At 32.7% G+C, this 72,089-nt stretch overlaps 4 protein-coding genes and 2 long non-coding RNA genes across 10 annotated transcripts; 3 read left to right on the top strand and 3 right to left on the bottom strand.

The window, feature by feature from the left end:
* The first annotated feature begins 542 nt into the window (after positions 1-542).
* LOC101211777 (cellulose synthase-like protein E6) lies at positions 543-6,454 on the top strand. Of its 2 annotated transcripts, XM_004148874.3 has the most exons (8): positions 543-997; positions 2,493-2,808; positions 2,938-3,078; positions 3,164-3,295; positions 3,603-3,815; positions 3,896-4,126; positions 4,217-4,564; positions 5,670-6,454. In XM_004148874.3, exons 1-8 carry the CDS (start codon positions 708-710, stop codon positions 6,222-6,224), a joined length of 2,226 nt encoding a protein of 741 aa, XP_004148922.3. In that variant the 5' UTR covers positions 543-707; the 3' UTR covers positions 6,225-6,454. The 2 variants fall into 2 exon arrangements, with proteins under 2 accessions (XP_004148922.3, XP_031745055.1); XM_031889195.1 differs by lacking the exon at positions 3,603-3,815.
* Positions 6,455-21,289: 14,835 nt separating this feature from the next.
* On the top strand, positions 21,290-25,408 carry LOC101213696 (cellulose synthase-like protein E1). Its single transcript, XM_004148882.3, has 8 exons — positions 21,290-21,849; positions 22,280-22,589; positions 22,780-22,920; positions 23,080-23,211; positions 23,659-23,871; positions 23,960-24,184; positions 24,271-24,618; positions 24,708-25,408. The coding sequence occupies exons 1-8, from the start codon at positions 21,584-21,586 to the stop codon at positions 25,263-25,265; spliced, it is 2,193 nt and encodes a 730-aa protein (XP_004148930.1). The 5' UTR covers positions 21,290-21,583; the 3' UTR covers positions 25,266-25,408.
* Positions 25,409-25,534: 126 nt separating this feature from the next.
* LOC101212015 (protein NOI4) lies at positions 25,535-27,652 on the bottom strand. Its single transcript, XM_004148875.3, has 3 exons — positions 27,497-27,652; positions 26,732-26,914; positions 25,535-25,926 (listed from the first exon to the last, which is right to left on the bottom strand). The coding sequence occupies exons 1-3, from the start codon at positions 27,500-27,502 to the stop codon at positions 25,882-25,884; spliced, it is 234 nt and encodes a 77-aa protein (XP_004148923.1). The 5' UTR covers positions 27,503-27,652; the 3' UTR covers positions 25,535-25,881.
* A 6,629-nt stretch (positions 27,653-34,281) lies between these two features.
* Positions 34,282-37,938, top strand: LOC116404994. 4 transcript variants are annotated; one of them, XR_004218037.1, is made up of 5 exons: positions 34,283-34,810; positions 35,474-35,750; positions 36,779-36,957; positions 37,081-37,136; positions 37,689-37,938. It is a non-coding gene; the product is annotated as an uncharacterized LOC116404994 (long non-coding RNA). The 4 variants fall into 4 exon arrangements; XR_004218038.1 differs by lacking the exons at positions 36,779-36,957; positions 37,081-37,136; positions 37,689-37,938 and having other exon boundaries at positions 34,282-34,563; positions 34,720-34,810; positions 35,474-36,288; XR_004218039.1 differs by lacking the exons at positions 36,779-36,957; positions 37,081-37,136; positions 37,689-37,938 and having other exon boundaries at positions 34,282-34,563; positions 34,647-34,810; positions 35,474-36,288.
* Positions 37,939-49,091: 11,153 nt separating this feature from the next.
* Positions 49,092-57,846, bottom strand: LOC101220553. Its single transcript, XM_031889264.1, has 3 exons — positions 57,449-57,846; positions 50,185-50,252; positions 49,092-50,095 (listed from the first exon to the last, which is right to left on the bottom strand). Exons 1-3 carry the CDS (start codon positions 57,549-57,551, stop codon positions 49,202-49,204), a joined length of 1,065 nt encoding a protein of 354 aa, XP_031745124.1. The 5' UTR covers positions 57,552-57,846; the 3' UTR covers positions 49,092-49,201.
* A 9,309-nt stretch (positions 57,847-67,155) lies between these two features.
* On the bottom strand, positions 67,156-68,977 carry LOC116405039. The gene is made up of 4 exons (XR_004218100.1): positions 68,528-68,977; positions 68,361-68,431; positions 68,234-68,282; positions 67,156-67,512 (listed from the first exon to the last, which is right to left on the bottom strand). It is a non-coding gene; the product is annotated as an uncharacterized LOC116405039 (long non-coding RNA).
* Between the last annotated feature and the right edge of the window lie 3,112 nt (positions 68,978-72,089).

The raw sequence follows: 72,089 nt of genomic DNA, 5'->3' as shown, positions 1-72,089 counted from the left end.
AAAAGAAAACTAAAAAATATACTTAACCGTTAAAGTTATATATACAAACGAAAGTTATTAGGAAATTGTTTTAAAATTTTGTTGAAATTTGTAAAACTGCATGGATGATATATGTATTAATGATTGAAAAGAAAAGTTGAAGAAATTATTTTGGCGTTAGTATATAGAAAAAAGAAAATGGTTTATCTACGTCTAATTCTACTTCTACTTCTACCTCTATCTTCCATCTACCATCTCACCTCAGTTTCAATCTATGGTATGACCCTTCTCTAGCTTTACACTCTTCTTTCATACTCTCTTAATTTGTAGCAACCAGCTTTCTTGTATTTGAAAATTCATTGTTTTTCTACTCAGCCAAGACTTTGACTGAAATGAATAAAGATTAAAATATAATGACAAAAACGAATATTTGAAATTCATTTTAGAAGTATAGAACTAAAATGAAAATAACAAAAAGGTAAAGAACCACGACTGATCCCAAAATGAATAAAAGGCCAAAAATATAGATAAAGAAGAAAAATAGTGTTTAAATAAAGAGACGATAGTAATGAATTAAGTTACGTTTGGATTCCGCTCGGTTATTAAAATGCTAGAAATGAAAAGAAAAGATAGGCTATAAATAGATTTCCTCCAGAATAAAGAGAGGACGAAATCAAATAATAAAGCCCATTATTTTTTCTTGGGAAGGGAGATTAGAAGAAAGAGAGATGAGAGAGGGGGAGAATGGAGAAACGACGCCGTGTACGTTGGTGGAAACCAAAGAAGGGCGGCACAGTGGAGGAGCTTACAGAGCTTTTGCGGCGACGGTGATGGCTTCAATTGTTGTGATTTGGGCATACAGAGCAACCGGGATGCCTTCGGCGGGCCACCCTGGGCGGTGGACATGGATGGGAATGTTCATCTCTGAGATTATATTTGGTGTTTATTGGATTCTCTCTCAGTCTGTTCGTTGGCGTACCACTTTCAACTTTCCCTACAAACATCTACTCTTACAAAGGTAATACATACCCATATATTCACACTCCCTCCATTCACAAATATATTCCCTTCAACTCTTCAAATATATAATACAAACTCCCTCCAACCACTTCATAACTATCCTAAGTTGTGGCCCTTTAATTTCATTCAATAATTTTCATAAATTTTTCCTAGGAACACTGTATAACATATACACCACAAAATTCTAAAAATTTGAATCATTAATTTCTCCTTTGCATTTTTTAGATACACACAAAATAAGATAAGATTGTATTTAGAATAAAAACTTTTTGCAATAATAAATTGTTTTGTAGACATAAAACCAAAATTTTAATGAGAGGAAAATATATACGCAGGAAATGTGGCTTAATTATTGATCAGCTATATTTTAATTTATAATAAAAAGTTTTAGTGAATTGTGATTTTTGTTCTACTTTTGTTTCATCAATTTTTTTTTTTTTTTTTTTTTTTTTTTTTTTTTTTTTTTTTTGTCAAGCGAGTAAGGTTTGAAGTGTACACTTACCTTTCATGTTCATTTTCTTTTCCCTAAATTGTGAGAGCAAAGTATGTTAATTAATGTAACTTTTTTTCTATTTTCTTTTGGCATAATATAAATTTTCTTTCATATATTTATTTACACCAAAATTGAGACAAAACTTTTTTATAAAAAAAAACAAAACATATTAATTAATAAAGACAATTGGAAGTTGACGTATTTTAGTCTTATACTTCAAACTAGAAAGTTTCATTTGAGTGAAAATTCTTCTATTTTAAAGAAAAGTAATTATCAACCCTATTCACCACTTCAAAAATTAACTATTATAATTATGATTATTAGTTATAAAAACAAACTCAGACTCTCAAACCACAGTAGATTTTGAAGCCATTACACTTTTTCTAATTTTTTATTATTTATTATTTATGTTATAGATTGTTATTTGTATTTAAATTCAAATGTCATTTTTAAATATAGCAAAACTAATTACAATATGTACAAATATAACAATATATCATCTTTTATTAAAAATAAATTGTGATAGGCATTGTTATATTACTATCGACTTCTATTAGGAATAGGCACATGATAACCAATAATATTTTATTATATTGATAGATATTTTCAATACGATTATCAACTATATGGATATAAGTATGTGAAAAATAAATAAAGTGAAAGCAAAAGTTTTCACATAATAAATCATAATAATTGTGTGTAACAATTTTAGAAAATTATGATGCCACAAAAGTACTCAAATATTGGCAAATCTAATGGAAAAGGTTAAATTTAGGAATATCTTGAAAATAATTTGGTTTACTTTACTTTATTGACAGCAATACAATAAGAATAAAGTACCTTAATTTAGATTTCTAATCAAAAATTAAATAATCTTTCAACAAAATGTCTAAGTTTCTAAAGAAAAAAAGTATTGAGAAAGAAACAAGGGCAATATGGTGAGTGCTTGAGCTCCTCATTTCCATGGCGTCAATGGCTCGCTCTGGTTCTCAAACCGCAGGTACAATGACCACCAATTACCAAATGTCGACGTTTTCGTTTGCACAGCCGACCCCACTATCGAACCCCCGGTTTTGGTCATCAACACCGTCTTATCCGCTATGGCCTACGATTACCCAACTGAGAAATTGGCCATTTATCTCTCCGACGACGGGGGCTCCGAGTTCACATTCTATGCTCTTATTGAAGCTTCGAATTTCGCCAAGCATTGGTTGCCTTTTTGTAGAAAGTTCATGGTCGAGCCTAGGTCTCCGGAGGCCTACTTTTCTCTCAATTCTGCTTTGCATCATCGTTCCCAAGAGTGGATCGACATGAAGGTACTGGACGATGGGCTTCTTTCAATTTTCAGTAATGAGTGTAGTTTTGTTGTATGGTTTTTTTTTTTTTTTTTTCACGTATTGGATCAATGGTAGTGTCTAAATTGTATCTCTTAATGGGTTGAACAGAAACTATTTGATGAAATGAAGGAGAGAATTAACTCGGTGGTTGAGATGGGGAGGGTTCCTAAGGAGATACGGGACCAAAATAAAGGTTTCTCTGAGTGGGACAATGGCATAACAAAGCAAAATCATCAATCCATTGTGAAGGTTTACTTGCTGCATTTCCTCCACTCATATAAGCCATTGCAATTTTTTTTAATACTCAGTTTTTGGACTATTTACTTCATGGCAGATAATATTTGATGGAAATAATCTTGATGATGTGGATATTCATGGAGGTGTACTACCAAAATTGGTGTACATGGCACGTGAAAAGAGACCCAATCATCCCCACCATTTTAAAGCTGGAGCTATGAATGCATTGGTAAGTTTTGCACAGGTTGGGTTATCGTTCATTTTGGTCCTGTAACATGTGCTTGGTTCTACGACGTCTCTACTTTGCCTGAATCAGAACAATTAAAAAGGGACCATGGGCTGATATTTAAAGAAAATGTACGATGTAGGAAATCTATTAGTATTTGATAATTAAAATGACGGGATAACTAATACTTAAGAACTTAATTAAATAGAAATCAAACACAAATCATTTGACTAAAATGATAGCCTAAACATTATGCATTTCCATGTTTTATTTGTAAGGAAACAATTAAAATCATACAAATGTGTTGCAGATAAGAGTATCCTCAGAGATAACCAATGCTCCCTTCATCCTCAACTTAGACTGTGACATGTACTCAAATAATCCAGACACAATAAAGGAGTCACTATGTTTTTTCCTGGATGGAAAAAGAAGCCATGACATTGCATTTGTGCAATTCCCTCAATACTTTGATAACATTACAAAAAATATGCTATATGGCATTCCAGATCTAGTTATTAATGAGGTTAGAATTTTGAAGAAATTTCGTTTTTCTAACAAACACAGTAAATGAACCAAGTTGATGAAATAACATAAATGGTGCAGATTGAACTAGCTGGCATGGATGGATATGGCACTGCCTTGTATTGTGGCACTGGATGTTTCCATCGCAGAGAAGCTCTCAGCGGGAAGAAGTATGTTGAAGATCTTAATGGATCAATACATTTGGACGTGCCAACTGAAAAGAAAGTTCCAAAACCTGTTAATGAGTTGGAAGAAGCATGTAAGCTTCTCGTTGACTGCAACTTTGAAAATGGCTCTCAATGGGGAAGGGAGGTCTGTCTCTTTCTCTATTTCTCTCTGAAATAGGATAACCATACATAACAGATGGGATTAATATACGTGTCTATCTAAAATAAATTGCAGATGGGGTTAGTATATGGGTGTGCAGTCGAAGATATTGTTACTGGGTTGACAATACAGTGCAGAGGTTGGAGATCACTTTACTATAATCCAAAGAAAAGAGCTTTTTTAGGTCTTGCTCCGATTAGCTTGGATGTAGCTCTAGTTCAATATAAGAGGTGGTGTGAAGGCATGTTTCAAATTTTTTTGTCCAACTATTGCCCCTTCATACATGGACATGGGAAGATCAAATTTGGAGCTCAAATGGGATATTGTGTATATCTTTTATGGGCTCCACTTTCTATACCAATGCTGTATTATGCCACCGTTCCTGCACTTTGTCTCCTTAAAGGCATTCCCTTATTCCCAGAGGTAACATTTCATACTCTATTTTCTTTTCATTGGTTGTCTTTATATCCAGTGGTATTGTTTTTCCTGATCTTATCTCTTTTTCATTAGTTGTCGTTGTTCTCAGAGCAATTCCCTTATTAATTGACTTGGGTTTAAGTTATAAATTTAGTCTTTGAATTTTGATGGTTGTGAACTTAAAAATGTTTGGGAAAATATCAATTTAAACCCCATAAATAAAAATTTGGAGATGTACCCATTTAAATTCTTGACTAATAATTATATCAATTTAAAGTTTGAATTTTCATAAGTGTATCGATTTACGCTCTTCATTTATTTTGATAAACATTTTAAAACTTTTACGAGTGAATCTACTCCAACTCTCAATTAAGTTTTTCTTTTAAAATTATCCATGCATTTTTATTTATAATCGTCCATTTTATTAATCCTTCAATTGAAGAAATTGACATGTGTATGATTTGATTACATGCACAATTTTCAAATGTAATTTAATAAATTATCTAAATTGTTTCACTTATAACTTTAAGTGAAACATTTATATGTTTTGAGTGATACTTTTCGAACTAAGTTCGAAAGAGGGTGTATAATTGATACATTTATTAATGTTTAGGTTTAAATTGATATAACTATTAGTTCATGATTTAAATAGATACAACTATTATGGGTCTAGTTTCCAAACTATGTTTTATATATTTGTGGATTTTGAATTGTGATCCTCTATATAGTCACCATTTTTTACAACCATTTTTTACATTGTCAATCAAATAATGATGTGACATGCTAATATGTGTTTAATTATTAGACACAATTGCGCTAAATAATACATCGCAAAAGGAATGGATAAGTGAGTTAAATTTAGTCTTTGAATTTAATCGTAGTGAAGTGAAAATGTCCTTTGTTAGAATACTGGATTTCGAATTGTGATTCTCTACGTAGTCGCCATTGTTGACATCGTTCATTAAGTAATAATGATGTGGCATGCAAACAAACATTAGCTGATTTGACACACTGTCAAATACATGACAGAAAGAAATGGACAATTGAGTTTATTTTCTTTATCTGGAAGCTTCAATTCTAAGATGTTGGTTTGGCTTCTTTTTAACTATAGGTGACAAGCTTATGGGCCATACCTTTTGCATATGTCTTTGTAATCAAGAACTGTTGGAGCGTAGCTGAGGCCATAACTTGTGGATGTACACTCAAAGCTTGGTGGAATTTACAAAGAATGTTACTTTTCAGAAGGACCACTGCGTTCTTCTTTGCTTTAATTGACACAGTCATCAAGCAGTTGGGGTTTTCTCAAACTAAATTTGCTGTGACTGCTAAAGTTGCAGCGGAGGATGTGTCGAAGCGATACGAACAAGAGATCATTGAGTTTGGGAGCTCAGATATAATGTATAGTATGATAGCAACATTTGCAATGCTAAACCTTTTTGGTTTATTGCTGGGAATTAAGAATGTTGCTGCTTTGAATTTGGAGTTGTTTTTCAAATGTTTGAACAAATTCATTCTCCAAATTATTCTTTGTGGGCTAATTGTTTTGATAAACTTGCCCACATATGAAGCCCTCTTCATTCGCAAGGACAAGGGGCGTTTGCCATCCTCTGTTTTGTTCAAGTCTGTTACTTCGGCTTTATTGGCTTGTATAATATATGTATTGTAGTATTCGACTCTTGGTGCCATCCTCTGTTTTGTTCAAGTCTGTTACTTCGGCTTTATTGGCTTGTATAATATATGTATTGTAGTATTCGACTCTCGGTGACATCTTCACGGTTGGAGGACTTAAACCTCTAACTTTTAACTTTTTGTTTATGAGTCATATTTTACGTTGGGTAAACTATGTATGATAGGACTTGTATATCTTGTATACATTTTGAATTTTTGGGGGTTTGATGTGAGTTTGTTCCATAAATATGTAAAATTATTTATAATATTTGGAATAACTTGCCGATAGTTCTTCAAAAAAAATTCTTACTCTTTTGAGTTCAAAAGTTTTGAATTTGTTATTTGGTTACTTTTAAACAATAAAGGATAGTGATATTTTTTTAAGGGTGAGCTATACCGAAGATGAGATTAAAATGTTTGATTCAATGATATGAGTTGGTAAAAATTGCGAACATAATGTTTGGTCTATCAACTTTAAATGTTGGTGGAGTTGAGTTGATTATTTTTTGCAACTTCACCTAACACTGTTCAACTCAACATGCCAACTACTATTGGCACCCTTGGGTGGCCAACTTGACAACTTAACTTGCCAACTTCCATTGGGTTTACTAGTGTGGCCAACTTGACAACTTAACTTGCCAACTTCCATTGGGTTTACTAGTTGACTTCTGTAGTAAATTGACATTGACAGAATATTTGAGAATAATTGAGTCATTTTGATAAACCTACTTGTAAAAAACATCCAAAAGACTAACTTCTTTATTACACCACCACATTTATATTGATGGACCTACGTGTGTGTGCGTGTGTGCATATATTTAGAAGATATTGGGAAAATCTTGTCAATCCCAAAAATATCATAAATTAGTTAATATTTTTCAAAATTGACTGTAATTTGCAAATACACTGTATATGTGACCGTATGGTATTTGGTCTCATTATTTGTATCATGCAAATACACTGTATTTTGTAAAATATAAACACGTATTATACTTTTTGATTTAGACATGTATAGGAAGGATGATTGGAAATAAAACGGCACAAACAAAATAAAAAGTCTAATTAAAATAAATATGAATATTAACGTAATTAAAAAACATAAGGTGAAAAAATAATTATTCGATACAAGAGGCCTAATAAATTAATTTTTTTTAATAAAAATCAACTAAAATAAGTGTATAATCATAATCACAACGATTGTAGGGATGAAATGTAATGACTTTAAAATGGTTGAAATTCTCATAACCATTTTTTATACTAATGTACTATTTATTATCTAATAATTTTTTAAAAATAATTTGGAATATAAATCATACTAAAAAGACTAAATTAGTGATTGTCATTATTTTAGGGATTATGTTTCATAATATTTGAATTCAAAATATTATGAAATCTAATGAATAAGGAACGGTTGAAAATCTTTTAGCAATTTTTTAAACAAATTTTTATTAAACATCTTCTATGAATTAAATAAATAAATGTTAATTAATTTGATTTAAATATTAAAAATCCAAAAATTTATTATGAATTATAAGCATATATTTAGGAGATATTAAAAAAGTTCTGTCAATCCTGAAAATATCATAGTTAATATTTTCCAAAACAGATCGTAGTTTGTAAATACACTATATGTGATATTTGGTCTCATTAAATAAAGGTTATGAAACGTACCTTGAAAGAAAAATATTATCAATGATCTTATGGTGTGAATTAAATAGTCTGAAATAAATAGATATTATTAAAAATAATTTGTTAAGCATTTGTTCAAAACTAATTATTAAAAATAATTCAAAACTAATATTAAAATACAAAAATCGGAAATGCGATGGACGACACGTGCCCGTGGCTCCTTAATAGATCTGTCCATGAGTACAATGTTGCAACCTTTGTTCTAAGCCTACAACATTAAAAGTTTAAAATAACAAAATCCACGTAAATAAAATTATTTTAATAAAATTAAAAAAAAAATACTTTTTATTCTTCAATCACACACATATTTACACATAATTAGTTTATTATTGATTTATACCCTATTCTTCAATTTATCCTTCCATCTCCTATTACCTCTTTTTTCAATAACAAATAATTTCTAATTTTTATAAATTTAAAAAATACTAAATAATTTTTTGTAACAAAATAATCTATACAAAGTTAAAAAAAACACGAAAATATCAAAAAGATAGTTAATTATATTAAAAGCAGAATAAATTAAACAATAAAGTCCATTCACCATCCTACTTAAATATATTATTTCACTAATTTTTTTTCATATTTAAATAATGATAATATAATAATAGTAATAATGATAATAGTAATCATAACAGTAAATGATAAAAAAAAAAAAAATCACTAATTTTACTAAAATAGTTTTGAAAACATACATTTTACCCAAAATAAAAATTTTAAAACCAACCTTTCTTTCCAAATAAGCCTTTACCTATGCTTTTCCAAAAGTTAATATTTTCAAATTTTTTATTTTTAAAAATGCTTAACATAATTTATGTTCTAAAAAAGATTATTTAGTTTTAGTATGATAAATGACTTGCTTCCTTATTCTTTACATCCTTTCAGGTGGGTCAATTTGTATGATTCTAATTACAAAACAAAAGTATGGTTATAACCCAAAATCATTTCTTAAAAAGTTCATTCCAAACATAAAGCAACGTTACATCCAATAACAAAAGATTGAACACTTGGAAACAACACAATTTTCAACTAATCCAACACAAATATACATATATGAAATTACGATAACTTCATAACTACGACAATATAATATTTTAATCACTTAATTACAAATAAAGTATTTTGAAATCAAACTCTAGAGAGAGGCTTGTTTTAATATATTAAGCTAAGTAGCATTGAAAAGAGGTTCAAACCTCCCACTATTTTTGAATTAAAAAAAGGAAAAGTAATTACTCCATATTATATTTTGAGGATGCAAAGTGTATGTTATATACTAAAAGTATTATTAATATAACAGGAAGTTCAAATTAAGATTGAACTCAAACTCTTAGGGAATATATTGGAAGAATAATTTAATATAGAAAGAAAAATTTAAAAAAAAAAGAAAGAAAGAAAGAAAGAAAGAAAAATTGGCATATGAATGTACAAGTTCATAAAAAGCTTAAACGAAGAAGATCACATTATTGCATCACATCCCATTATCTCAACTTTGACTAACTCATCAGGTTGCCATATTTGACCTTTTAATTTCCTAAGATAAACTCTTCATTTTCCTAACTCTTTTTAATAATATATAGCTTTTCTTGACCCAATGTCAGAGGAAAAGTTAAAATGCAATTTCTATGGAGCTTTTAAGATTTAAAAGATGACACTCTTTCATTTATGATTTTCAAATTTTAATAGCTATCATAACATATCTTTCATTAGTAACCTTTTTTTTTTGTAGCTTTACTTTGGCTTACAATCTAAATTATATTTTATATTCATTTACTTAATATATGAATATGATCAAATGGAGATTCAATTTTTTTTAAAATGTTTTTGGATTAATGTAAACTAAATGTTGCACATTCTAAATAATTTTGTTTATTTTAATTAAAAACCAATACTCAAAATGGTCTTTGAAAGGCCCTTAAAACAATTTGTAAGGAAACCTTTTCCCTCTTTATTCTATTCTATAGAGATAACCGTAAAAATGACAAAATAATAGAGTACAATTTGGAAAATAGCAAATTTTAAAAATAATTTGATTTTTAGCAAAATCGCATGAGTTAGACTTTTATTTTGCAAACTTTCAATCGATTTTACTCCTCCATAGTCTGCAACTCATTTTTTCAGTTATAGTATATTTGTGCAATAATATAACTGATATGGTGTATTTGCATATCATTCAATTTTATAATAAAATTAAATAGATATTTATGTTTTGGATTGATCTCAATTAACCAATATAGGCTAGATTCATGTCTTCAATTTATACATATTATCGAATTTGTACACTTCAAATCAAATGCTTAACAAATTATTTTTAATAATATCTATTTATTTTATACTATTTACTTCACACCATAAAATCATTGATAATATTATTCCTTCAACGTACGTTTCATAACTTTTGTTTAATGAGGTCAAATATCATATATAGTGTATTTGCAAACTACAATCATTTGGGAAAATATTAACTATGATATTTTCGAGATTGATAATATTTTTTCAATATCCCCTAAATATATGTCTATAATTCATAATATTTTTTTAGATTTTTAGTATTTCAATCAAATTAATTAACATTTATTTATTTAATTCTTAAAAGATATTTAATAAAGATTCTCCTAAAAGATTTTCAACCGTTCCTTATTCATTAGATTTCATAATATTTGACTAAAATAATGACAATAACTAATTCAATATTTTTCGTATGATTTATATTTCAAATTATTTTAAAAAAATTATTAGATAATAAATAGTACGTATGGTTAATATAAAAAATGGATATGAGAATTTCAACCATTCCCGAGTCATTATATTTCATCCCTACAATTGTGTTAATTATGATTATACACTTATTTTAGTTGATTTTATTAAAAAATTAATTTATTGTACCTCATGTATCGAATAATTATTTTTTCACTTTGTGTTTTTTAATTACGTTAATATTCATATTTATTTTAATTAGACGTTTTATTTTGTTTGTGGCGTTTTATTCCCAATCATTCTTGCTATGCATATCTGAATCAAGAAGTATAATATGTGTTTATACATTTGTATTTAGGATAATATATGTTTTACAGATACGGTGTATTTGCATGATACAAATAAGGAGACCAAATACCTTGCATTACACACAGTGTACTTGCAAACTGCAATCAATTTTGAAAAATGTGAACTAATTTATGATATTTTTGGAATTGGCAAGATTTTCCCAAATATCTCCTAAATATATGCCTAAAATTCATAACCAGTTTTCGGATTTTTAATATTTAAATCACTAATTTAAATTTGAATTTGTTATATTTTAAACAATTTATTATATTTTATTATATACAATATTTTCAAATTTGTTATATTTTAAACAATTTATTAAATTAGACGTAAGATATATTTTTAATAACAATTTGAATTTGAATTTTAATATATATATATTTAATAACAATTTGAATTTAAAATTTATAATTTAATTATGCTTCAATGGCATTTTTGCAATTATTTGAATATTCATCTTTTAGGTTTTATTAGAGAAAAGAAAAGAAGGAGATTGAGAGAGGGAGCAGCTGACTAGAGACAAACACAATGAAAGAGATAAATATTTTCTTGCAAACAAGAGAGAAGAAGAGCTCAAATGAATCTCGAATGTATGAATAACTTGAAGAACTCACCGATTTCAGTGGACTAACTAACTGATGTATAAAAGTTTTGAATTCTATGGTATAATTTCATGATTTTATCTTTATTATAATATCAACAATGCTCCCTTTTTGAATTCTTTGATAGATTGATGGTTTCAAATGGTTTTCAAACTTTCTCTAGGGTTTCGAATGAAAAAAGAAAGTAAGTGGCCGAAATCCAAGGAAAAAAATGATCACGTGTAGAGATTTTAAATTTTGAGCTTTCCATTAATGACAATTTTTCTAATCTTTATATTTTGGGGGGAAACTTTTATGTAGCATGTATGTTATTTCAATTACAATGTATTTGAGGTTTATGTGAACAATTGTATTTTACATATTGGTTAGAGGCATTTGAAAAATTGTTTTATTTATTTATTTTTAAAATTTTTATGTTTTGCTATTTTAACAATTTAAATTTATTTTTGCTATTTTGTCAAATTAAAAGTTATATTTTGTCATTCTTCTTGACAGCCTTATTCTATAATTATAGGTTGATTTACCTATATACAACAAAACCTAAAGGTATTCACAGTCTATTTGAGAAAAAATAAAAGTTTATGAAACCACGATGATTGTATTTTTATAATTAAATTTATATTTGTCTTTGTTGATTTTGAATTTTGCATGGAATGTTGGTGCATCTTCCTCATATTATTACTTCTTTCCTTCATCTTCTTCATATGTCTGTCATCTTCTCTTTCAAAATTTAGTTCTTTTTCGTTATATTTCATCTTCAAAGTCATCTTTTTCATAAAGACAATATCTTTTCTTTCTTATCAAGTGTTGTGTCCTTTCACTACACGATCATGTACCAATATCTAAGCGATTAGTTGTTTGTCTCAAACAGACAAAGATATAACACTATCACTAATAGATCGTTTAGAATTAATACAATATTATTTAGACTGAATACAAGGGTACAAGATCACTTAGACTAGGTATAAGGGTACAATATCGTGTACCAAGATCGTTTAGATTTAGTACAACATTATTTAGACTTCGTATAAGGGTACAAGATCGTTTAGACTGGGTACAAGATTATTTTTCACGTGTGTGTGATCGATTAATCGTAGGGTATTTTTGTTATTTTATCTTGGCCTTGGAGGCAAAATAATAGTAAAAATAATAATTATTACAATTATATTTTTTAAAAGGTTGGATATTCATGTTTTACCAAATTAACTTGTACTTACCAGGTGCTTTCTTTTTTTCCTTTTTAAAAACAAGAAAATAGTGGTCACTTTAGTCCTTAGTTCAATAGCATCAATAATTTTATAATACTAAAAAATAGTTTTCTTTTTGGGACTTTTTAAAAAATATAACAAACTGATAAAATATTTACACTTTATAAAACAATTTCAAAAAACGAAGAAGGTTCATAGGTCCACAATGAAAAATACCATAAATACTTTAGTCAACACATAATTAATTGGCCACGCTAAACGATCATCTTGAATGGGAAAAATGCTTCAATTTAAACGATCGTGCTCATGACTATGGTAAGCAATCATTTAGATTATTTTTACACGATTGTTTAGTTCATTCTTTTTAAATGATGGAAAAAATGCCTTCAAATCTAAATGATCGTGTTGACCATGCTAAAACGATCGTGTTGATTATGATAAATGACCGTTTAATTAGATCATATCAACACAATCATGTAGTTCTTTTCAAACATGGAAAAAAAAGGTTTCAAATTTAAACGATCGTGTTGACAATTGCAACGATCATTTAAATTATATAAAAATGATATTTAAACAATCTTGATGTTCTCGAATATGAGGAAGATGAAGTAGCTTCAAAGATTCTTGTCGAAAACGGTGAAGATGAAATAAAAGATTTAAACAGAACAGTAAATTGTTTAAAGATAAAAGAAAGAAAACCGGTAATAAGATGAAAAAGTCTGGAAAGAGAAAATGAATAAATTCCAAAGAAGTAGAAGAAAGAAAAGTGACGAAATCATACGCAATATTCATGGAAAACTCTAGAAATTTTCAAAATATTGTACTGAATTCATGGGCTTTTGCTTTTTGTTACACAAACCGTAAATATTTCTGTGTTTTGTTACATTGATGAAAATTAATTTTTCTTTTATCTGAGAATTTTGTTACTTCTTCACAATTAAACATCATTTAATCCTACCAAATATGGTCATTGTTATCCCATGTCATAACTATTACTCGTGTCTAAATTAGATATCATGATCATGTCATTCTTTAAGTAATTTCTTACTTTGATCTTTAATAACAATCACCAAAATTTTCAAGAGGGATATACATTATATTAACATTATCAATTTTATATCATGAAAAAATTATATCCAAATATTACTCGCTACTAATTTTATACTATCATACTATTGGTAGACAACCTTAATATATAATTTGTATAACTCAATTGTATTAGCAACCTTAAGATCTGTAGTTTAAATCTCTTACATCATATGGTATAAAAAGGAAAAACTCATAGTTAAACAAGAAATTTTGACCAATTAAATCATGTCATATATCACAACAAAAATCATGATAGCTATGATTTGTTGGGTTTAGGGTAATTAAGTTATCATATTCAACCCAATTCAAGCCCAAGCCAACTAGCAAATGGGTCAAAACCCAAGCCAACAAGCAAATGGACCCAAACCCAAGTCAACAAGCCTAAGCTTAAGCCCAAGAAGCAAATGGGTCTAAGCCGACCTAAAACCCATGAAAATTCTCTATAAATAGACACATTGTCATTCAATTGGAAGATCTTTGGTTGAAGGAAGAATTGAAGCTCTGAAGAATTGAAGATCCGAACTTCTAAAAGCTCTTAAGACATGAAAATTCTTATCATTCTCGAGATTACTATCCTTTGAAAGATTGAAGATTTGGAAGATTAAACATTCCTTGAATTCCAGAAGATTAAAGCTCAAATTGATTTGCAATCAATTTATTAACTTATACTTTAAACACATAATAAAATAACCAAACTTATACTTTATTAACTTAACAAGGCGTTCTGCACTTAGTACAATTTACATCACTTAATCAAAATAGAAATAAGAAACTTAAACATGAAATTAAGCGTCTAGCATCCTTCTCGCCCAACAAGCCCTTTCCTTCCTCTCTACTTGACCTTTAACTTCTGTTTTATGGAAGATAGAATTTAAAAACATAAGTATACAAGATTTAGTGAGGTTTTAAGAAAACCATTTTGCAAAATATCTTTTTGTAGACATCATTTGGCCAAACATAACCAGTCACATAAATTCATATTTTCAAATAAACATATCATTTCGTATAACACACATTAGTTACCAGTCATTCCTTTTACAAAGGATCCTGAATCATCCTCTACGTGACGTAACTTCGTGTTTAGACTATTCTAACAACAACATTCGAGGATATACAGATTCGTCCTTGTTGCCTAGGCTGCTAAGTACAATACGCTCCTTTCAACGTATTAACTAGTATTTCATCACCATGTAGTCCCGTACGCCCCATGATGACATCTACTCTTTATGTGCACATAAAAGTTAGCTCATTATAAAGGAAGCAACTAATGATTTGAACACAATTTCATAACAAGTCATGCTTTGAAATACATAATACATATTTTAAAACATATAAGCTTTTAGTGTAGATCTCTTTTTAGGAATCATTTGAATAGAAATCATTAACTCAAATCAATTAAGAACTTAAAAGAAAAACTTTTAACATAAACAGTTTAAAGAAAATACTCACTCTACTTAGCTACTTAAACTTCTAAGGCTTCTCTTCGTCTTCTTCTCACGTAGAAAATCGACAACACTTCAACTCTTAGAGCTTTTCTCTTCAAAAATTTAGAGTAACAACACTTAACAAATGACTAAGGTCCTCTATTTATACTAGTCCTTAGACTAGCTTAGTCATGCTTAACCTCTTCTCAACTTGCCAGCTCTTGTTTTTTAGTGAAACACGTGTAGTCTTAAGGTTTATCTTAGTCATGCTTAACTTAAACCTTACACGTGGTCCATTAAGTAAATTTAGGACATTTTTGGGAAGTTTCCTTACTTCTTCTTGCATAATTATTCATCTCACGTAGAACCTTAATCGCTTAGCCTTTCAAAAGTCTTATCGCGTAACCATTCTCGTGGACTGCCTTAACCACAAACTCTTAATGCGTAGACAGACCAAAACGCCTTCTTGTAAAAAACGTCAAGTTTGAACACCTAGTCAAAATTTTACCTTTTAAACTCTTAACTTAATTACGGGTTTCATAGGATTTGCCTTCTTTTAGGCATAAATGGTTTATTGTCACTCCAACGGAAAATCAAGGATACAATTATCGAGATATTAAAAAATGATGATGTCTCAACTATTTTTGCATCACAAACAAAGGCATGTGATTCATGTTGTATATCGATATGTTCCAATGATGAGGATTTGCTACTTGGGTCAAAGCTTCATAATATACCTTTATTTGTCTTAGGATATGTTCAAGAGTAAAAGCTCAATCAAATTCTCATCGATAATGGTTTCACTGTCAATGTTCTACCAAAGTCAATCATGAATCAATTGGATCTTATTTAAAGAGTTATCAAGCAGTAAATTGGTAATTCAAGGCTTTAATCAAGGAGCACAATGAGCAATAGGAATTGTTCGTTCGAAGATCACCATAGTGGATTTTTAGGCAAGCACTATATTTCACACTACAAGAAATCAGGAGTTTCTCGATGTAGGAAAACTCATCGGGACACATGACGTCGGTAGAAACTAGTGTTTCCTGATGTAGCTTGGTGCATGTCGGAAGAAGGTATTTCTTCCGACGCAGACACATTAGCGTCGGAACTGGCTGTAATGGGTTTAGGGTTCCTTCGATGCGGTGCGAGGTACGTTAGAAAATGGACCACTATTCTCAACATGGAAAGTGTAGTGTCGGAAGAGGGTGGACAATTAATTATATCGTTTGGCCTTCCTCTGACGTGGTGCCAGGTGCGTCGGCAAATGTGCACCTATTCCCGACGTCTACATGTTGCGTCGGAGGAATGGCAGATTATTAATTGTACGTTACGCCTTTCTCTGATGTGGTGTCAAGAACGTCAGAAAAAAATAGGTTTAGGGATTCCCGACGTGTCACTAATCACGTTGATAATAGTTTAGGGATTCTCGACGTGTCACTAATCGCGTCGGGAATAGGGCGCTATTTCCGACGTTTTCGTTGTGCGTCGGGAGTTCTCCATCTTTTTAACACCATTCTTTACTGAATGGAAACAGAAAAGAGAAAGAAAACCGAGAGAGGGAGAGGGAGATAGAGAGGAGATCAAGTAGAAGAGGCATTCATCGTCGTTGTCGTCCCCGTTACCGTTGATGTCGTCATTGTCGTCTCCGTTGTTGGCGTCGTGGGTAAGTGGTTTAGTTTAGTTATTCTTTTGTTTTAGTTAATTAGTTTTAGTATTTAGATTTCAAATTAGTTTTAGGTTTTAGATTTTAGGTTTCAAATTACTTTTTAGTATTTAGATTTTGAATTAGTTGTAGGGTTTAGGAATTTGAATTTGAAGTGTTGAAGTTGAGATTGAAGTGTTGAATGTTGAGATTGAAGTGTTGAAGTTTAGATTGAAGTGTTGAAGTTTATATTGAAGTGTTGAAATTGAGATTGAAGATGAGTTTGAATTTCAATTTGAATTTAGGAATTAATAAAGATATTTTTTAAAAAATATATATATAGGAGTTCCTAACATGTGCGTCGGGAGTTCCGCAACATCTCTCGATGCCATATTGACAGCATCATTCGATGTTCATACAATGTTAGAAGATGTTTAGGAATTTCCGACACACAACTTGTTGTGCGTCGGAAATTCCTCTCTTGACACATTTTCTCCAACGCATGTCTCGACGCATATTTATGCGTCGGAAAAGGCTTTTCCGACGCATTTCATATAACTCCCGACGATTTTATGCGTCGGGAGAGCTCCCCTTTCTTGTAGTGTCATGTGATCGATTCGATGACCACATGTAGGTTGTTATTAGAGTATCAATTGGATTCATGAAAGTGGAGTAGTAACCTCAATGCTTTATCAATGTTTTAAAATTTTATAAACAAGTAATTAGGAAGGTTGATGCTGACACTAAGCTACTCAAAGGTCGAGTCTCACTTTGTTGATGCACAATATTACACAAAAGGTGATGATATAAGTGAAGTCATGTCAACTGAAGTTCTTGTGGCAAAAGGCACTTATAAGCCCGAGCAAAGAACGATCACAACAAAGAAGTCAAATGAAGTGGATGCACTCAATGGTCCAGAGAAAGATGAACTAACGACCCAAGTTAAGTTTGAAGTGTCAAAGAATGAAAAGATTGCAATCCCACCAGAAAAAGCCTCAAAACCACCTATTTTATGTTACATTCCTCTATCTCGACGTAAGAAGGGAGAATCACTGTTTGCAAAATGTTTGAAAAATTTAAAGGTTGAAAGCGTCAAAATATTGAAGGAAAGCTTCACCTCACCACTTACCAAGATGGATAAAGGAAAGGCGAAAAGAATGAGGAAAATGGCGTAGACGCATTCTTCTAGGAAAACAAATGGTGGAGGGGTTCGACCTAAAGGCATATAAGTTGATGGAGAAGGTAGGTTAACTTTACAACTCGTACTGAGCTTAAAAGCCTGAAAATATTCGATGAAAGACATGGGGTTTTCCCTAAGCAAAAGAAACTTGAAAAAACAAAGATAGTATACCTAATTCTATGTCTGAAGTTGGATGTAAGTCTTCTGAGCCAATTCGCATAGTCGATAAAGGAAAAATAAAAGTTGCTTACATGCCACATTACTGTAGAAGAAAGCAACGATTCTGGAGAAGGCAAAAAAAGAAAAAGTCAAAGAATTTCTATTTTTTATCGCAGTACTTCTTCAGTTGCACGCCTTTCAAGTTTCAGAGGTTAAGCACATCGACACTCGAGGACAAAAATCAAGGTTCAAGTTCTGATTCCATCTGACTTTCAGCCCTTTAAAGGCTAAATACAACTTCGAAAAAAGTACAATCTGTGAGCCCAACTTCGGTTACAAGAGGATCTACCTTGAAAAGGTTAAGCGTGTCGGTAACAAGAGGCCAAAAGAAACCTCTCATATCTATCTCAAGCAAACCCGACTTAGTGACAAGGGATGAGAAAATTCATAGTGCAATTCCATCAAGAATGAAAAGGAAGTTTTTTGTCTCAATAAATATAGAGGGTTCATTAGAAGTAAAGTGACTTGACGACATTTTTACTCAACCTGAAAATAATGAGATAGAAAGCAAAGTAGACGTGGTAGGTTGTGGTCATGTTATGATAGAAGAGGCATCAGACCATAAGACGTTCGAAGAAGATGTCAAAGCCACTAAGTTATCACTTGAGGATGGGGCCAATCAACGAATGATGAGTTAAAGGAAGTCAATCTTGGTATGATAGAAGAGCCTCGTCCAATCTTAATAAGCACCCAACTTTTTGATGATGATGAAAATGAGTATGTGAGGTTACTCAAAGCGTATAAAGATGTCTTTGCATGGTCATATAAGAAAATGTCTCGATCCAAAGGTGGTCGTTCATTTAGCAATCAAATTATAACATTGGCCAATCAAGCAAGCCCAGCGACAATTTCGACCCAAACTCATTTCTCAAATCGAGAAAGAGGTAAATAAACTCATTGAAGCTGGATTTATTTGTGAAGTCAAGTACCTAACACGAATAGCTAATATTTGTCCTGTAAGGAAAAAGAATGACCAACTACGTGTTTGTGTCAATTTTCACAACCTAAATAACGCATGCTCAAAAGATGATTTTCATTTGCCTTTTATGAAAATCATGGTAGATGTAATTGTGAGGCATGAGGCTTTATCTTTCATGGATGAGTCATCAGGATATAATCAAATTCAAATGGATCTAAATGATGAAGATAAAATAGTGTTTTGAACTCCAAAAAGTATACATTGTTAAAAGGTAATGCCCTTCGGATTAAAAATTAATGCAGGTGCCACATACCAACGTGCTATGGAAAGAATCTTTGATGATATACTACATAAACATGTTGAATGTTATTTTGATGATCTTGTAGTGAAATCCAAGAAGAAACGTGACTACCTAAAAGACTTGAAGTTTGTCCTTGATCGCCTAAGGAAATATCAACTGAGAATGAACCCTCATAAATGTGCATTCGACGTGACCTCAGGAAAGTTTCTATGCTTTGTTCTAAGGCATCGTGGAATTGAAGTTGATCGCTCTAAAGTTAAAGTCATCCAGAGGATGCCAAGTTCGAAAAACTGTACAAGTTGAGATGATTGCGGAGTTGTTTGGCTTACATCAAAAGATTTTTATCTAATATCGTTGGTCGATATCAGCCATTCTAGATATTGATGAGGAATGATGGAGTCTTTGATTGGGACCAGTCATGCAAAAATGCATTCAATAGTATAAATAAGTATTTGCTCAACTTTCTGGTCTTGAGTGTGCCTACATTTGCAAAACCATTGATATTGTATATAGTAGCTTAAGAAAGTTCACCTGGAGCAGTACTCACACAAGAAAATGATAAGGGTAAAGAATGTGCACTTTACTATCTAAGTAGAACTTTGAATGAAGTTGAATTATTCTCCAATTGACAAAATGTCTCTCGTCCTTTTCTTTGCAATAAATAAATTGAGACATTATATGCAAGTTTTTACTGTACATTTGGTGGCCAAAGTTGAACTTGTCAAATATATCTTATCAAGGCTAATCATCTCAGGACGCCTCGCTAAATGGACATTTATACTTCAACAATATGATATTGTATATATACCCCAGCGGGCAGTAAAGTGCCAAACATTGGTTGATTTTCTGATTGACCATCAAATTGAGAATTATGTGAAGACTTACCTAATGAAGAAGTATTGTTTGTTGAAAGCATGAAATCTTGGACCAGGTTCTTTGATGGTGTTGCATGAAGAAGTGGAGTTGGTGTCGACATTGTCTTCATCTCTCTTGAGAAATGTATGTTGTCATGTAGTTGCTTGGGTTTATAGACTTAATGTTGGATGTTTGTGTTATTTATAATCTTAATGTATTGGTTTGCGCGATTAGGATATATAAGTTACATTCTCATCGCAAATCTCTCTATGCGGCGAGTCATGGTCATTACATGTGAGATGCTCACTATATCTCTAAATCCTCACATAATTACTAAATCCTCGTTGTGTAAGATGATTCAGTGTTGAACACAGGGAATTAACATCAACCATTAGTTATAATGCGCACTCTTCATCCAACCATTATACAATATCTATATAGTATATAGTAAAATGTATCTAAGTGCTAAACCTATTATCTACACTAGAGAATCTGTAAAAAGTGATAAAAATGGTGGAGAGATGGAGATGTGGACTAACTTGTATTAAGAAAGAGTGAAGGAAAGTCTCCACATTGTAAGTGATTTAACTATACGATAAACTATAATGCGATAGAGATCAGTTAATGTGTCTTTGATTAAGGCGAACACCTCATAGTGCCTCAAACGCCACAATTGCTCACCTCTTGAGATGCAAATGACAACGCTTCACTAAACAATATTTATCTAGGAATTGTTGTTTATAAAGACTTATAGCTAGCAAGCATTGCTTTAATGGATGCTTTGCCTAGCCAAAGAAGAGAAAAGCTATAAACCAACATAAATTAAAAAAAAAAAAAAAAAAGAAAGAAAGAAAGAAAGAAAGAAAGAAAAAAGAAAAAAGAATTGCACAAAGAAGACCCATATTTCATCTTCTACTCCATGCAATTGACAAAAGCAACCAAAACCCAATCCCCTTCCTATTTCTTGTTTGTACCACACTTACCCTTGACTTGGCTCAATCCTTATAACTGCCCTGCCCCCACTCATCTTTTCATTTCCCTAAACTTCGCTTCTTCTTGCTGCAGTCCTTTGGAGCCCACCATTCATCAATCAATCTTTCCACTCATCATTCATAAATTCACACGCATATTATAGCTGTATATTCGTCGGTCGAAGAAGCTATTGTTGTGTTTAGGGAGAAAGAGAGATGAGCAAAGAGTATTTGCCATTGTTTGAGACCAAAGAAGCAAAAGGGAGAGTTGTTTATTGGGCATTTGCAGCCTCCATTTTTGTGGGGATTTGTTTGATTTGGATTTACAGAGTAAAATTTGTACCAGAAGATGAAGTTGGAAGATGGGTTTGGATTGGTTTGTTTGCTGCTGAGATATGGTTTGGATTTTATTGGGTTCTCACTCAATCTCCTCGCTGGAATCCAATTCATAGGCGCACCTTTAAACACAACCTCTCAAAAAGGTCTCTCTCTCTATCTATCTATCTCTGTCTTACAGTTCGTCTCACTTTATTTTCTTTAATGTTTGAATAGAGACATTGTGGTGGACCAATCTCTCTCTCTTAGTAATTTCTCTTATATTTGGTGATATTTAAAGTGGGTTTTTGTTCTGGCCTTGTGGAAAAGAATCTCTCTGTGTCTCTTTTCAGAGGTTGTTACTTTCTACAATGTTTGAAACTGGATAATGTTGTGGAAGTGGAACAATCTCTCTTAGTTTCTCTTTACTGCTTTTCTATGATGATTGGAAATGGGATATTGTTATGGAATAGGCTCTCCCTTTCTCTTTTACTTAATTTCTCTCACTTGGTAGATATGATTTTTGGAGAGGGAATGCCTTAGTTTCTCCAAGATGCGTTGTGTGAAGTTTGAAATGCTGTATTTGTCTCTGAACAGACACGAGGGAGAGTTACCTGGAGTGGATATATTTGTATGCACAGCAGACCCTGATATGGAACCACCAGCTATGGTCATTAGTACTGTATTATCAGTCATGGCATACGACTACCCGCCCGAGAAGCTTAGCGTGTATCTCTCTGACGATGCAGGCTCTGAGCTCACCTACTATGCTCTTGTGGAGGCCTCTCAATTTGCAAAGCACTGGATACCATTTTGCAAGAAGTTCAACATCCAACCTAGGTCACCTGCAGCTTACTTTGCCTCGGTGTCTTCTGATCATCAAGGAAAAGAAATGGTTTTTATTCAGGTTGTTAATGATACTATAGGAACTTTATATTTTACTTATGATCAGATAAGAGTCGATTTTTAATTAGGAAAAGAAAAGCCTTTCTGCTGTTGAATTAAAAAGTCAGTTATGAATCACAAAATTCAATGTTAGATAAGATCTCATGGGGTATTAATGGTAGCCATTACCTGGATGGTTTTTTCTTTTGCAGAAACTATACAAGGACATGGTGAGTAAAATAAATACTGCAGTCGAACTAGGTCGAGTTCCTGAAGAAATACGGTCAAGTAATGAAGGATTTTCCCTGTGGAAATCCCATGTATCTCGTCGAGACCATGATACGTTCCTTCAGGTAATTTCTGTCATTTCCTTTCATAAAAAACTCAAAAAGAAAATTCAATTATCTATGTTGAAAAAAAAAATTGTTTCGTAATGGACACATCCTTTTCGAACTTTTTATAGAGATGCAAGTATTTCTAATATTTTATTCTCTCTATTCCCAACAATCCAGATAGTGATAGATGGGAGAGATCCAAAAGCCACGGATGTTGAAGGATCTATCTTACCAACTTTGGTGTATTTGGCTCGTGAGAAAAGACCTCAATATTTTCATAATTTCAAAGCTGGAGCCATGAATGCATTGGTAAATCTACTTGAATGTGTTCGGATATAAAGACACATACACTAATCTACACACTTTCATGGATGTCGAAATTGATTTAGAATACAAAAATATAACACCAATATCAAGCTAATGCACTAATTGTTTGCAAAATTAGATATCAGTCCATCTACATGGGCGCTATTGAATTCTTAAAACTCATGGACACTATTGATCCACCCATAGAACAGATTCTTTTTAAGTAAGGTCGTGGTTGCTATTGAATTCTTAGAACATAGATCAATCGTTACATCTACATGGATGCTTTGAGTTCTTAGAACATTTGATCTATGTTGTCATTGTTTCCATTTTCAGCTTAGTATGTTCTATGTTGTCATTGTTTCCAGTTTAAGCTTAGTATGTTTTATGTTATCATTTTTTCCATTTTCAGCTTAGTATGTTCTATGTTGTCATTGTTTCCATTTTCAGCTTAGGGTCTCATCACATATAAGCAATGGGCAAATCCTACTCAATGTAGACTGTGATATGTATTCGAACAACTCAGATGCCATAAGAGATGCACTTTGCTTCTTAATGGATGAAGAGAAGGGACATGAGATTGCATTTGTACAATTTCCACAAAAGTTTGACAATGTAACGAAGAATGATATTTATGGAAGTACTTTACGAGTCATTAGTGAGGTAAGTTGATAAAGTTAGTACTTGAAAGTTCATAAAATTTATAGGTAATTTATATGGTCTTTTTTTTATTTCTTTTTTTTTTGTGAAGGTGGAACTCCCTGGTTTGGATGGTCTTGGAGGCCCTCCATATATTGGAACAGGCTGCTTTCATAAAAGAGACGTTCTCTGTGGTAAAAAGTATAGCAAAGGATACAAAAATGATTGGAACAGTAAAAGCTATAGGAATTCTAAGGCCAATGTAAAGGAACTAGAAGAAAATTCGAAGTATCTGGCAAATTGTACATATGAAGAGAACACTCAGTGGGGAAAAGAGGTTGGTTTCTTTGCTCGTGTCCGTCTCTTCCTCTGTACCTTCCTCTCTCACATTTATGTGCCTGATTATCAACTTTCAAATTGCAGATAGGTTTGAGATATGGATGTCCTGTAGAAGATGTTGTAACCGGGTTGTCAATGCAAAGCCAAGGATGGAAATCAGTTTATTGTAACCCAGAGAGGGGAGCCTTCCTAGGTGTTGCACCAACCTCATTAGTTCAGACACTAGTTCAACATAAGCGATGGTCGGAAGGTGACTTACAAATTTTTCTTTCCAGATATAGTCCTGCGCTGTGTACTCGTAGAAAGATCAGTTTAGGCCTACGAATGGGATATTGCATTTATTGTTTTTGGGCTGTGAATTCCTTGGCAACAGTATATTACTCCATCATCCCCTCTCTTTATCTCCTCAAAGGTGTTTCCTTGTTTCCACAGGTACACAACTTCCTTACCTCGTTTATACTTCATATTAATAGAAATTGTCAATTGACAAACCCCGAGCATTGATTATTTGGTGTACTCAGGTTTCAAGCCCATGGTTGATACCTTTCACATATGTGATATTTGCCGAGTATGTTGCTAGTTTGGTGGAATTTTTGTCGATTGGAGGAACAGTCCAAGGTTGGTGGAATGAGCAGAGGATTTGGCTATATAAAAGAACAAGTTCCTATCTCTTTGCTCTTGTAGATACTGCCTTGAAGACACTTGGATTGTCTGATTTAACATTTGCAATCACAGCTAAAGTAACTGATCAAGAAGCCTCTCAAAGATATGAAAAGGAGATAATGGAATTTGGAGCTTCCTCTCCATTGTTTACCATTTTGGCAACGACCTCTTTGCTTAATCTGTTTTGCTTTCTTGGGATGGTGAAGAAAGCAGTAAAAACTGATAGTGGTTTGGTGATGGCCTTTCAAGCAATGGCTTTGCAAGTTCTTCTTTGTGGTATTTTGGTTCTGATCAATTGGCCTTTGTACCAAGGAATGTTTTTTAGAACAGATAAAGGCAAGATGCCAAGCTCCCTGACTATTCAATCCCTTATATTGGCTCTAGCCACTTGTCTTTCCTTTTCATTTCTACTTTAACTTGATCTTCCTTCCTTAAAATTGTAGATTTCAAATATTTGGTTCTATAGTTACATATTGTTCAACCTTTCGTTGCTTGGAAATGGATCTATAAAAGTTGTAACTTCTAGTTGGAATACTAAAAATATTTTTTTTTTGCTCAAGTGTCTCTAAGTTTGTATGTTATGAGAGAACTAAGCCAGACATCAAATGCCTTTTAGCTTGGTGGGTCTTGTAGATTAAAATCTTCTTTGTCAAATAAATATTTAGTATTATGGGAAAAGGGTATGTTTGAAAGAAAAGCAAAAGTTGTATTACATTAATTATACCAGCCACAATTATACATGATGTCCAGTGCAAAGCTTTACAGCTCACACACCAAAGGCAAAGACAGAATAGCAACTTTATCCCCTAATAAAAAACCACCATATCAATAATATAAATACAATACATGTTCTTCTTTACTTTTTTTTTCCTCCACAACAACAAGACAACACTCAGATTTACATGAAATTGCATAAAATTTAGCAGGACCATCAAGGCTCCATGAAAAGTTCACTGTATTTGAGAAGCCAACAGCAGGCACAATTACAGAATAATATGAAGTTTTTCAACTGTAGCTTCTAAACGAACCTTCTTAAGATTCAGCAGTGGGACTTTGAATACAGCAAAGCCATTTCTTCTGATATTCATCCACATGAAAGAAAAAAACCCAAAGAAAACTTGTAAATACAATATATACAGTAAAGAAAAGGGGTAAATGCAGCACCGGGATCAAACCATTTATTTCAAAGGCCGACATTTATGCAAGAAGAATCATAGCCCTCTCAAAGAAGAACAAAACTAGAAAATTCATGTTTCATAACTTAAAGTTCCTAACAAGGCATATAAACTGAAAGACATTCTGATGTTAATACATTAAATGATGTGATATCGTCTCTCCTTCTAACTAAATTCTAGATACTTTATCAACATGTTTCAGTTTCATACTTTCCAAGATTTTGAACAAAGCTCAACAGAGTTATACTTACTATACACACTCACATCACACTATCAGAAGCAAGCAACAGACAAAACCAATTGCCCAAAGGAACACAAGTAGCATTCTTTAGAACAGATAAGGGCAAGATGGCAACTTCCCTGACTATTAAACCCTTTTATACTGACTATATCTCGTTACCGTGATATTTCTTTTCTTTTCTTAAAATTATAGATTTTGAAGGTTGTTTGTTCCTTTTTTCATGTGTTTAACATCTAAAAGCTTGCAACTATTGGTTGGAATACAATAAATATACTGTCAGAACTGAGAATCAACACTCTCAGAAATTCATTGACAGTAACAGACCAAACAATTGTCCAGAGGTATAGAAGAAGCATTGTTTAGATGCCAACTACTTTATTAATTATTATCAACAGAGATAGAATGCAATATAGCTACAACAACCATCCAACGCCCAAGTAGGAAAAAGATTATGAATGTATCTTACAGGAGGTGTCTTGGCAGGATCTGGTGCATTCCTGCCATGTGCATCAACTTTTCCAGGTGAATCAGGTTTGCCGCCTGTTTTCTTCTCATCTCTAGCTTTGTTGAAAATCACAGTGAAACCCTCAGCCGATGTCGGATCATTAACATCCCACTCACCAAATTTTGGCAATGGCCGACCTTTGTCCTACAAGAAGAGGGGAAAAAAAAGTAATAAATAAACAAGATGTACCCTCTGTGAATCTTATGCGTTACCTTACTAATCGGACAAAGAATCTACCATCTAAAAACCATCATCTATTACCACACAACGTGCTTTATAGCAACAGATTTTGTAAATACCTCCAAAACCGATACTAATCAATCAAACAAAATAAAACAATCAAGAGGTTTTTTCCTCCAATCCAACACTAGTTAAATCCGTATTTAAATGCAGGTGAGAGATTTATTGATTGAAAAACGAGCTCCAACAACTAAATAAATCTGGTAGAAAATCCAGATTTATGGGGGTCCAATAGAACAAGCATAGAATCTATCAATCGATAAACTTGAATCCCAGGAAGAGGAATAAAGAAATGAAAGTGGGAAACAAAAGAATTGAAGAATCAATAGGGAAATCAAAGTGGGGGAAGGAATCAAGAAAAGGGAAATTGAGAAGGAAGTAATAATGAAACCGATCGAAAAAACACATCAAAGCAAGAAAGCGAAGAAGAAAAAATAAAAATTGTAATAATATGTTGAAGAGGCAGAAATGAAAGAGAAAGCATACCGTCATGAATTCTAGAGAGAGAAGGTTTCGGAGGAAAAAAAAAATGGAATTTCAAATGAATGAAATGAGAGAAAAATAAGAGTGGGAGATTGAAAGAGAGAAAGAAAGACGACTTTTGTAAAATGGGCTAAATGTGGGCTTATTGGATACCAAAATCCTCTTCAGAAATTATATAACCATATATATAATATATATTTGGTTACATCAATTGTGTATACATATACATATGTCCACCTAAACTCAATTTAACCGTAAACAAAATGTATCACTATACAACACCTCTACTTTACTTTGTATTAACTTAATCTTTAGACTTTTAAAACTAAACACACAAAATCATAACAATCTCGTACGCCTATCAATTCGTAATTATAGAGTTTTCCACTCTTAAATTCTATTTTTGTAATTTAAAAAATGTATCATAAAACAATTTTTTTTCATTTTTATTTGGATCCTAAAATAAAAATAACTTTATTTATTAAAAAATTTTAAAAAATAAATAAGTATACCATTTTTTCTTCTCAACTTCTGTTATATCTGTAGTCTTTTATTTTTCAAAAGTTCGTCAAAATCATAAATATGTATTTTTATAAAAAAATTAATATTGTTATTTGAAGATTAAAATCGTTATACTTTCCATTATCGTATTATAAACATAAAAACGAAAAAATTGTATAGGAAGCACTCAAAATTTGGTAAGAAAAATAAAATTAAATACATAAAAAAAGTATTGGAAATTTAATATTATAGTGTCTTTAAATTTGATTGAACAGCCATATATAAGATCTCAAATTCATAGATGAGAAATTAAATATATGGAGAAAAATTAATTAGTGAATTGATAGAATACTAAAACATGAAAGAAGAAAAATAATTGATCTATACTATTAATGTCTAAACTATTATAAGTATGAAGAAATTATAATAGAAGAAAAAAAAAGGTTTGATGATATTTTAGTGCATTTAAGAGATGTCAACGTTGGTTGTCAAATTCTTTGAAAACAAAATTTTCCAAAATATGTAAATCACAATCTTGACTTTATTATAAAGTTTAATTAATGTATGTATGGGAATCCATCTTCTAATTAATTAATAAACCAAATATTATCTTACCAAAAAAATTGAAGAATAGAATTTTGATTGGCTGTTTTGGTTGTTTGAAAACTAACCAATGAGATTCATGATAATGACGTTTGAATTCCTTTAGCTTTTTGTCTTTATTCTTATAGCAAATTTGTAAACTTAATCATAGGTTAAGCTTTTAAATATTACATTAATTTGTTGATTAGTGTAAATAACCTTTTCAAAAAGCAAATGCTTTTATGACTTTCAATTTTAAAAACTTTAATTTAGGGAGGTTTGAGTTTATAGTTCTAAACTAATAATTGTGTTAATTTATACTTTAAACTTTTAGAACGGTATCAATTTACAATTCATCTAGATTTTGTTTGACAAAATATATATCACATTAAACTTATATTTTGAGTAAATTAAACTCTTCAAGTTTGATAAATTAAACAATTTAAGATCATTAGTTAATACGATTACTTTAGAAATCATGCATGCACTAATTGACAATTATATAGGGTAAATAAAGCTTTGTCTAAAAAACTAAATTGATTCCTTTATAAAAACTTAGTTTGATTTTATTGATATAATTATAAGCTTCATGCAACATTTTTTCACACGAAAATGAATGAAAGGCGTAAATTGAGACACTAACAAAAGTTCAGGCCTTGCTTGTAGCTTTAATTTTTTGGGTTCTTGTATGTTTAACTTTGTTCATTTTTAACTTGTATTTAGAAAATACTTAACTTGTTCAGTGTACTTTTAAGAAGCGATCATTTCGGTCATTTCTATTTCATTTAAACAACTAATATATTATTTTTTTTTTAAAAAAAAGTAGATTGATTAAAAACTAAAATAAAAATGTGAAAGTACAAATAAAAAGTGAAATAAACCAAAGTTAAAAATATAGAACATATATAGATCAAAATAAACCAAAATGGAATGCCATTGCTATTTAAAACCTACTTTTGATTGGGATTTTTTTCAATTTCTTTTTAGGAGTTCATGCTAAGAATTTTTTTATAAGAATTTAGAATGATACAATTAAACTAGGGATACAAAAATAAAAGAAAACTTCTCTAAAAATTAAAAAGAAAAAGAAAAGCTAATAAAAAAAAAAAAGGGAAAAATGGAGTGGGCAGCCTATTAAGAAATATGTTGTAGCAAATATAACATATTCTTTTATAATTTTGTAAATATAGAAAAATTCTTATTTTTTTTTTAATATACTTTCAATCTTAAATTTGTTGTTATTTTCAAACTACCATTCAATCATTTTTTTTTTCTTTTTTAATGTCCTAATTATTCCTTATTTCTTCTTCGGCTTTTTAAAGTCCTAATAATTCCAATTTGTTTCTTCAATAACATAAGCATTTCTTCTTCCCATTTTTAAGGACCTAATCATTCTTTCTTATACGAAAAAAGTAATTTGTTCTTTCTATCTTAATCTTAATTTTAAGATATCAATGACATTATTTCCAATATGAAATGTAATGGTTGTTGATCGGAGTAATTTAACTTCTTGTGTGATTTTTCTCTACTTTCTTCCATGTGTATGTTAAGTTAAATATGATTTTAAATGATTTTATTTTATTTTCTTATATTGGTTTTGTTTTGATTTTACTTTGTATCGGTTTTGTTTATCAGTGTGTTGTAATGTACTTATATTATATGTATTAGTTAGTTGATATATTTACTATGTGATTTTTCATTTTTTTTCAAATTTTATGCAGTTTATTATAGTTTATTTATTAAATAAGTATATGAACTGAGTTATATTATTACAAAGTATATCAACAATATATTATTAAAGTATATCAGTATATTAGTAAAGTAAATCACTATCAAGTTTATGAGTATATATTAATAGTGTATCAAGTGTATAAGTAGGACTTCAAACATATCAAGTGTATTTAATCAATCGAGTGTATCAGTGAAAAATATTAAGTGTATTTGCAGTACATCAGGTGTATCAAACATATCACATGTACCAATCGTATTAAATTTGGTGAGTGTACCAATAAAACACAACAAGTTTATTAGCAAGACATTAAATATATTAAACTTATTAGTGAAGTATTTAAATGTATCAAGGCCAAAAGGGTATCTAGTATATCAAGAAAAATTAAGTGTAACAAGGAGTATTAAGTGTATCAAAGGGTATCGAGTGTATCAAAAGAGTTTCATGGTTCATCAATTGTATCAAGGTTCAAGGGTTATCAAGAAGTATCAAATGTATATCAAGTGTATCAAAGAGTGTCAGATGTATCAAAAAGATATTAGATGTATCAGAGAATATTAGGTGTATTAGTAACGAAGGCATTTGTGACATTTTACATTTTGTATATATGTGGGCTAGGGTTTGTTTCTCAAATTTTTACAAACAATAAATGTGTATGCTATGGACATAATTATTATAACTTGTTTTGTTTCTTATGAAAGCGTTCCTAAAAAAATTGTAAATACTTTTACAAATATAACATAATACAATGTGATAAATTACTATTTGGTTTTATTGTGATAGAGATATAGTCTATTATTAATAGAAACAATTTGATCATATTTATAAATATTTTAGTTAATTTTTTTATATTTAGCACAAGTAAAATATGTGTGATTGAAGTCAAATATTTAATTACCTAAAATACTTAATTATTTTTAACTTAATGATTTTGTAATAATTTATTATTCTTAATTTTTTAATTTTTTTCACAAATTAATATTTACTTAATTATATACTTAATCATTTTTGTAATAATTTATTATTTATATTTTTTTATTATGCACTCCCATATTTTTGGAATATGTTTGATAATTTCTTCTTTTACTTTATTAATATATTTTTCTCATCAATCTATTTCATAACAATCTTGAAAATGTTTGATAATTTTGCCAATAATTTAAAGTTTAGGGAATAATTTTTTAAAAAATTTATATAATTAATCTATATGTTTTCTTTTCTTTTCTTATTTTGGATGTATTGAGTTCATACTACAATTCTTAAATTGGCACAGATTTTAAAAAAGATTGATCGAATACACAAGAATAAAAGTATATGTATTATGAACATTGCTAATTCTTTTAATGTTTTATTTATAGATTAGTTCGTTTTATTTATAAGTATGATTGATTAATTCTTTTAATGTTTTAATTAAATTTAAATTTGATGTATTTGGATCCATCTTTTTTTAAAACCGTGTCGATTTTAACAAAAGAAAAAAAAAACATATAGATTGATTACATAAATTTTTCAAAAAATAATTTTCTAAAGCTTAAAGCTTAAATTATTGACAAAATTATCAAAACATTATAAACATTGTTATTAAATAGATTGAAAATAAAAACATTATAATAAAATAAAAGAAGAAATTACCAAACACATTACAAACAAAGTAGGAAGAATAAATGATTAAGTTTAAAATAATTAAATAAATAATAGTCCATATAATTTTTTAAAAATCACTAAGATTATAATGATGAATAGATCATTAAAATTTAAAACTATAACAATAAAAGAGAAAGGAGAGAGAACAAAAATGGGTGAATTGATGTTTTAAAAAATTAAATAAAAAAGGAATCCAGTAAATGACAAAAAAAACAACCCCTTTTACTTAAATTGTTTTAAAACCACCTGTTTTACCAATTTAAATATAAAATCACCCAACTTTTCTACGGATTGAACTACATTTGTTTGTCCATATTTTTGTAAGAGAAAAAAAAAAAGGTTAACTCAATTGGTTTCATTGAACTGTTTAGTAATTTAAAATAGAAAAAAGAAAAAAAAACAAATCACTTTGCTCCATACCACCCAAGTTTTTCTCATTTAACAATATTCATATTATTTTTTATGTATATACATTGTGTTTCCTTTTTCAATGAAAATAATAAATTTTATTTAATCAAATTCCATACAGACATTTGCCACACATTTAAGGAGGTCTTTGGTTGAAAGAAGAACTGAAGTTCTAAAGAATTGAAAATTCAAACTTCTACAAGCTCTCAAGACGTGCAAGTTCGTACCAATCTCGAGATCAACAGCTTCTGAAAGATTGAAGACTTGGAAGATTAAGCTTTCCTTGGACTCTAGAAGATTGAAGTTCAAATCGAATTGCAACTAAAACATTATAAAGACCGAAGATCAAGAAGTTTTAAGTTTTTAACTTGTATTCGAGAGAAAGCATCAAATAAGTAAATACTAGAGATTGTATTCACGATATTCAATATTCATCAATATACAAAAGTTCAATTCCACGAATTACATTTCTTCAAAATCTCGTATGAATAGTTTGACACGTCTAGTGGGACAATCTTTACCTTTCATCTCTTTCTCTTTTGAAGAACATCTAAAGAAATCATGACATCCTAAGGCAACACTTCCAAAGCTCCAAGTGACATCGACAAGCAGCCAAATACTCGCAGCCGCTCAAGGGATACTCAATCATCTGAGGACATGTCATCCTTTGAGGTCACAAAAAACATCTGGGAACAATTGTCCAAGCCACCAAAAGGTGGAATTATAATCAAAGAAAATCATGTGATTGACGAACAAATTTCCTCCTGTGAACACTCGAATGAGGAGATGCCTCATCCAAATATCATGTCAGTTATGGTGACTAGCGTGGATACAAGTGAAGACAGAATGATTGAGCTTGAAAAGAAGATCAACATGCGCATGAAGGTCGTTGAAAAAAAGGATAATGAGATTCCTTCTCTCAAGAATCACATTGAATCTCGTGACGCTGCTGAATCAAGCTATACACATACTGTCAAAAATACTGACAAAGGGAAGACAATTATACAAGAAAGACAACCACAAAATTCAACGTCAATTGCATCGCTGTCTGTTCAGCAGTTGCAAGAAATGATTGCAAACTCCATCAAAACTCAATATGGTGGACCTACTCAAACTCTCTCTTTGTATTCCAAACCATATACGAAGAGGACCGACAATCTTAGAATGTCGAATGGATACCAATCACCCAAGTTCCAACAGTTTGATGGAAAGAGTAGCCCAAGAAAACACGTTGCTCGCTTCATTGAAACATGTGAAACTGCTGGTAAGAGAGGAGATTTATTGGTAAAATAGTTCGTTCGAATTCTGAAAGGAAACGTCTTTGACTGGTACATCGACCTAGAACATGAATCCATTGATAGATGGGAGCAGCATGAGGGAGACTTTCTTAATCGCTTCTACACACTACTACAAAAACAGGCTCTCTTGACGTTTGCAGTTTTCCTTTCTTGACGTTTTTTTCGAAAAACGTCAAGAAAGATTTCATTTTTAATAAAAAACGTCAAGAGTTTTTCTGAAACATCATTCTTGACGTTTATCTATTAAAAAACATCAAGAAATATCTATTAATTTTTTGACGTTCTTAAAACGTCAAGAAGCGTATGAATTCGACATGCTTGACGTTTCTTAAACGTCAAGAATTTAAAATTTTACTCGACGTTTTAAAAACGTCAAGAAATTTATAAAAAAATCCTTGACGTTTCTAAAAATGTCAAGAAATTTATAAAATATTCTTGACGTTTTTAAAACGTTAAGATTATTGTAAAAATTGCTTGACGTTTTTAAAACGTCAAGAAATTCATAAAATATTCTTGACGTTTTAAAAACGTCAAGAATATTTTTAAAATTTCTTGACGTTTTTGAAAAACGTCAAGAATTTAATCGTAAAACGACGTCGTTTCATTTAAGTACATTTTCTCTTCTGTAAAACCTAATTTGTCGCGCGTTCGAAGGGAAGCTTCTCCCCTTTTGCATTCGTCGTTCTTCGTTCTCCCCTTTCACCGTTCTCAAGCTTTCACGATTCTCAAGCTTCCACCGTTCATCGTTCTCCCTTCGTTCATTCACCGTTCAGTTCATCGTTCACCGTTCACCGTTCACCATTCGAAACTCGTACAGAAGCGTGAGCCATCGGTGATAATGCCTCTGCCAAAGACTTAGGAATAGACACAGAGGAGAGAGACCCTTTCTTTCTATGGGTTTTCCAATGGTCATTTCTTATGCTTATATTTATGTGTTTTTGCTTTTAGAAAGTAGGGGGTGTTTGACTGTGTTTTCTACTTTTTCGTTCAGGAAATCACTACATTTGTAACTAATTTGAATAGCTTGCATCCTATTTTGACTGAATGTCGTGTCTTGAAATCAGAACTGGAGCTTGCTCTTATTCAATTTGCCGATGATATTAGCTCATAAGCTCATGTTCAGGAAACAATTAGCTCGAAGGCCTTTACTGAAAGGTTGGTTTTGGACTGGGGATGAAGTTGTTCAACTTGTTTGATATTTACTTTATGTTGTTCCATTCTAAGTAAAGTTGTAAATTTCTTCACATTATGCTTCTATTGGAACCAAAGTACAAGAAATTATTTTACATTACGTGTTTTGAAAAAATTTCAAATCCTTCATTTTGAAATCTTGAAAAAATCAACCATTTTAGTTTGAAATATTTGTAGCAAACTTTGAAACTAATTGGCAGGAGTGCTTCAAAAGAAGACACTAAAAGCTTGGAAGAAAAAAAAGTAGTGGAACTGAACTTCAATTTAATCTTGGTGGTTTCTTTGGCGCTTTCATTATTTCAATGAAGAATTTCTCATTTCTTGTTCAAAAAATATAAATGAATTCATTTTTATTATGCCTCTAAGTACACTTTCTTTTCAAATCCTTTAGTTTATATCATTCATACGTAAAATATATTCATCCTTGTTCCAAGTGAATGGTCAATTTACAAGTGACCAGTAGCTGATATATAATGTAAGTAGCTCTTGAAATGCAATGCACAACTTTTCTCCTAACCATCGCTCCCGTGGCATAATTATTAGTTACCTTTTCTTTCTTTTTCCCCTTTGCTTTCTTATTTTCTCTTTTAGACTTGTGAGTGTAAATTTGTTACCCTTTTGTTGCAGGTTGTCCTCAAGGCTCACTGATGTTGTTATATCAGTTATGAAACCTGGAATAAACTGGGTTGAAATGTACAAGTAGGCTTTATTTAGATCCCGTCTTTACTTTCTTTTGTGCATATAAGATAGTTTGAGGAGTAAATTGTGCGACTCATTTCTCTGGAATAAACGACTCATTTCTTTATTTAGATCTCGTATTATGTCTTGATCTTGACTTTATTAGGTTGTCTAATTACAAGCTCAGGACATTGAACCATTTTCTTCTTTGACCACAGTACTGAAGGTGCGTTGTTCTGTCTTCTACTCTTGTCTAACTTCTCTTTTTGGGGCAGATCATTAGCAAAATATTTGATGCTTTAAGTTGCGTGCATAATATAGGTTTTTCTGTTTGTTTTGGTGTGTTCTAGGATTTAATTTTTTGAGTAAATGTTGTAACTATGTTCAGTGCTTGCTCTGTTATAACATGTCTTTTATATGCATAATTTTTTTAGCTGGAATTTCTCTATCAAATATAGTTGCACCACCCATTGTCTCTGGTCACCAACCATGTTGCCATGGACATTTGGGTTACCCAGCGATTCTTGGTAAATAGCTACCTTCATTGATGTTTTTTTTATATCACGTTCATGGATTTGGATGATTTTGTTATGTATGAATTCTGGCAAATGATGACAAATTTGGAATCTACAAATCAATATCGTGGTTCCTCCTAGGATTTTGTGTAGAATTTTTGCTCAAATATTGTTGTTTAATTGATGATGAATTGCTTGCTTTGTCTAGGGATTGAATTTTATGGTGTTTCATGTGGTCTTTGATAATGATCATGATGGTTTTGCTTTGTCTAGGGATTGAATTTTATGGTGTTTCATGTGGTCTTTGATAATGATCATGATGGTTTTGCTTTGTTACTTCCTTGCACATATTGGTATCAGTTGGTTTAATAATTATTAATTGGGTGTATGATGATTTATAATTGAATTTTTGTATATATTGCTTCAGCTATTATTGATATGAATGTGTAAGTAATATCTCAATGTTTAGTTTGAATATCACTCTTAATAATGTATAGTTAAAGAGAACGAATGAGTTTTTTCAATTGAAGAAATGATGGTGAGAAAATTGTGTTTCTGTTTCTTTATAATGTAGTGACTTCCATAAGGTATTGGAAACTTTTATTCACCAAAAAAAAAAAGAACTATTAGTCATCTAGGTTCTTACAAGAGAACAAATATGGTGAAATTTCTCATGAATGAGTGTGAGGAATTAGAAAGGAATAAAATTTCCTCTGTCGCTTGTTTATATATCCTGCAGGTTTGAAGGCATTCATGGGTTTTACAGGAGAATTACACCAAGCCTTCTAAATAATGTCTCAGTGATCTCAATCACGTTTATTGTGTATGAAAACGTCTTAAACTTGATCAAACTAACAAGACAAAAGGAATAAAACCCGTGGATTGAACTACATTGTTATTTCATCATTGCAGAAGCTGGTATTTGTATCCAAAATTTCTCCATTCTATTGGAATTTTTTATATCTTTGCAATTCATTATTCAATCAATCACTTCCCTCTTTGTTCATGCTAACAAAAATCTAGCTGCTTTTGAAATTATAGGAGGTAAAATGCAGAACATTTGTTAACCAAGTCACTTATTTCAGACTAAAAAAAAGGTAACAACCAATTTGTTAACCATGTTTGCACTTTCAATATTGTTTAATTTTTTTGTGTTACACTTTCATATTAACTATAGTTGCAAAAATAGGTAACAAGAAATTTATTTTTTTTAGAACTTAAAACAACAATGGTTGGATATCCAGTTGTGATTTATACATATTTTTTGTATTGGCTTTTTGTTTGATTGTGTTGAAAGAAAGTTATAGTTCAAAGTGTTAGAGGCTTGGCCACCTTAGATTTGCAATTCCATTATGTCTTACTCTTCCGTGCATTATAATTATAAGTGCTAGAAAAACATGTGGTGTTTGTTTAATTATACAATGTACTTACTTTCCCCTCATGTGTGCATTATAAGTATTTTCTGGCTTACTAATAACTTCATTGAAATTCTAGTTAATTTATTTATGGTCTATCGCTAAACAATTACACAAGCTGAAGTGAATGAATAAATGTGCAAACACAAAATCTACTATGATGTTGAGTTGAATAGTGATGGTTGGATTTCTATTATGCTATGTTATATTAATTATCATCAATTTTTTTTTCAGGCTGCGAGAACCGGTGACTAAGAGCTTTTTCGTCGCGACTTGGAGCTTTTTCAAACTGTTATTGGGAAGTTTTTGGATAGTTTTTAGATAAGTTAGTTAATTTAGGAAGTTGAGTTGAACTAGGATGTTGAGTTGAACTTATGACAATCTAATGAGATTGTTTATATTATTTTTGCAAATGATATGAAATATTCATATATGTATTGTTTTGGAAATGATTATATATAAATATGGTGAAGCGTTTTATTTATATATGTTCAAGTTTTGAAACTATATTTGATGAATATCGTCCATTTATATTTATGAAACTGTTGTTAGACCACTATACAAAATTATGGGAGCACAAACAAAAATACAATTAAATTATTATTTAAAAAAAACTATGAAACATGCTTGACGGTTGTAAAATTTCATAAACAATCAATTTCTTGACGGTTATTAAATGTCATGAACATTCATATTCTTGACGGTTTTGAAACTGTCATGAACACTCACACCCTTGACGGTTTTTAACTGTCATGAAAATTTGTATACTTGACATTTATAAAACGTCAACTTTCACTATTCTTGACGTTTTTATCAACCATCAAGAACTTTCACTTTCTTGACACTGGTTTCAACGACGGTTTTAAAACCGTCAAGAATAGTGATTCTTGACAGTTTTAAAACGTCAAGAAAGCCAGTTTTTGTAGTAGTGACAGCACCTAACGTATCGTTAGCATGATGGAGTTGACAAACACAAAACAACTAAAGGGGGAGCCAGTCATCGACTACATAAACAAATGGAGAGCTCTAAGCCTGGACTGCAAAGACAACCTCAAAGAAATATCTGCAGTTGAGATGTGCACCCGATGCATGCATTGAGAACTTCTCTATATTTTGCAGAGGATAAAACCATGCACGTTTAAAGAGTTAGCGACTCATGCCCATGGTATGGAACTAAGTATTACACGCAGAGAGCAAAAAATTTCTTGGTTCCAAAAATGAGGAGTGACGAATGAAATTGATGACACTAAAAAGACTGCACATAATGTCATAAATGCATCTATAGTTGTTCGTGCAACTCCTTTGAAATCTTTCTCTAAAAGAAAAGACACAAAAATTGAAGGAAAGCATGATGGCGAGGAAAAGCGACGTCCAACTCTTAAAGAAACATAGGAAAAATTTATCTATTTTCTGACTCTGATGTTGCAGACATGTTAGAGCAGCTGCTAGAGAAGCAACTTCTTCAACGACCATAATGCAAACGGCCAGAACAAACAGGAAAAGTAGATGATCCTAAATACTGTAAAGTACCATAGGGACATTAGTCACCCTGTTGGAAAGTGTTTTGTATTGAAGGAGTTGATTCTAAAGTTGGCTCGTGAAAAGAAGATCGAGCTGGATATTGATGAATTAGCTAAGAAGAATCATGTTACGGTCGAGATGATTTCAAGTGTTCCACCATCAATACAACTTTATGATCAAAGGAAAAACTTAATTCAGTTGGGGACTTTTGAACCTATAGTTGTTCAATTCCAACAAAGGATTGTGACGACAGACTCCCAAAACAAAGAAGAGTCTGCTGAAGATGATGACGAAGGATGGATAGTTGTGAGTCGTCGAAAAGGAAGACAACCAAATTTCATTCAAAAGAAGTCGTCATTCCGTCAAAAGCATGCAGAAGGAAACATCTTCCATAAAAATAAGGGAAAAAGAATCAAGAAGATGTGAAAGCCTAAGTCTGTCAAAGGAAAAGACGAGGACTTCTTTCGATCTCGACAGTCGATAACTTTAAGAGAATTCCTCCCAAGAAGCTTTCTTGATGATCATCCCAATAAAGTATTAGAAGTCACTGCATGTCATGTTGTCAGTATAACAGAAGTCGGCAACAATTATGCATCTTTTAAAGAAGTCAAAAATTCAAATGAAATTAAGCACATGACTTCTGTTTTTGATCGTATTAAGCCTTCAACTACTCGATCTTCAATCTTTCAAATATTGAGTATGGCCACGAAAGAAGAAGAAAATCAATGTCCAAAGACTACTTCCACTCGAACTTCAGCTTTTAAAATGCTAAGTATCTCCACATCGAAGAAAGATCAACCTTCAACATTTATTTTTGATCGACTAAAGATGACAAGCGATCAACATGACAAAGAGATGAAAACTTTGAAAGTAAAATCACTTCATGAAGAAAACAATGACGAGAAGATTCACAGTCATATCCCATCACGCATGAAGATCATGAAGTTGTTTGTTGACATTAACATATTATATTCACCAAGACTTATTATATTCACCAATTCTACAAATGAAGAAGGTGAAAAAATATTTGATGAAAATATAAGTTGTTAAATGTGTACAACTCCTTATTGCAAGAGCTTAAATTGCATGATGCTCCTAGTCCACAAGAGCTTAAAAGGTGAATGACAAAAAAAAAAAAAAAAAAAAAAAAAAACTCAATTGAACTACGTTATAACTTGATCTCTATATTATAAAAAGGGCAGCTTAAAGTTTACTTTAAGTTTAGTCGCACAAAAAAAAAGGTATTATGGTTCATCGTGATGATGTAATCTTAATAGAAAATTGAATTCATGAGCAAACAACAGAAAAGAAAGGGGACAAAGTGGGCCAAGTCAAAGTAGCGAGCTCTACTTTTTTCTTCTAATCGTTGCGGCAGAGAGGATCTTCATCTTCATTTTCTACATGTGTTGCAGCCGAGAAGATCATTATCTTCATCTCCTCCTATGTGTTGCAGTCGAGAGAATCATCATCTTCATCTTTTCCTACGTATTGCAGCCAAGAGAATCATCATCATCTTCATCTTTTCCCATGTGTTGCAATCGAAAGGATCTTCTTCTCACATGCATTGCAGTCAGGAGGATCTTCATCTCCATCTTCTCCATCTGTTGCAGTCGAGAAGACCATCATCTTTATCTTCTCCTATGTATTGTAGCCGAGAGAATCATCATCTTCATCTTCTCCTATGTATTGCAGCCGAGAGGATCATCATCATCTTCATCTTCTCTCATGTGTTGCAGTCGAGAGGATCTTCTTCTCCCATGCATTGCAGTCGGAAAGATCTTCATCTCCATCTTCTCCACGTGTTGCAGTCAAGAAGATCATCATCTTCATCTTCTCCTATGTATTACAGTCGAGAGAATCATCATCTTCATCTTCTCCTACGTATTGCAGTCGAGAGGATCATCTTCTTCATCTTCTTCATCTTCTCTCATGTGTTGAAGTCGAGAGGATCGTCATCTTCTTCTCCTATGTGTTGCGACTAAGAGGATCTTCTTCTCTCATGTATTGCGCAGTCAGGAGGATCTTCATTGTGTTGCAGTCAAGAAGATCATCATCTTCATCTTCTCTTATCTAGTTGCAGCCGAGAGAATCATCATCTTCATCTTCTCATACGTATTGCAGCCGAGAGGATCATCATCTTCTTCATCTTCTCCCATGTGTTGCAGTCGAAAGGATCGTCATCTTCTTCTCCTATGTGTTGCGGCTAAGAGGATCTTCTTCTCTCATGTACTGCAGTCTGGAGGATCTTCATCGCCATCTTCTCCATGTGTTGCAGTCGAGAAGATTATCATCTTCATCTTCAAAGTGTTGCAGACAAGAAGATCATTGAGAATATCATCATCTTCATCTTCAATGTGTTGCAGACGAGAGGATCACCATCTTCATCTTCTTTCATGTGTTGTAGTTGAGAGGATCATCATCTTCATCTTCTCCTATGTGTTGCAGTCGAGAGGATTCATCTTCATCATCTCACATATGTTGTGACCGCAATCGAGAGGATCATCATCTTCATCTTCTCCTATGTATTGCAGCTAAGAGGATCATCATCATCTTCATCTTCTTCCATATGTTGTAGTAGAGAGGGTCGTCATCTTCTTCTTTCATGTGTTGCGGCTAAGAGAATCTTCTTCTCCCATGTATTGCAGTCGAAAGGATCTCTATCTCCATCTTCTCTATGTGTTGTAGTCAAGAATATCATCATCTTCATCTTCAATGTGTTGCAATCGAAAGGATTCATCTCACATGTCTTGTGACCGCTACCGAGAGGATCATCATTTTCATCTTCATCTTCATCTTATTCCATGTGTCGTAGTCGAGAGGATCATCATCTTCATATTCTCCTATGTGTTGTAGCCAAGAGGATTCATCTTTATCATCTTACATGTGTTGTGACCGCAGCCGAGAGGATCTTCATCTTCATCTTCTCTCATGTGTTGCAGCCAAGAGGATTCATTTTCAACTTCTCCCATGTGCTGCAACCGAAAGGATCATAGATACATCTCTAATGTGTGGTCATCAGTTTCATATCTGACATGTCGCAGGCGTCGTTATTTTCATATCTGACGTGTCACAGTCGTCGTCATCTACATCTCCGACGTTCCGCAGGCGTCTTTATATGTATCTCCGACGTGTTGTAGGAGTCTTTATCTGCATCTCTGACGTGCCGCAGGCGTCTTTATATGTATCTCCGACGTGCTGTAGGAGTCTTTATCTGCATCTCTGACGTGCCGCAGGGGTTGTCATCTGCATCTCCGATGTGTCGCAGTAGTCGTCATCTGCACCTCCGACGTGCCACAACCTATAAAATATCCATCTCCATTTTCGGTGTGCAAATTTCCATCTCCATCTCCATCTTCGATGTGCAGATTTACATCTCCGTATTCGATGTGCCGCAACTGATCGGATCTCCATCTCCATCCATGTCTTCAATGTGTCGCAACCGATCGGATCTCCATCTAAATCTTTGTCTTCGATGTGCTGCAGCCGATCGGATCTTCATCGCCATTTCTATCTTCGATGTGTTGCAGCCGATCGAATATCCATCTCCATTTTTGTCTTCGATGTGCCGCAGCTGATCAAATCTACATCTCCATTTTCGTCTTTAATGTGCCGCAGTCAATCGGATGTCCATCTCCATTTTCGTTTTCGATGTGTTGCATCCGATCGGATCTCCATCTCTATTTTCGTCTTCGATGTGCCGTAACATAAGTGTTCGATCAAGCTTGGTGTGCTCCATCTTCAAAAAAATAAAAGTGAAAAAAAAGAATTATAAAAAAAAAAGAAATAGACAAAAAAGAGGAAAATATAAAAAAAAAAAAGTTTAAAAAAAGTATTTAAAAAATGAAGACAAAAAAAATGAAAAGAAAAAAAGTTTAAAAAAAGTAATCGAAAAAAAGTATATAAGAAAAAAAAGGAAAGAAAATAAGAAAGAAAAAAAAGAAAATTAAAAAAGAAAAAAAGAACCAAAGATAAAAAGTAAGAAAATGAAAAAAAAAAAAAACTCAATTAATTTTTTTTCCATGTTGTCCATGCCCTCCCCCACTTCTCAATTTGTATGTTATTTCCTCCCATTCCATTCATTCTCTCTCCTTTCTTTTATACGAGAAAAAAATAAAAAACACAGTCGAGGACGTCGACTCCACCCCAACTCCCAAATGAATTTCTTCCACCCAAATGAATTTCTTCCATTTCATTGGCGTCCATAATTGTTGTTCTAAATATGAAGCGACAAAATTATAAAAAAAAAATAAAATTGAAGAAGAATCCTTAGGAGGAATGTGTGAAGAAAATGTTGTGATTTTTGTTTTCACTTGGCAATTAATTAAATGGGGAGATTGAGTTGGGAATTGAGATTGGGTTATGAGTTTTGATTAATTTATAACTTTTTTCCTTCCTAACAAAAATTAGTTAGTTAAGAAAAAATATATGTTTTTTAAAAATAAATTCGGATTGAAAAAATGAAGAATTAAAAAAATTTCCCAAATCATTTTGTTCCACTTCTGTTGCAAAAAATAAATAAATAAAAACACTTTATCCCTAAATCATAAATTCAATTCAAATTATGTAAATAATATCTTTTCAAATTTTAAGTTTGGGAGCAATTCATCCTTGAATAGCACAAGTTTTGCTACAAATTCAAATTAAAAGATTGTGAAAAAAAAAAACCTTTAGACTTAAATTGATAGGTTGTCAATATTCCAATTTTCTCAATTTTAAGTCACAATCTTCTCATTAAATTCATATATTAAAAAAAATATCTTGGCCATATACCAAATGATTTTTATTAAAATCAAAATTCACTACAAAATTGACATTTAGTTATATTCCAAATTTCATTTTAATCCAACTTATATTCAAATGGATAGTGATTAATTTGACATATTAACCGGAGTCAAAGTAAAAAACAAATCACTTGTATTTTTTGGTTTCAACTTATCGTTTTCGAGATTCAACCACTCGTACATGTGCACAAATCTTGAAAATAGGGCATTTGTTGAGTAAGAAATTTCTGTCAATTAAATTTTTTCATGTTATCACAACAAATTGGTGGTGATTATAATTTGATTGGATTTTAGGTAATCAAGTTTTCTCATATCCAACCCAATGCAAGCCCCTGATGAAAAATCGGGCCAAACAAGGAGGCCCGAGCCCGCTAAGAAAATGGACCCAAGTCGAAGCTCAAGCTCAACAGGCAAATGGACCCAAGCTCAAGTTCAACGGGCAAATGGGTCTAAGCTCTAGGACAATAAGCAAATGAGCCCAAGTCCATGCCCAACAAGTAAATAGGTCCAAGCCCAATAGGCAAATGGATCCAAGCCCACCTAAAGTTCATGAAATTTATCTATAAATAGAGACTTTTGCCGCTCATTTAATGGGTCTTTGGTTGAAAGAAGAATTGAAGCTTTGAAGTACTAAAGCTCTGAAGAATTGAAAATTCAAACTTCTACAAGCTCTCAAGATGTGCAAGTTCGTATCAACCTCGAGATCAACAGCTTCTAAAAAATTGAAGACTTTGAAGATTAAGCTTTCCTCGCATTCCAGAAGATCAAAGTTCAAATCGACTTGCAACTAAAACATTCTGAAGAGTGGAGACCAAGAAGTTTTAAGTTTTTAACTTGTATTCGAGGGAAAGCATCAAATGAGTAAATACTGGAGATTGTATTCATAATATTCAATATTCATCAATATATCAATATATCAAAGTTCAATTTCACGAATTACATTTCATCGAAATCTCATGTGAACAACATCAATTTTGTGTACTAGGCAAGCTTGTTGCTTTTTTTTTTTTTTATCACAACCATGTCATGAACCACCTCTAGAGTTTTTTCGAGTATTCTTCAATTTTTAAATGGATATTATGGATTCGATTGGTGATAAATTTAAGGGGATTTTGGGAGTAAACAAGACTATATGTGTTATTTAATTTGAGTTTTAGTAAATTTTTCTTATCTTTTCATCAACCAAAACCAACCACAACCTCGTTGAGAATCTATATTTCAACCATACCTAAATAAAAAAATACATCAAACACACTCCCTCAAACAAACAAAATCAAGTTCCAAAGCTAATATACCTTAAATCTACAAGTTTTTCTTTAACTTAAAAAAAAAAAACACCAAAACCATTATTTGGAAGGCATCGGCGAACGGTGAGGATGAACGGTGGTAGGTGGCAAGTGACGGGCAAATGCTTCGTTTGTCCATTTGTCTCTCTCACACCCTCCCTTTTTCTTCTTCGTTCCAGATATGGAAGGATTTTTTATAAGAGAACTTCCGATGCAGCACAAAAATGTTGAAAGTTTCCACCTATTCCCGACATCATTATTAACACGTCGGGAATAGTCATATCACTCCCGACGTGTACATGCATGGCATTAGGTAAAACACAACATTTAATTAATTCTTTATAGACGCCTTGCATGTATACGTTAAGAGTAAAATGGCTATTCTTGATGTCTACGTGCATGGCGTTGGCAAAAAGCCACAATTAATAAATTATTTCCTTTATGCCGATGCCACGTCGAGATTAATGTGGGTATTCCTAACATTTAACTAATGGCATCGAGAATAACCATCTCACTCCTGACATCTTACAAGCAGTGTTGGGAAAGAGTAACTCTTCCTCATACGAATTAAGAAATCAAAGTTGAATCAAATGAAGAAGTTGAAGAGATGCAATACTTAAAAGTTGAAGAGTTATTTTGGCAACCCAAAAGTCATAATATCAAATGTTTAAGGAATTATGTATTTATGTGTTTTTCATTTATTATGATAGTTGAAAGGGCATACAATTAAATGTTGTGACCTTTCATTTCATATTTTAATTAGTATAAATAGGGTTGTATTTTCAACATTTTTAAAAAAAAGAATTGAGATGAATGAAATCTGAAAATTCTAGAATATAGAATTTTTTTTCTTGTGTGTTGTGATAGAATGCATAAATGTTTGGAGCATTCAAGTGAGGATTGATCTATCTTGCTTGTGGAGTGCTTTAAAGATCTTAGAGTTGATGGGAGTTTCAAAAGATTATCTGATCCTTGGTTTGGTAGATCATCTAAGCAATTTGTGGCTGCTATCTTGCCTATCTTAAGGGTTGAAATTAAATTGGTTTTGTGGCTGCTAGGGTTGGGTTCTTTGAATCTTGTTGTTTAACATGGTTCTTAGATCCAATGTCCAAGGATTTCTTATCAGGCCTATCTCCCAATGCATCTTCTCTCGACATGCTAAAGAAGTGTTGGAAAACCTAATATTTTTTGTAGTGAGCTATGTTCCATATGGTGGTTGTCTTCATGGACCACGATGAGGTACAGACACTTAAAAATATTGTTGTTTGTGAATCACATGATCAATATCATGTTGGGTGACACTTCAAAATGTGCATAATACTCCTGCTAATTGTCATAAGTCAATGTGATGTCTCCTTCTACTTCTTAAGACTGTCAATGAGAAGTTGAAAGGGGATCATGAAATAATTAAGGCTATTGGTCAACGTCTTCCTCTGAAACAACCTCATCTTATCGTCATTGTCATTTATGCCAAATACATCTTCAATCTATGTATTTACAATCCATACATTACAAGCATAAACCCTAAACCCAAAATGTATTTATAACCTAAGTTTTCACTCTAAGAATCCTCTCAAAGTTCAAGTTTAAACACAAACAATTCATAACAAAATTTCATGACATTATGCTTGTGTTTGTTTGTTCACGAAACTCTCACCAACTGGGATTGTGTTTCATAGGACTTGCAGTGGAATAAGTTTTGTTGTCTCTAAGAACAATATTCTAAAAAACTTGCCTATAATCAAGGCACACAGACTTATGTGTTAGTTTGCAAATTTGTGGTGTGATGACGTATCATTGCATGCAAAATGTTTTCCAATATTTACATCTAGAGACTCATATACAAATGAATAAATTATGGCAAGATGGAGGAGTAAGCAAACTAACTTGTGTTAAGGAAGGGGGTGAAGGAAGATATAAGGTTATCAGGCGAATAAGCTATACGGCCACCTCAATGTGAGTTAAGTCACTAGATTATTTTATGATTAAGGCATGCTCATCTCAGAGTCATTGAAGGCCACACTTGTTCTCTTGTTGGGATCCAAATGACTAAGCCTAGTCAAGCAAAGTATATCTAAAAGCATTTACTTATATTACTTATAGAGCTTCGCATTTAAGGACGGCAACCTCTCAATGCCTATTGTGTACAATTGTTCACCTTTTGAAATACAAATGATGGAAGTTATCTCGCCAAGGTCGAGAAAACTCTTCCTTGTCTATGTTAGCCACGTCTTTGCTACTTACCCTCTCAGGCAGTTAGCGACATACACTGACCAAGTGATGAATGTAGCTCACCTAACGCGATAAATATTATAAGCAAAACTTCTTATCAAGCATGAATCATAACACTAAACTACAAATAATACAAAGACAAATGAATAGTAAAGAGATAGATGGATTGAAAGGTATGTAAATATACATTGTATTAAAGAATGAAGGTCGTTGGCCATTGTACAATATGAACACATACAATGTAAAGAAATAAATGAAAAGAAAAGAAAAGACAATACAGGTTAGAGGGAGATGAGAATGAGATCTTCTTCACTCAGACTACAGGCTTTCACTCCATAAACTGACTGGAGAAAATAAAGAAGTGCTTTACAGATGGTGATAAGGTTAATCCTTGTCACCCACTCTTTAAGTTTTGGTCCATTAAGACCTTTATAACTTATATAGGTCTCTCTTTTCTCAGTAGTGATGAAGCTTCTTATATAGGCATATTTCGATGGAAATATATCATTTTGATCATGTCAGCGTCGAAAGTTGTCCTTTTCGTCAAGTCACATCACCCCAAATACTCTTTTTGTCTTCTAGCAAACCTCTTCTCACGTGGTGATTTGGCCTCCTTGCCTTGCCTCTACATGAGTTTCTCTCTGGTTTACTAGTTTATTCTTTTGTCAATAATCCTACGTTTAGACACTAAAATTAGAGTAAAGCAGGCATGAAGCTGATGTAAAATATATTTCTAAATAGTTATGTATTTACAACATAATCTATGTGTTTTGGCACACTTACCATGCATTTTGGTTCCATTATTCTACCTAAAAGAACATAATAACTTGTATTTATACAAGTTATCACACTACAATAACATAACAAGCTTCACAAATCTATAATTTTAAACCACTTGATTTATATTTCAAAAACTAAAGTGTGAAAAAAATCTTGGATCGATTGCAGCAGCAGAGATCGACGGACGGTGATGAAATAGCAATTGTACATAGCGGCAAATGGTGAACGATAGAAGCTCCAGCAGCGACAAGCTTGAAAGGAAGTGAGAACTCTTTTGAGAGATGGGAGAGGCAAATGCAAAATAAGAGGGTTTTGTTTGGGACCACAAAATCGTGTACCCTATACATGACTGCATACACAACTTCAATACCAAGTCCTGTATACTTAGTACACAATTTCCTGCATGGCATACATATGCAGATCAACACAGGTGAGCAGGCACGCATGAAGGTTGGTGAAGTGGCACAAAATTATAGACCAAATACACTACTTAGCTGTTAAATTGTGTGCCAGATATACAACTTTTGTTAATTGTGTTTGTTAACTGTGTTTCGTGTACACGACTTTATTGTCCTATTTTTGTCTATTCTTTCTTCCCTATCCTGTTTTTGTCAAAAACATATTACAATAACATTATGTTTAAAGAATCAAGATATTTAAATGACATACTGCAAACACAGACCTTATTCATCGTCAGTTAATTTGGTGGTTGGTTAGTTATATCTTCTCCTTAAACCAACATACTGGTTTTAGCTCCAAATTAGGCTAAAACTCAACCCGTCCATTCAATACATTACCAATGAAATGAATTTGATAGGTAAAATATTTAAGTAGCTAAGCTACATCTATCTTTGTTCGTGCCACTTCATGGTTAAGCCCCATGACAAACTCTTCCCACTTCTGTTTTTAAATATTTTTTATATTTCTGGTGTGATCAAGATGAGATCGAACAAAAATAGGTACATCCCTCATACGTACTTTTTCATTTACACTACACTACAATGGAGACCACACATTAAGCCAAAGGCTACTAGAAGTTAAAAACAAAAGAAGCTTCATCAATCCAGAATCAGACAGGCAAAACCCAAGACATTCATCGTTATATTGCTATATACTTATGGAAACAAAAGTAATCTCGTAATTAAGTTCAATTTTCACTGTCACTTATCTCAAAACAAGAACTTTTAGCTAAAGTCATCATTTCTTGAAACTTTTTACCTTTAGCATTACAAAGTGAAATTTCTGGCCTTCCCCCGATAGGAGAAATCCCAAGATTATATGAAGCCATCACCAGCCTTTTCCCAAGCTTAGATCTCTCATCCTTTTGAGGACATGGTTTAAATGGCACTTTCAAAGGTAACGAGCTTGGGCCTCTTCCCATATTCTTCATCTTCAAATACTCTCCTGGCTGACTTCGAGTAATATCATATCTTGATTGGTTTGAAATGCTGCTCTCTCTGTCATAGCTCGAAAAATATCTTTTTATGATACTAGAAACAGACATGGCTTCAGAGGACAACTCACTGTCCGTGGCTGCCTCTACCGATGAGGAGCTTGCCAACCTTTGTTTTGTAGTCCTCACTTCGTCAATTGACACACAATGGTATGACAATGTACCAATCAAACCATTGTGATTTTTCACATCTTTTATCAGACCCTCCGTATCAGAATTCTTTTCCATGTGTTCTAAAACCTGTTTTTTATTAGTTATTTTCCTCTTTCTCTTTGTATTCCAGGCTAAGATACCCCGGCCAACTAGCCTTGATAAGCAATTCTGCCTCTGGAACCTTTTTCTAGTATGTTTCTTGCCATTGATTCTGATTTTACTCTTGCAGGCAGTTCCCAAGTAACCTCGTCTTTCTGTAGGGTAAGTGACATAGTTTAGGTTGGGGGAACAATCGGCATTTTTGGGTATACAAGGCTCAATAAACCCATTCAAAGGCCGTGCTTTGACATGAAGAAACTGCATCACTTCCAGTCGGGAAGTGAGTTTCGTGAGCAACGTATCGGGCAAATGGTAGAAGTTCGAGTTTTGCTTCACCTAAAGAAATAGAAATGGCACAAATTAGAACAATGGCCTTAAATCTGATGTTGACCATGAGAACAAACAAAAACAATCTACAAACACACCATGAATCCATCCACCTTGATCTCTCCTATACTTGGGAAACAGTTAAAATGTACTCTCTCAACTTCCCCTGGAAAAAGTTTGAAATCAGCAGGCAAAACAGTAAATACATTATAGATTATAGACATTATGCACGCAACTTTGAATCTGAGGTGGCATAAGCCCACATGACATGCAAATGAAACCTTTCATCCTCGACTTAAACATCTGAGGGTCCCAAGTGCAGAAAAAATGTTAAGGATAAATGTGTTAGACCTCCAATTATTCATACATATCAAAGGAGGGGCAGAAAAGTAACTGGACAAATTATTAATGAAGAAGGAAAAAGAGGAGGAGATCGTGCGTGTGGGGCCTAGGCACAGAAATAAGAGAAAGATGAGAGAAGGAATATAAATAGGATTTTTAGGTCTAGGGGAGGTAGGTTTTATTTTATCCTGAAGTTGGTGGCTGCTTAGCCTAGGAGAATATCCAGTTTTTCCTATAGGAAGCTGGGTTTGTCTTTATTGTTCCTTGTTTTCTTGAATCTTTATGATTTCTGTACTCATTTTGGCTATATATAAATAAAGATAACAGAGGGCAGCCTCTTTTTTTTGCCATTGTAAGGGAGAAATAGTGAAGTAATCAAGTAGAATCCTTACATATTGGTATCAGAGCCTCCACACTGGGGGTGATCACGCGTCTGATGACTCAAAGACAGATAGAAGAACGGGTAGAAGGTACTGAAAATGAAATTATGAGTCTGAAGGAGATGATGCTGGAAATGAAGAAATCGATGGATCGAATGACGGACGAGCTGAGAGAATAAGAAAAAAGAAGAAGCAGGGACTACGGACGACCTCAGGTTGAAACTATAGGGAAAACTGGAAGAGGCCGGAACCACAGTCGAGTCGGGAGGAAGCAGCACAGACCGAAGTAAGTACAAAAAATTAGAAATGCCACTGTTTACAGGGGTGAACCCTGAATCCTGGGCGTACCGAGCAGAACATTTTTTTGATATAAATGATTTACCGGAAGCTGAGAAGGTCAAAGTAGCAGTCATGAGTTTTGGACAGGAAGAGGTAGACTGGTTTAGATGGAGTAATCGTAGAAAGAGGGTGGAATCTTGGGAAGACATGAAGGAGAGGATGTTTGATTTTTTTAATGATACGGGACAGCAGAGCTTGGGGGCAAGATTAATCTGTATTAAGCAAGAAGGCTCATACAACGATTATGTTAAGAAGTTTGTTACATACTCAGCCCCCCTCCCGGACATGGCAGAAAGTGTTCTGCTGGATGCGTTTTTAACGGGTCTGGAACCAGCACTCCAAGCGGAAGTAATCAGCAGACACCCTCAAACTTTAGAGGAGTGTATGAAGGAAGCTCAACTGGTGAATGATAGGAATATAGCATTAAAACTGGCGATGGAAGAGTTGGATATAGTTGAGCCTGAAAGGAATGAGAACAGCAGCAAATTTCAAGGAAAAAATGAGAAGGCAGAAAATAAAAAGACAGAGTTTGTTATGAAGCAGGTAACTATTCCATTGAAAAATGATTACCAAAAAAAAGATCCCCCAATTAAACAGCTGTCGGATACGGAATTTAGAGCAAGGCTGGATAAGGGACTTTGTTTCAGATGTAATGAAAAGTACTCCCTAGGCCATCGATGTAAAGGGAGAGAGAAAAGAGAGTTGATGCTCCTTATACTAAATGAGGAAGAAGACCACAAAAGGGAAGCGGATGCAGAGGATGAGGCAAGCGAAGTAATAGAACTGAATCATCTGGAATTGAATATGGATAACCCTATTGAATTGAGGTTGATCACGGGAGTTACATCAAAGGGAACGATGAAACTAAAAGGACATGTGAACGGAAAGGAAGTAGTTATTCTGATCGACAGCGGGGCGACCAATAACTTCATCAGCCAAGTTTTGGTAGATGAACTACAGCTGAGCATCGATCCGGGGACTCGTTTTGGAGTTACCATTGGGAATGGCAACCGATGTGAAGGAAGTGGGATTTGCAAGAGGGTGAAGGTGAAGTTGAAAGAGTTAACGATCGTAGCAGATTTCCTGGCGGTAGAGTTAGGAAAGGTAGACTTGGTGCTTGGGATGCAATGGCTAGATTCGACAAGGACCATGAAAGTTCACTGGCCATCCCTAACCATGACGTTTTGGACGAAGGGTAGAAGAATAATCTGTAAGACCCCCAATTATCCATACTTATAGGAGGAAGGGTAGAAAAGTAACTGCACAGGGAATTATTATGGAGAAATGATTGGAAGGACGTTCGTGAGTGGTAGGGCCCACTGGGCTGAGGAATATGTGAGTCTATAAATAGGATTATTAGGTTGGAGTAGCTAGGGTATTTTTATCTTTTAGGAGGTAGGGCTGCAGCAGCCACCAGGGTCTCTTAAAGCCAAGAGGCTGGTATGATCTTTTCTGGATTTTTCCTTGTTGTTTCTTGTTATTTCTTTTCATCTTGTGAATCTGGATCATTTGGCTCTATATATAAATAAAGTAAACCAGAGTACCGCCTCTGTTTAAGCCATTTATACAGTCCTTTCGGTCTAAATTATTGTTAGTATCCTAACATAATCCTAAAAGGTGACCCTTCTCTAACGAAGTCAGAATGTTCATTGAGAACCTTAGAGAAAATGTGGCAATCCGGGGACCAAGGATTCCTCTTGGAATTCCAAAATTATGAAGTGGACTATGAAGGAGAATCGGAAACAGAAGTCGAATTGAAAGGAAAGGAGGAAGGATTACCCATGGTTCAACGATTGCTCGAGCAATATACAGATGTCTTTAGGTTGCCCACGGGTTTACCTCCAAGGAGAGCCATAGACCATCGTATTCTGACCGTGGCCGATCAGAAACCAATTAATGTAAGACCATATAAGTATGGGCATGTACAAAAGGAAGAAATTGAAAAATTGGTGTTAGAAATGTTACAAGCTGGGGTGATTCGTCCAAGCCGCAGCCCATATTCGAGCCCGATCCTCTTAGTGAAGAAAAAAGATGGGGGGTGGAGATTTTGTGTAGATTACAGGAAACTCAATCAAGTAACGGTGGCTGACAAATTTCCAATCCCCGTGATTGAAGAACTCTTAGATGAACTTCATGGTGCGACAGTTTTCTCAAAGTTAGACCTTAAATCTGGATACCACCAGATTAGGATGAGGGAGGAAGATGTGGAGAAAACAGCTTTCCGCACGCATGAAGGACATTATGAGTTCTTGGTGATGCCTTTCGGCCTTACGAATGCTCCTGCCACCTTCCAATCTCTCATGAACGAGGTGTTCAAACCATTCCTTCGAAGGGGTGTCCTAGTTTTTTTTTATGACATTCTAGTTTATAGTGTGGACATAGATGAGCACATGAAACATTTAGGAATGGTTTTTGCTATCTTGAGGGACCATGAATTGTTTGCAAATAGATCTAAATGTGTCATTGCTCATTCCCAAGTTCAATATTTGGGACATCTGATATCCAGCAGAGGAGTGGAGGCTGATGAGGACAAGATTCGTAGTATGGTCAATTGGCCACGGCCGAAAGATATAACAGGGCTGAGGGGATTCCTTGGACTGACTGGGTATTATAGAAGATTTGTGAAAAGCTATGGAGAGATAGCTGCACCCTTAACCAAATTACTTCAGAAAAATGCATTCCATTGGAATGAGGAAGCCACAATAGCTTTTGACCAGTTGAAGCTAGCAATGACAACCTTACCTGTGTTAGCATTGCCGAATTGGTCTCAGCCCTTCACAATCGAAACTGATGCTTCAGGAGTAGGTTTAGGCGCAGTTTTATCACAAGAGGGTCATCCCATCGCATTCTTCAGCCAGAAACTGTCTCCAAGAGCCCAGGGTAAGTCGATCTATGAAAGGGAATTGATGGCGGTTGTCCTTTCGGTGCAAAAATGGAGGCATTATCTCCTGGGCAGAAGGTTCACAATTGTTTCAGATCAGAAGGCTTTGAAATTTCTGTTAGAACAGAGGGAAGTTCAACCTCAATTCCAAAAGTGGCTCACAAAACTTTTGGGATATGACTTTGAGATTTTATATAAGCCAGGTCTGCAGAATAAGGTTGCGGATGCTCTCTCAAGGATGGACCATTCGGTGGAGTTAAATACAATGACAACCACAGGCATAGTTGATATAGAGATAATAGAGAAGGAAGTCGAAAAGGATCAAGAACTTCAGAAAATTATTTCCGAACTTAAGGGAGAGGTGGATCAAGGTGGGAAATGCCAGTGGAACAATGGCAGACTGCTATATAAAGGAAGGATGGTGCTGCCGCGAAATTCTTCCCTCATTCCGAGACTTCTACACACGTTCCATGATTCCATATTAGGAGGGCACTCGGGGTTCTTGAGAACCTATAAAAGAATGAGTGGGGAACTATTTTGGAAGGGAATGAAGGCTGATGTCAAGAGATATGTGGAAGAATGTGACACTTGTCAACGTAATAAGTTCGAAGCTACCAAGCCTGCTGGAGTTCTGCAACCCATTCCTATCCCCGACAAGATATTGGAAGATTGGACCATGGATTTCATTGAAGGTCTGCCAATAGCAGGAGGTTACAACGTGATTATAGTAGTCGTCGACCGCCTAAGTACTCCTACTTCTTGCCTCTGAAACACCCGTACACAGTCAAGCAAGTGGCTTCCATTTTTTTGGAAAAAGTGGTCAGCAAACATGGAATACCCAAGTCCATTATTACCGACCGTGATAAGATCTTCCTTAGCAATTTCTGGAAGGAGTTGTTCACTACCATGGGCACAATTTTGGAGAGAAGCACGGCATTCCATCCCCAAACCGATGGACAAACCGAGAGAGTAAACAGATGCCTAGAGACCTATTTGAGATGCTTTTGCAATGAGCAACCGAAGAAATGGGATGGTATAACACAACCTTCCACGCGTCCACCAAAACTACTCCTTACCAATCTGTTTTTGGAAGAACTCCCCCGCCATTGTTGTCATATGGATGGAAGCAATCTCCTAACAATGACGTAGAAGTCATGTTGAAGGAGAGAGACTTAGCACTCAACGCACTGAAGGAAAACCTATGCATAGCTCAAAATAGAATGAAGAAATGGCAGATCGAAATCGCAGGGAGCTCAAATTCAAAATTGGTGATGAAGTGTATTTGAAACTACGACCCTATCGACAAAGATCACTAGCTAGGAAGAAATGTGAAAAGCTATCCCCAAAATTTTATGGGCCGTATGAGATTATTGAAGAGATAGGAGAGGTCGCTTATCGATTGAAAGTACCGCCAGAGGCCGCCATTCACAATGTCTTTCACGTGTCTCAACTGAAACTGAAGTTGGGAAAACAACATGTAGTCCAGCAACAACAACCTATACTAACTGAGGATTTTGAACTGCAATTATGGCCGGAAAACGTGTTGGGAATAAGGTGGAACTAGGAGCTAGGAGGCAATGAGTGGTTGGTCAAATGGAAGAACTTGCCAGACAGTGAAGCAACGTGGGAATCAGTTTACCTATTGAACCAGCAGTTTCCTCAGTTTCACCTTGAGGACAAGGTGAACTTAGAGCCACGGGTATTGTAAGACCTCCAATTATTCATACATATCAAAGGAGGGGCAGAAAAGTAACTGGACAAATTATTAATGAAGAAGGAAAAAGAGGAGGAGATCGTGCGTGTGGGGCCTAGGCACAGAAATAAGAGAAAGATGAGAGAAGGAATATAAATAGGATTTTTAGGTCTAGGGGAGGTAGGTTTTATTTTATCCTGAAGTTGGTGGCTGCTTAGCCTAGGAGAATATCCAGTTTTTCCTATAGGAAGTTGGGTTTGTCTTTATTGTTCCTTGTTTTCTTGAATCTTTATGATTTCTGTACTCATTTTGGCTATATATAAATAAAGATAACAGAGGGCAGCCTCTGTTTTTTGCCATTGTAAGGGAGAAATAGTGAAGTAATCAAGTAGAATCCTTACAAAATGATTTTGAAATGGTTAAAATTACTTTTGTTACATTCAAAATCACTCAAAGTCAGTCACTTTCATGTTTGGTTCTATAACTCCAAACATGTGTTCAGAATGATTTTAAACATGACAAATAGATATTTAGAAAGTGAATTTAGAACCTTAGTATCTAGAAAGAATTGCTTTCATCGAGTAAAAGAATACAAGGACATAAAAAATGTCGAACCCACCAAAATCTAACCTAACCATTTCAAAATCAATCCTAAACATTTAGAATCATTAAGAAAATTTTGACTTACAAGTCACGTGTTAACCTTATGTAATTCATACTTCAGAAGCCAAGCTTATGTTAGGTACCTGGATTGCTTATCTCACACTACAGCTACAGGTTTTTTAATTCTTAAGTCCACTAGCTAAGCTATACAATTTCCTGTTAAACAAGCGAAAGTTGAGGAAACTCACCGTCCATACAAACTTTCGTAAGTCATATAAACTCACAAACCAAACACATAGTACAGTAATCCTGAATTTTGCAACTTCTTCTTTTCTACAATTTCAACATATATAATATCTACAAAGCCAATCTTCCTAACTCCAAATGTCATACAAATCCAAACTTATTAAAACCATGATCCGTATCTTAGAATTAGCCTTTTTTCCCGAGAGAAAAAAAACATTAATAAAGAAGCCTGAACGAATAGACTAGGGAAATACAAAAAGGAAAGCTCAGGACAAAAGGAACTAAAACAGAAAACACAGAAAGTTAACTATAACAATACAATTATAAGAAAAATCTCCCATTCAGAAGAACGAGCGATAAATAATGACCAATAAAGTGTTTTCAAAACAGGAACATTAGACATTAAACATTGAACCTAACCAAGACCCTCAGGGCCATTTGGTAGTGTGTTTGCTTCGCGAAAATTGTTAACAAGAGGATGGAAACGAGAAACAGGAAAGTAACAAAAAGACCCAGAAATCACATCTTCAAACACAGAGAAAAATAAATATAAGCAATCATATATTCATAATGAACAGAAAAATGCAACTTTTAACTGGAAAGTAAGCAGCAGAAATGCCATCAATGTAGAAAAATGGGGAAGGACCCAGAATCTGAACAAGGCATAAAGAAAAACCTAAAAGGATTTGGTAGAGCTCTTTTAAAACCCAGAAAGATAAAAAAGTCAAAATCCTCAAATAGAATGAACAATCTTCTGAAATGGGGTTTTCCTCGGATAAAAGAGAGAAAAAGAAAAACGCCCACATAGCCACTTGTAATCGGAGTGAAAGAAGAGGAAAAGAGAAGAGAAGTTGTTTTTAATCAGTTTTTGGGCTCACTCTTTAAAGCTCCGGCGGCGATGTCCGGGGGAACGGCAACAGCCAGGCGGGTGCCGAAATCAGTATCGATAAAAACTGCAACTTCTAGCTCCGGAGCGGCCATTGCAGCGCCAGTGAGTGAAACCGTTACGAGTGGTGCGTCTTAAGCTTTTCGTAGGATGGCGGGTTGAAATGAAAAGAGTCGGATTTTAAAAAGTGGAGCCAATTGCAAGAATGGCAAAGGTAGCTTGGCCCAGCAGTACTAAAATTTGCAGAAATAGTAAAAGATGCACCCACATATTCACGGTCTCCCGTCTTGATTTCAATTGCACTTTTCTTTGATATTCATAATTATATCATTGCTAGTGATACTACTCGTTATCTTATGGCTATCTAATTGATGTTATACAACTCTTTTACTTTACTTTCATTCCTTCAATTCCAAAAAATTCTTTCTGTTCCTCACTTTTAATTAGTAGTTTTTGATTTGATTGTTATACAATACTCTTCTATTTTTATAGTTTTTTCTTTCTTTTTATCTCACATTTAGCATTTTCTAATATTGTCATTTAATTTACTTTTCATTGCCATTTCATTTCTAGATGAGCTTCTTCTATATCATTTCATTAGTATCTAATTGTGATTCATATTCAATTATTATCTTATATTATTAAGTTCTAATACTTCTTTCTAATTCATTTTTATTTTATTTTTAGATTGTTAAGAATACTAAGATTGAGGTGGGGAATGACAGACCAAAAAGAAATATATCAAATTGATACTAACTTGTTTGCGAGCCGAGATGAAAATATCAATCATTTCATTAAACAATCAATTTAGTTGACAATCAAATAGAAATCGCATATACTTGATATCGAAAGAAAGTCGGATATCAATTAAATAACAATCAAATCAAATATAAAATACTTAATATATTACGAAAATCAAGATAATCAATTATCATCCTATGATATGATGATCAAATAAAAGTTAGGTAGAATTCGGATATCACTCAAGTAATAATATTTTATACTACATACAAAAGTTCAGGCTTGTTTAGTTCTCACATCTTCTTGATTTATTCCTCTTCATTCTGTCTTATGGATCATTGTCCCTTACATTATTGATTTTTGTATTTTTAATATTAATTTTGAAGTGTCATATTACAATATATATTAAATAATGAATCATTTTAACTTAATTCTAATTCTGATGTAGTGTCTGTGCCCTTATTGCAAAACGATTTCTGCCTATTACACAACTATTTTTATGAAATAGTTTTTATTTCAAATATCATAGTTTTCTTTCCTCAAATATCAAATTTCTTTCTAAATTGCCACGAAATAGATTTTATTACAAACATCAATAATTTTCTTTCTCCAAATATCAAATTTTTTCCTAAATTTCAATGATTTCCTAAAAGAAAAATAATTTGATTTTTATGATTTCCTAAAAGGAATTATTTTTGAAAAAAAGAAACAAAAGACCTAACTAAGATAAAACCCTAACTTATTTCCTAGCTTTCATTTGTTATCGAACAAATATTTAGAAAAAATGCAACAAAGTCGGTGATCCAAAATTCTACTCTCTCATCAATATTCCATGGAAAATGTATTATTCTTTCTTTTTTATGCCATTTTTAAATTCACATGTTTACATTACAAAAAAAAACATGTATAAATTGTCGATTTTTCTTTATGAGTACAAATGTAGTGAATGTTATTGGAGCATTATTGAACGTCAAGATATTTTTTTAAACATTTTTTAGTGTGTTTATTATATAGTACCTGACGCCCCCCTATATAAAACTTTTGGATCTGCCACTATCTATTACCCTACAAAATCCTCCTCAATAAGGATTGTTGGATGAAGAAGAAGAAGACAAATGATTGGTTCTGAAATCGTAAAGAATATATCGGAGACGTGGTTGCTGTAGTCTAGGGTTTTTTGTCACTGCCACTTCCATTAGAGAAACAGGTCACACATGATGCACGTGCTTCGTCTGTTAATCCATTAACAATGGCAACATAGGGGAACTCATGATTGACAATTTTATTCCGTTGAGGTTTTGTTAAGGATTCGACAAATCACTCATTTATTCTATCAATTAATTAAGGGCTTTTTTTTCAAAAATATAACAAATTGATAAAATATTTGCATCGTATATATAAAACAATTTTGAAAAAGGAAAAAGCTCACAGACCCACAATGGAAAATACCAAAAATACCACAGTCAACACGCGTTTAATCGACCACACCTGTGCGCGAGTAATACTCTTCTAAACAATCATTTACTATAATCTAAATGAATGATCTACGATCATTTAGGTCATGGTACACGATCTTGTAGTTATTTTTAACAATGAAGAAAAAGACTTCAAATTTAAATGATCGTATTGACCATGGCAAACAATCGTGCGTTAATCAAGGAAAACAATCGTATTGATTATGATAAGTGATCATATGAAACCTCGTGTTCGGAATATAATGGTTGAATTTTGAAAATAAGTATTTTGTTTAATCGCATAGGCTAGGTGTTTTGATGAAGGAAAAGTATTTTGAAGATATACGATAAGAGTGAGTGTTTTGAAGCTCTTCACGGGGAGAAGAATATAGTGAGAATGACAGATTAGGCAATTTGGAACATGTCGTAAGATGAAGATATGCGATAAAAGATAGAAATTTTATGAGGAATTTTCTATTAGTGCTTCATCAGTGGGTTGCGTGTCAAGTTTGAGTTCAAGTATGTTTGTGAGAAAGATTAAGCTTACACATGTACCACTTGTGGAAGGAGCTGGAAAGTTGGTATGAGATTAGAAGTGACAAATCCATGTTGAAAATAAGTATAAATAGAGAAGTAAAGTCAGAAATATGAAGAAAAAAAATTGAATTTATTTAAGTGTTATTCAACTAAGAAGATGAGTCATTAGGCGAGAAGTGACGTCTAAAGCTATCCAAGGGGAAACTAAGTTCGTGAGTGAATTTCTAGAAGTGTTTGTAATTTAAAAGTTTTCATTGAATTTCATAATGTTTTATAAACGATTATTATGAATGAAAGCATATGTTTTGATTCAAGTAAAGTTTATGTGTTTAAATGAATATGAAGTTGTGTTTAAACCTTTAGCCTTGTTCTTATCATTGAGCTAACAGTTATATGCACATAAAGAGTAAAGGCATCGATTTAGAAAAGGTCAACATTGTGAAATGAGACAGGACAATGCATAAAAGATGTGTATTGAGTTTCGGCCTGAGCAATAAGGAAGAAACCAAGATATTTTTAGATGTTGTTCAAATTAGTCTAAACGCGAGGACGATGAGTCTTAGTGTAGGAAATGGTTTTAGATTTCTCAGCGAAAGGACATTGAGACTAATTAATGAGTGTTTCTTCAATTTGATGTATTTGTGAAATGAGGCGATGAGCCTGTTTTAATGAAACGATTATATCTATGAAATGTGTTTCCAAAAGGTTTTCATAAAACTTCACTATGTCCTTTGACTTATGTTTTAAGTTTTCTTTCCCCAAATTTCAGCCATTAAGGCTAAATTGAGAAAGGAACGAGAAGGTTACTAGGCGAGGAGGCGTTGCAAGACATTTAGTTCAAGTTGTTTTAGTTTTGTAGTTTTTAAAGTTTTGGTTTGTAAAGTTTGATGTAGTACTCATAGTTTAAGTTAATAGGAGAAGTTTATGTTAGTTCCACTAGGTTACGTTAGTTAATAAAAGAAGTTTGATGTAGTACTCAAATAGGTTCAAAAAAATCTAACAAAAAATGATGAAAAAGAAATAGGAGATTTAAATAGTGAAATAAATCATTTACAAATAGAATAAAGAAAAATCTGGAAAAAAAGAAATTACAAAAATAGAAGAAGAAGAAAGAGAAGTGACAAATGATAAACGCAAATTTTGAAATTATGAAAATATTTTAGTGACTTCATGAACTTTTGTTCTTTTGTTATACGAGTCGTAAATATTTTTGGATTTTATTATATTTAATTTAATTAAATTAATGAATAAATTAAAGAATGAATAATTGATAATCAAATTAAGAAAATGGAAAAGGGAAGAAAAAAACATAAGTGGATTTGAGGATTAGAGAGAGAGAAAGGGAATTTGGCATCCAAACCAAATTCATATGATTTTTCTGTTTTAGGAGTCATTTCTTTGTAAAACACTAGAAATCACTAAAGTTTTCTTCATACCCCAAACGTTTTTCTTTTCTCTCTACAATCTTTTTCAAATAATCATGTCAGTTGCATATTTATAGTGAAAAAAAGAGAGAAACTTTGTTAAATTTTGGAATATAAAAAATTAAATTTAATTGTATAAATTAAATTCATTTATTAGAAACTTCAAATTGGATTAAAATCATCCAACACAGATATTGTTTCATCACATTTAACACTTAGGAAAATTATGTTTCTTAAATTTAATAAATTTATTGCATAGTTAAAATCCAAAACTCATCACTTTTGGTATCTTTAAAACTTTTATGTTCAAGTTGAGACACAAAAACAAGATTACTAAATAAATTAAGAGAAGAACGAGTTTTGAGATTTTGTTCGGGATTGTCAAGAATTAAATCTTTGGGATGGGATGAAACATATCTCCACTCTTTAGGTAAGGATGAAGAACCATCTTCTTTCTTTTCTATAATCTTCACATCTTGCATACTTGGAACTATTTTTTTGTCTTTGTCATTAATTAATAAGTAAATCTCCAAAATCTTTTTCTAAATCATCACTACAAATAGACTCATTGGAAACATTATTCCAAGATTCATCAAATACAACATGTATAGATTTCTCAATAACTAAAGTTTTCTTATTGAAAACTCTATAGGTTTTACTAGTAGAGGAATCTCCTAGAAAAATACCAGCATCATTCTTAGAATCAAATTTTCAAAGTTTTTTCTGTGTTATTCAAAATAAAACATTTATAACCAACAATTTTGAAATACTCAATATTTGGAATTTTGTCATGCCAAAGTTCATAAGGAGTTTTATCTAAAGAGAGTCTAACTAAAACTCTATTTGAAACATAGCAAGCGTGTTAACGGCTTCCGCCCAAAAAATATTTAGGTAAACCATACTCATTCAACATTGATCTAGCAAATTCTTGCAAAGTACGATTTTTCCTTTCAACTACACCATTTTGTTGAGGAGTTCTTGGAGAGGAAAAATTATGGGAAAAACCATTTTCTTCACAAAAAGCTTTAAAAGCATCATTATCAAATTCTCCTCCGTGATCACTCCTAATTTTGGAAATAAAAAATCCTTTTTCATTTTGTACTCTTTTTGCAAAACTAATAAAACTTTTCAAAGCATCATCCTTATGTTTTATCATCAAAACCCAAGTAAATCTAGAAAAATCATCAACTATCACAAAAGCATAATAATTTCCTCCATAGCTAGCAATTCTAGAAGGGCCAAATAAGTCCATGTGTAATAGTTGTAAGGGTCTAGTAGTAGAGATCACATTTTTAGATTTGAAAGAGGACTTAGTTTGCTTACCCATTTGACAAGCATCACAAACTTTGTCTTTTTCAAATTTAAAACTAGGAAGACCTCTAACCAAACAATTTTTAGAAATATTTGAAATTAAGTGCATGCTAGCATGTCCTAGTCTTCTATGCCATAACCAAGAATCATTATGCAAAACCGAAAGACATTTATCAATAATAGGATAATCATTCAAATCAAGAGTGTACACATTTTCATCCCTATTTCCAACAAACAAAACTTTTCTATCACTAACATTTTCAATTATGCAATTTCTTTTATCAAATATTACTCTAAATCCTTTATCACACAATTGACTAATACTAAGCAAATCATGCTTTAAACCATCAACCAAATGAACATTTTCAATCAAAGTAGATGAATCATTTCCTATATTACCCTTACCAATTATTTTACCTTTCTTGTTGTCACCAAAGGTTACCATGCCTCCATTCTTTTTGGAGAAAGAGATAAGCTTGGATCGGTCTCCCGTCATGTGTCTTGAGCAACCACTATCCAAGTACCATTTTTTTTCTTGGAGGCTTTCAAACAAACCTAAAAACAACTAAGTTCAAGTTTGATCCTTTGGTACCCATACTTGTTTGGGTCCTAGAATGTTAGCATTTACATATTTAGGGATCCATTTGATTATTCCATAGACATTACAAGCATTGGATCTAGATAGGTAACAAGAATAAGCTTTATGTCCATACTTGCCACAAGAAAAACAAACAACATTATGCAAAGATTTATTTTTCATAACAAATTTATGTACTCTACTTTTATTGGAGAAATTCTTCCTTGGAGCAATGTAAAACTTTGCTCTTTGCGAAAAATTTCTTCTTGAATAAGTATTTTGAGCATACTTCAATTTAAAGCATTTAGGTCTAATGTGACCTTCAACACCACAATTATGACATATGGGTACAAAACTAGATTTAACATGATTAGACACATGATTAGACATGTTAAACTTAGGCACAATAGGTGATGCTTTAACGAATGTAGTTTTAGAACTTGAAGGAGTAGATGGTTCATCAATATAGCCTAAAACTCTCTTATCACAATAAGATTTTCCTACTTTTATAATTTTGTCCAATCTTTGAGCACCTATTGTCAACTTTTTAATAGTTTCTTTGGCTTTATCAAGATCTTTTAAAACATTTAGTTCATTTTCTTTAAGCACTTTAATCAAGTTATCTTTTTCACAACTATTGTGCTCAAGAAATCTAACTTTATCAAGCATAGCATCTTTCTTATCTCAAACATGCTTATCACTAGAGACATTCAATTCTTCAATTTGCTCAACATTTTCATTCTCTTTAAAGCAAGCAATTGTATCAAGTAAAAACTTATTTTCACTAATTAAAACATTGTATTTCTTCTTAAACACAACATACTTAGAACTAAGTTTTTTTAGATCATTTTGCATGCTTTCAAAATTTTCAAATAATTCATCAATAGAAGGAGGTTCTAGAATTACCTTATCATCATGTTCATCTTCTTTGTCACTATGAGCCATGAGACCAAGGTTTGTCATTTCTTCAACTTCACTTTCACTTTCGCTACTATCATCCCAAGTAGCCTTCATTGCCTTCTTCTTGGATTTCTTAGATGATTTGAGGAGAGGATTTCTTAGATGATTTGAGGAGACCAAGGTTCATTCTTTTTGCTTTTCTCACTTTTTGACTCTTTTTGGGTTGATAGGTGTTTCTTGAAATATTTCTTCTTTTTTATGAAATTTTTGTACTTATGTGAGAAATAAGCAATGTCATAGACATCAAGGTCATCCTCATCTTCGGGATCAACTTCCAAGGAGATGGTCTTTAGTGCAATGCTCTTCTTCATTTTGGACTCATCCTTCAATTGCTCCTTCATAATGATCTCATGAGTCATGAGTGAGCCAATAAGTTCCTCTAGTGGAAGTTTGGTGAGATTCTTTACTTTTTAGATTGTCGTTACCTTAGCTTCCCAAGTCTTAGGTAGAGACCTTAGAATTTTTCTAACATTTTTTTAAGTTGTATAAACTTTACCAAGACCCTTCAAAGCATTTATAATGTTAGTAAATCTAGTAAACATATCGGTGATAGTCTCATTAGCATCCATCTTAAATAATTCATAATTATGAACAAGCATGCTAATATTAGACTCTTTAACTTGATTTGTTCCTTCACGAGTAATTTCAAGAGTATTCCAAATTTCTTGAGTGGAAGAACACATGGATATTCTATTAAATTCATCTTTACTCAAGGCACAATACAAACAATTAATAGTCTTAGCAATAAAAGAACACTTTTTCATTTCATTTTTATCATACTCTTCTTCTAATTTAGGCTTATCAACATTATCAACTTTCTTCATGGGTACGTAAGGACCTTTAGCAACAATTAACCACAAATTATAGTCAATAAATTGCAAATAAATTTTCATTCTAACTTTTCAATATGCATATTTGAAGCATCAAAATAAGAAGGTCCAGAAGTAGATTAACCTTCAACAATCTCATTTTCCGATAGGTTTGCCATAATGCTCTAACAATAAAGTTTATCAAGAAATTAAAATTTCAAGATGAGCAACTTCGACAGCCCTAGAGAGAATGAATAGGGTTTAATTAAACTTTTTTAACAAATAAACCTAAATTAAATTAATTAGATAATTTTTAAAATTAAAAAAAAAAAGAATCTTTCTAAAATATGTTAAATAACAAGATTGGTAAAAAGATAAGAATGGGAGCATGCAATCAAACTCAACCAACAAGAATATATAATTAAAATTAAATGCAAAAATAATTAGAAAAGAGTTAGAGAAGAAGACATCGTAATTTTATAGTGGTTCGGTTAAACTCAACCTACATCCACTTTTCCAAGCACCTCTTGGGATTTTGATTGAAACTCTTCTTTTGACTCTTTCCATGGATTAGAGTTGAACCGCTACTTGCTCTTTTTTCTGGTTCAAAAGCAAGCTTGATCCTTTCCACAGGTTTGGATCCAACCGTTACATTATGTTGAAGTTTTAAATCACACACAAAAGAAAACTCTCTAAAAGAGTGAGTATACAATTTGAAGCTCCCAATCATATCCTCACAATACAATAAGAATTCTCTCAAAGACAAGATGAAAAGAATAAAAATTGGAAGTTTTAGAGAGAATAACAATGTTGGCTTTTGCACATTTTGAGGATTGTAAAGTTTAATAATGTTGTTTAAAATTTGGAGAAAATGAAGTATTTAAAAAGAGGAAAAAGATAAATTCAAAATCATTTTGAGTCATTGGATGCAAGTAAAAGAAAAATGAATTGTTGAAATTTAAATTCAATTAGTCGTTAGACACAATACGAATAATAATATATTTCAAAATACTTTGTTTAAAACTCAATAAAACAATTTCACCATTTTTTTAAAAACAAAACTAGTCATTAGACACAAAGATAAATAGTAATATTAAAGTCATTTTCTTTTTAAATTCGTTTTTTCTATAAAAGTCAATAAAATAAAACCAAAAGTCACATTTTTTTCTGCAAGTGGCTTTCACTACTAGGTTCAAATTGAATACTTGGCTACCACGTCACCATCTCGGGTAATTTTATGTTAATCTTCTATTAACAATATTTTTTTTCGTTTGAACTTTGATTTGGGTGATTCAAGAGGCGTCAGAATCATTGTTCCAAACTCTATGTTATGGACTATTCAAAATAATAAAATTGTCAATAAAAAATCAGATTTGTTATCATCAAAACATCAATTAATTAAATATTTTAAAATTAATTAATTTGAGTTAAAGGGCCAAAAATGCAACAAAAAAATCCAACTTTGAATTGTCATAAGACGCGTTTACCCTGTAATTTCTCATACAATTTGAAGAACAAAGTAGGCATACATTTGTAAATTGATCTATATATTGATAATGATAGTTAAATTGCATTGTCAAAGCAAGTAAATGTTTTACAAGAATCCATTACATCACAAATTACAATAAAATACATGACACATGTATTTAACAAAAAAATGTGAAAGCTAATATATCCATTTTAACATGTTTCTATGCTCCACGAACTCTTTCAAAACCTACAAAAGTGTTGGAAATGAACGCTGAGTACATGTCAATATTGAAGATTTCTTGCAATGTAATTTTTTACCAATACAAAATGTTGTAACATTATCCAAATTAACAAGCACACACGATCAACATAATAAACACACAAAAAAATTTATAAATACATATAACTCAATCGAATCTATAAAGATCTTAACAACAAGATTATATGTAACAACCCAACTTTTCTAACTAAATCGAAGTCGTTAGTTTAACACAAATACTTGAGTTTACACAAAATACGAAATTCAATTAAATTTAAAGTCTCAACAAAACAAAATTTATGTTTGGGCCCGATTTAAAATAACCAAACTTTCAAGAAAAACTTATAAATTTTCAGTTTTTGAATACAGTTAAATCTCAAATTTTCTAAACAGTCTCAAGTACGAAACAAAACAAAAAGATAAATCATCAAGCGGAAGCGAATTTAAAATGTCCCCTATGGCGATCACGTTTCCTTCTTGCCCCTCGTCGATCTGCCACCCTTGTTTCCTTTGCCTGAAAAATTTAAAAACATACTCAGTAAGAGACCCACTATTGGTCCTGTTAGGGGAAAAATAAACTGTTAACTTCCTATTGGGGCACCCTGCACAGTCACAGTTTTGTAATCCCGTAGAATACACATAATCGGTCTAACGCCCCGAGGGACGTACATATCATTCTAGTGTTCTGCAGAAAACATAAATCGGTCTAGTGCTTCCGAAGAATGCACAACAGGTGGTGATCCCATAGGACACCTGCAAGGTACTACCCTATAGATAAAGTTAAAATTTTTCCCTCAGTCACAATCTAACATTTTTAATCAATCAACCAAATTTGCAGATCAAGCTACCACTATTTCATTCTCTGAGTTCAACACATTTACAGTCAATTTATGCAATCCAACACCTAGTCAACATTATTATAAAGGTTCCTCAACGAATAAATTTGCACATAGCATCGCTCTTCTCCATTCAATCAATTCAATTTAGTTCATCAACCACATAACACTACCTATGCCCTAACATAACAACCATAAACCATAACTCAATCAGTCCAATCATCATAACCAACCAAGTAAGTATACGTATCAGTTAGTTTTCATCTCTGTTCAAGAAAATACAGTCAATTAAATATAAGATTTGCATTTGCATATCAGATAGTCCATCCCAGTTTAGCGGGGTCCATGTAGACAATACCTCTCAATTTCATAGTTGAGTCCAATAGTAGGAACCCTTACCTTGATTTTATGCAAGATCCTTGATCGAACTAATTCCAACAATCAAATCCTAAACATAAATAAATAGAAGGTTAGCATCTTCAAATAATCTATCCAACTCAACCAAAAGTGAGTTGTCACTTATTACCTCAAATGGGGAGACGAATCCAACTCAACCTATTACAAACCAAGGATCCGCTCACTAACCTCAATTAGTACCTTCAAGGATGAAGTGTTTCTCCAAGCAATTAGATCCAACAATATAATTTATCAATAGTCATGAAAAAACAATTAAATCCCCAAATTCATCCTTACCAACAACAATTATGGCAACTCACGACAAGGTAAAAGTTGCAGCGGCGTACGAACAAAAAAATCACACAATGTGTAGAACCGATCCGGCGACTTCACAAACTGGGACGAACGGAGACAGAGGGTCATAGAAGTTTGGGATGACTCGCGGCGGTACGGAACGAGGAGAAGAGATCGGACGGTATGAACAGTCGGCAGCCTTGCAGATGGAGTTTAGGTGTTCGGTCGGGTTCGGCTTCAACGGGGAGACGGCAGTTTGCGGGGACCAGAATTGCGGCGACGGCCTTGGCGGAGGAACAGAATCACGGCGACGGCTTTGGCGGAACGTCTGCGGACGGTCAGCGGCTGCTAGAGTGAACGGGGAAGAAGAGAGGGAGAGGGGTGGTCGGCGGCTCGGGCAAGATGAAGGAGAAAACGAAAAGAAAAAAAAAATGAAAAGGAGGGGGGGTTGCGCGCGCGGGAGGAAGAAGAAAAGAAATTAAAATTTCATTTTCTTCCTCTTTTTTTTATAAATATTAATAATAATAATAATAATAATAATATATTATTATTATTATATTATTAACTTTTCTACTTTCACTTCTTTTCCTTCCCATTAAATAGATTTCTTTTCTAAGCCAAAAGCAATAAAGTAACACCCAACAAAATTTAGAAGTCCTAAAAATAGAGCAATCCGATTAAAATTAATTATCTTAGACTTCGGGGTGTTACATTATAGGACAACAAGTAAACTTATCAATTCAACAAAGTTCAAATTTGAAAATGAGATATGAAAAAACCCATAAAAATATGAGTAATTGAAGTTTACATAGCTATTATAAAAATATGAGTAATTGAACTTATAAATCTAGTAACAAGTACCTTATTCTGGGGATATTATTGGATGTGGCCCGTTTTATAGTTGTTGCAATAATTATCTTGTAAAGTGTTACAAATGATGTGATCCCAAATTGTTCATGTGGAGACATGTGAATAGAGGCATCCTTATGCTAAGAGTTTGTATAAAACTAGACCAAGAAATTTGTCACTCTTAAATTTTAACGTCGTTTACTATTTAAGACTACTATTTCATTACCATGACCTAGGTAAGTCTTGACCTTAATCTGAAGCTAACTATGAACTCTTGTTTATTCAGAATTATTATTTGATTTGCATGGGTGGAAGGGCTCTAGGTTTTGAACAATAGGTCCCACCCACTTATAGGCTGTAGAGAGATTCAGTTTAGTGGTTTGACCATAAATATAAGATGAGTTGAGACTTAAAGAACAAGATGTAATTATAGGGATAAAATAGGTATTTGACCCAGCTTATGAATAACCTATGAAGGGCTGACTTACTGATGATGGTTATATCGAGCGGATAGAAATATATCTATAGTAAGAAGCGTGCAACTATAGGATTAGGTGGAGTGTCTCGATAGTTAATAAATATTGGTTAACTACGTGAAAGAATAATCTTGAATCGTTGGAATTAATGATCAGTTAGACCATTAAATCTCCTGCTAACTCATAGCGAACTGAACTTTAGAACGTTACGATCAATCAATTTGAATTGTTCAAATTTGGTTTAGGACAAAAAAGTATTGAATATATATGATATATTTAATCTAATGTTTCATAGAGAATTAAACCGACAGAGAATAAAAAATATTTAATTAAATATAGAAGAATCTTGAAGAGAGATTTAAAATCAATCATTCCAATTCATGGAGATTAGTGTATTGAATATTAAAATCAATTAATTAAAATTTTTAATTATTTATTTTAAACTTAAATTAATTATTGGTGTTTTTTTATAAAATATAACAAATTGCAAAATATTTATAGAACAATTTTGAAGCGGACATACCCAAAATAAAAAATACCAAAAATACCTCAGTCAACACGCAATTAATTGGTCATTCACGCGTGTAATATATTTAGTACAAGATCGTTTAGATTTGACTACAACATTTGCTAAACAATCATTTAGATTTAACTACTCAAATTTAATAGTCAAATCTAAATGATTAAACGATTTTTTTCCAGATTTTTTTTATTTAGATTTGACTACATAATCGTTTAGATTTAGATTTGGATTTAGCTATATCCTAATAATTTTTTTTCAAAATCGGTACACTATCTTGAACCAAATAACATTCTGAAAAAAAAATACAAAATATATAATTGATTGAAAACAAAGATCGTAAATTTAGAGAAATATAAAAGAAAAATTACATAAAAAAGAAAAAAAAAAGACAAGAATGTGGAAATGGAAAGAAAAGGCAAATTTGTAATATTTAAAAAAAATGGCGAACTTAGTAAGGTTTTTAATTTTGTTACACGAGTCGTAAATAATTGAGTGTTTTGTTCTATGTATGAAAATCAAACATAATTATTTGAATTAATTTTGTTTTAAATTAAAAAAAGAAAAGGTCAAAATTGAGAATTTGCAAAATTTTGTTTAATCATATTTAACCATGAGAAATGAAGTTTTGAGGATGGACTATATTAATTAGTGCATTTACCCAATCTATAGTTGTATGAGTATGGTTTTATATAGGTTTGTTGTAATTTCCACGATCAAACAGTAAATCCCACTTAATTTCATGGAGATTCAATCTCTCTTGAACAAGTACTTGCATGCAATTGCATGGTATTTCCTTATAAAACCTGAGATGAAAACAGATAAAAAGTTTTCTTTGGAAAAAATTAAATGACAACATAAAACAATGTTCTCTCTCAACTTCCTCCCAAAGTTCATCGATCAAGGGATTACACCATCCCACTCTAAGGCCCGAAGAAAATAGCAGGAAAGGCTTTTGGATAGTACTAATCCATCAAGTGTTTGTGATTAGAATTGGTGAAAGATTTAGCTGCAATTTAAACTTCAAAACCAAGTTCTTCATCCACTTGTTAGGGAGAAATGCCAAGATGAGAGTACCGTTATTGAATGAAATAGAGAAAATTTCTCCCAAACTTGAAAACCCACAATTTCGTTCTTCGTATCAGAGCTTTGAAATGGCCAACGCTGTCTCCCTCGTCAGATCTTCAACCACTAACTTCAGTAATCCTCCTTTAAACCAATTACTAAATCAACTACCCTATGTAAAACTTGATCCTGGAAATTATTTGTTGTGCCAAACTCTAGCCCTTCCCATTCTGAAGAGTTACAAACTCGAAGGTCATTTGACAGGAGAAAATCCTTGTCCTCCAAAATTCATCACAAATTCATCCGGTGAATCACAATCTGGAATCGATGGCACTACTGAAGCCACTGGTGGAGCATCCTCAAGTTCCACTACATCTAAAAACGGTTAATCCAAAATTTGGTCAATGGATTACTTCTGATTTACTTTTTTGGGTTGGATGTACAACTCAATGACACCGGAAGTGGCACTCTCAACTGATGGGGTTTAATACAGCAAAGGACGTATGGGAAGCCTTCCCAAGGTTTATTTGGAATACAATCAAGGGTAGAGGAAGATTTTCTTAGGCACACATTTCAAACTACTTGAAAAGGTAATTCTAAGATGGAAGATTACGTATGGGAGTCTTGTTCCTCTTCGTTCCTTAATTTCACAGGT

Source organism: Cucumis sativus, chromosome 7 (assembly GCF_000004075.3).
Source record: "Cucumis sativus cultivar 9930 chromosome 7, Cucumber_9930_V3, whole genome shotgun sequence".
Taxonomy (NCBI): domain Eukaryota; kingdom Viridiplantae; phylum Streptophyta; class Magnoliopsida; order Cucurbitales; family Cucurbitaceae; genus Cucumis; species Cucumis sativus.
The sequence above is the reverse complement of the archived record's forward strand: the minus strand, read 5'-3'. Positions and strand labels throughout refer to the sequence as shown.

Bases quoted from the DNA above. Each gene is read 5' to 3' on its own strand.
- LOC101212015 (XM_004148875.3), bottom strand. The intron at 25,927-26,731 runs GTAAGATACATT...GATGAATATCAG, and splicing joins ATCCTGCCAAGACACCTCCT to AAGAAATGGCTTTGCTGTAT.
- LOC101220553 (XM_031889264.1), bottom strand. From the start codon at position 57,551: ATGGCCGCTCCGGAGCTAGAAGTTGCAGTTTTTATCGATACTGATTTC. The intron at 50,253-57,448 runs GTGAGCCCAAAA...AACTTTTTCCAG, and splicing joins CGCCGCCGGAGCTTTAAAGA to GGGAAGTTGAGAGAGTACAT. The intron at 50,096-50,184 runs GTGTGTTTGTAG...CTATTTCTTTAG, and splicing joins TCAAGGTGGATGGATTCATG to GTGAAGCAAAACTCGAACTT.
- LOC101213696 (XM_004148882.3), top strand. From the start codon at position 21,584: ATGAGCAAAGAGTATTTGCCATTGTTTGAGACCAAAGAAGCAAAAGGG. The intron at 22,590-22,779 runs GTTGTTAATGAT...TTTCTTTTGCAG, and splicing joins AAGAAATGGTTTTTATTCAG to AAACTATACAAGGACATGGT. The intron at 22,921-23,079 runs GTAATTTCTGTC...CCAACAATCCAG, and splicing joins ACCATGATACGTTCCTTCAG to ATAGTGATAGATGGGAGAGA.
- LOC101211777 (XM_004148874.3), top strand. From the start codon at position 708: ATGAGAGAGGGGGAGAATGGAGAAACGACGCCGTGTACGTTGGTGGAA. The intron at 2,809-2,937 runs GTACTGGACGAT...TGGGTTGAACAG, and splicing joins AAGAGTGGATCGACATGAAG to AAACTATTTGATGAAATGAA. The intron at 4,565-5,669 runs GTAACATTTCAT...TTTTAACTATAG, and splicing joins GCATTCCCTTATTCCCAGAG to GTGACAAGCTTATGGGCCAT.